General features: G+C 40.6%; 1 protein-coding gene across 1 annotated transcript; it reads right to left on the minus strand.

Moving 5' to 3' along the window:
* Positions 1–26,043: 26,043 nt before the first annotated feature.
* Positions 26,044–51,108, minus strand: LOC131184426 (acyl-CoA (8-3)-desaturase-like). The gene is made up of 12 exons (XM_058155664.1): positions 50,788–51,108; positions 43,952–44,062; positions 41,869–42,066; positions 41,502–41,603; positions 40,765–40,893; positions 38,948–39,005; positions 38,377–38,453; positions 37,217–37,314; positions 31,676–31,772; positions 27,750–27,829; positions 26,410–26,535; positions 26,044–26,269 (listed from the first exon to the last, which is right to left on the minus strand). Exons 1-12 carry the CDS (start codon positions 51,007–51,009, stop codon positions 26,218–26,220), a joined length of 1,350 nt encoding a protein of 449 aa, XP_058011647.1. The 5' UTR covers positions 51,010–51,108; the 3' UTR covers positions 26,044–26,217.
* Between the last annotated feature and the right edge of the window lie 1,297 nt (positions 51,109–52,405).

Below are 52,405 nucleotides of genomic sequence, written 5' to 3' on the forward strand. Positions count from 1 at the left end.
GAGACAAAGAAAGGTTTCAGGTTTCAAAAAGGGAGTCGGTATACTTGCCGTGTTGATTCTACATCAAAGATCGAACGCCAGAAATTCCCTGCTTAGAAAATCAATCAATTTAATAAGTCCTTTTGAGCAGAAGTGACCCCCTACTCCTTTTTCCTGAAAAAAAACAGGAGCGCGTTTGAAGTTGGAGATAGTGGAGTTCGGTGGGATCATAAATCCAGGAAAATTCGCTCTTAAGAGCAAACCCCGTCTAGATCTACCACTTTTCCACAACTCTGCATAACCCTCTTATGCCCAAAGGGTATGCTAAGCTCAGTGAACAGTGATTTATACTGTTTCACTGACTTTTACGATCTTCTAACGCGGAGTGCCCTGTTAGAGCACCCGGCAGGAGCGGTGACGTCACTGGAGCCTGTTCTTTTGAACAGCTTATATCCTTCCATCACTACTATGCAAGGGTCCTCTTTGTAGACTTTAGTTCAGCATTCAATACCATCATTCCAGACATTCTTCTAACTAAGCTAAACCAGCTACAGGTACCGGAACAGACTTGTAAGTGGATCACAAGCTTCCTAACAAACAGGAAGCAGCAGGTGAAGCTAAGCAAGATCACATCAAATACCTGTACAATTAGCACAGGGGCCCCCCAAGGCTGTGTGCTCTCCCCACTTCTCTTCTCTCTGTATACCAATGACTGCATCTCCAATGATCCATTTGTTAAGCTACTGAAGTTCGCAGATGACACAACAGTGATTGGTCTCATTCGAGACAATGACGAATCCGCATATAGACGAGAGGTCGAACGACTAGCCTTGTGGTGCAACCAAAACAATCTGGAACTGAACACACTCAAAACCGTAGAAATGGTGGTAGATTTTAGGAAAAACCCTTCCATACTTCCACCCCTCACAATACTTGACAACACAGTATCAACAGTAGAAACCTTCAAATTTCTGGGTTCTATCATATCGCAAGATCTCAAATGGACAGCTAACATCAAAAACATCATTAAAAAAGGACAACAAAGAATGTTCTTTCTGCGCCAACCCAGTAAGCTCAAACTGCCCAAGGAGCTGCTGATCCAATTCTACAGAGGAATTATTGAGTCTGTCATTTGCACCTCTATAACTGTCTGGTTCGGTTCTGCAACCCAACAAGAAAAACACAGACTTCAGAGGATAATTAGAACTGCAGAAAAATAATTGCTACCAACTTGCCTTCCATTGAGGACCTGTATACTGCACGAATCAAGAAGAGGGCCGTGAAAATATTTGCAGATCCTCGCATCCTGGACATAAACTGTTTCAACTCCTACCCTCAAAACGACGCTATAGAGCACTGCACACCAGAACAACTAGACACAAGAACAGTTTTTCCGAAGGCCATCACTCTGCTAAACAAATAATTCCCTCAACACTGTCAGACTATTTACTGAATCTGCACTACTATTAATCGTTTCATAGTTCCCATCACCAATCTCTTTCCACTTATGACTGTATGACTATAACTTGTTGCTGGCAATCCTTATGATTTATATTGATATATTGATCATCAATTGTGTTGTAAATGTTGTACCTTGATGAACGTATCTTTTCTTTTATGTACACTGAGAGCATATGCACCAAGACAAATTCCTTGTGTGTCCAATCACACTTGGCCAATAAAATTCTATTCTATTCTATTCTATTCTATACATTCCAGTAGTGAGTTTCATGCCATCAAGTTTTAGTAATGGCAACTATATCATACCTGCCCTCATGTACTAGTTAACCTAAAACTTCTAAAAAATTATTTTAAAGTGTCAAAAAAAAGTTTTTGGTTTTTAAAATTTATTTAAAATTTAAAACTTTTAAAAAGTTTTTTTTTTAAAATAAAAATTCTGGAAGTTATTCTAAAAATTAAAATATTTTAACATTCTCAAAATTCTCCAAAATTTAGAACAATTAGGTTGCCTTTAGATATAGTTTGTAATCCACAGAAATATAAAAATGATAGATGAATTGATCTGAATTGATATTAAGGGTAGAAAAGGAGGGGGGGGGAAAGAAAAACACAGTTTATATTGAAAAGTTGAAAGCATACAGTTGTTACGATACAAAGGAAGAGATAAATGTTGAGTTAGTGTGGTTTGTCTCCTCTCTCTTCAGTTTATCAGAGCTGCAAAGGGAAGTGATGCTTTCTCCCCACAAAGAATGCTGAACAGGAACCTGGGATTAGCAACAGAAGGATCTCACTTGTTTTTGCAGGAAATTTCAGAATGTTTTTTAAGGCCTTCTCCCTGCCTGGAAAATTTATCCTTTTCCTCCCTGTCTTGAAGTGTTTTATACTTATCCCTGTCTTCTTGCCCGTTGGTTGTTTCAGGAATGATGTGCTGTTCTGCACGCTCTGCTTCACTGCTATTTAGCTCTGTGCTTCAGCTGCTCTTCTGCTCCCAGCTACTGGATTAGTGCTGCCAAGGCAGCTCAGCTATTCCCAGCCACTGCTCCTGGTCTGCTGCCACCCATCTCCATTCTGCCCCCACTCAGGTTGTGTGCACCTCGCCTCTCAGCTGGGTCATTAGGTGCTTCTCACCAGAAATGCTGTGTGTATGAGAGGTGGATTATTATCCTCAGATGAACATGTGTCATGGATTAGGTTGGATTCTTCTGTGCTTCTGTTTCTTCGGAAGGCTAAAGGAAATGAAGTCTCCTGGATGGACGGCTGTCCTTTGATGAACATCTGGCGGCCGTCTCCAGGAGGGCCTTTTACCAAGTTCGCTTGGTCCGCCAGTTGCGTCCCTTCCTTGACCGGGATGCCTTATGCACAGTCACTCACGCTCTGGTTACATCTAGGTTGGATTACTGCAATGCTCTCTACATGGGGCTGCCCTTGAGGTGCACCCAGAGGCTACAGTTAGTCCAGAATGCGGCTGCGCGAGTGGTAACGGGAGCCGCTTGTGGCTCCCACGTAACACCACTACTCCGTAGCCTGCACTGGCTTCCTGTGGTTTTCCGGGTGCGCTTCAAGATTTTGGTTACCACCTTTAAAGCGCTCCATGGCTCAGGACCCGGGTACTTACGAGACTGCCTGCTGTTACCTTATGCCTCCCACCGACCCGTACGCTCTCACAGAGAGGGTCTCCTTAGGGTGCCGTCTGCCAAACAGTGTCAGCTGGCGGCCCCCAGGAGTAGGGCCTTCTCTGTGGGGGCACCGACGCTCTGGAACGAACTTCCCCCTGGCTTACGTCAAGTGCCTGATCTTCGGACCTTCCGTCGTGAGCTAAAAACACACCTATTTATTCAAGCGGGACTGGCATAATAGTGTTAAATTTTAATTCGGGGTTTTATTAATATTTCTAAAATTTTAAAACTAAATTTTAATTATCAGCCTTTTTGTAATTTGCTAGGTTTTAAATGTTTTAATTTGTATATATTCCTGTGTTTTATCTTGGCTGTACACCGCCCTGAGTCCTTCGGGAGAAGGGCGGTATAAAAATTTAATAAAATAAATAAATAAATAAATAAGTCTGGCTGCCAAGGATGCACTTCTTTTTGGAATGAGACAGGCTAAGAAGATGACCCTTAAAGGGCCAGGTCCAAGGGTGGGCTGCTGGGGGTTTGCAGGATTTTGGGACAGGGGTGAAATCCAGCAGGTTCTGACAGGTTCTGGAGAACCAATAACGGAAATTTTGAGTAGTTCGGAGAACCGGCAAATACCACCTCTGGCTGGCCCCAGAGTGGGGTGGGAATGGAGATTTTGCAATATCCTCCCCCCAGGAGTGAAGATTTTGCAGTATCCTTCCCCCTGCCACGCCTCCAAGCCACACCATGCCCCCCAAGCCACGCCCACAGAACCGGTAGTAAAAAAAATTGGATTTCACCACTGGTTTGGGAGAGCCTGTAGCTAAGATTCTGTGCAGTTCGGAGAACCCCGAAATCCCATTCCTGGCTGGCCCTGCCCTGCCCTGCCCTGCCCATCCCACCCTACCCCTCCCAGGAGTCCTCAGGTGGCCCGTTTTGGATGCAGGTAAGTGCAGGGTGCGCATGGAGGCTCGGGGAGGGCAAAAAATGGGAAGTTTGGGAAGAATGTGTTAGGATATTAAATTTAATAGCTGGAACAGTAAAGCGTCCAGTGTCCAGAGCACACAGCTGATAGGTTGGAGAGTACTAGCTCATGCATGATGCAATCTACATTAGGATTGGTTGCTGTGGGTATAAAGGGGGAGTTTCCCTCCCCCCCTTTCTTTCTTTTGTGTGTTTGTGTGCTCTTTGATTTACCTCATGATGTTCTTGTTTTCCTGACCATCTTGTCTGCTGTAAATGTAAATGTTAAATATATTTATTTATATAAAACTACAAGTTTCTGTCAGTGTCTCCTACTTCATCTGGACAGCTTGCTGCCCAATTCCTCCACAGAATTGGACATATACTGCCCCCTGGTGGTCAACTGATTTGCAAGAGGTTTTTTTTTTTTTTAATGATGTCTTCTGAGACTCCATTGTGTCTCCAGTACATGGAATTCTGGGGATGGGATGGGGTGGGGTGGGGTAAATATTTTCAGGAGATTTGAAATTGGGGGTCATCGCTATGCTGATGATTCCCAAATTTATTTCTTTATAATATCTCCATGTAATAATGTTTTCTCCTGTTTGCAAAGGATAACAGGTTGGATGAGGGATAATAAATTGCGGCTGAATCCAGACCAATCTGAAGTGCTCATTGTGAGTAATGACTGTTCCAGAAAGTGGCAAACCTGCCATTAGATCTAGCAGTAGATCTATGCAGTTTCTGGGTGCTTCTGAAACCAGACATTTGCATGGCTTCATAGGTTGAACTGACAGACAGGAGCACCTTCTAGCAATATGGCCAATGAACCAATTGCAACCTTTCTATGAAGAAAATCACCTAAATCCTTGCATGCACTCATTGTCTCAGTTTGATTTCATAATGCATTTCATACAGCTATCTTTGTGTTTGCACTAGAACTTTAAGACTTGTGGATTTCAACTCCCAGAGTTCCTCAGCCAGGAAAGCTGGCTGAGGAATTTCTGGGAGTTGAAGTCCACAAATCTTATAGTTGCCAAGGTTGGAGACCCCTGTATTAGAATACAGCAGTCAAGCTTATCTATTGACAAGATCCAGTGGCCTATAGAGGTGGCTCTCTTGCCTAGGTAGGTAGATCCTAGGTAGAGTCAGATGTAGGGTCTCCTGCTTGGGCAGGGGGTTGGACTTGATGACCTGCAAGGTCCCTTCAAACTCTGTTAATCTTGTCAGAATTTGGAGAGATCAAATTATCCTTTACTGAAGATTTCACACAGCCTTTTGTTTCTAGAAAGTTCAAAGCGCTGGTTGTTAATTTTTAAAGCTTCGAGCAGAGTTTGGATCTGATTTATGTCAACTCCTGCACTTTGAGGTCATTGGATAGCTCTGCCAACAGTTTCTGCAGGTCTGTCTCATGCCAGGTTGGGATTAAGCCTTCTCTGTAGCTGCTCCAGTTTTTCCTAAAGTTCCCCCAGTGCAGTTCAGGGTTCTAATCTTTTATTTGCTTTCACAAAGTCTTGAAAGCATCTTTCTCTGGATAGCTTTTTGTTATTGTTATGATTTATCTTGGCTTTATTTTTTGATCCATGATATTATTTTCCCAGTGTAAATTACCAAGAGAACTAAGTAATCAGGTAAAGTTAGTTTAAAAAGAGGATACAAGAATAATGCTGCCACTGTCTTCTGGGATGATTACAAAAACTGGATTTTGTGGATATACCATTAATTGGTATGGATGGCAATTGACCAAATGGCAATAGAAAAAAAAGACAGTGCCTAACTTTCTCTCCACTCTCCATTCCAAAGGTGACATGCACTGGGGTGTCTGCAGACTGTGGTAAACAAAGCCAAGTTTGTTGTCCACAGCAGAGCAATCAAAGGACCTACATAAAAACTAGACATTTTCACTTTTTGGACTATACCCTGTGGACATTCCTGACATACATTCATTCATTGACTTTCAGATCATTTTTGGGTTTTCATTTTAGGTAGCCCTGCCCCAAATCCTGAGAAAATAACTTGATTAGAAGTAAGGATAGGCATACTTTAGAAAATTCTTGTATAAGATAAGAAATTCAATCACAACAAGCCTTTTGTTTTCCAGTAATACAACAGCTAATAAACCTAAATGTGAAATTTAACAATAATTCCCAGAAAGTAATTGGCTGAATAGAATGGATGTTTAACTATCCACAATTCTTGTAACATTACTTGTAGAAGTGTTTTATTCATTTCTTTCCAAGACCAGACTGACTTATCCAAATAAAAAAGCTCAGTAAAATTCAATTCTGGAATGTTCCATATTTTGGCAGCTGTCAAAACCCCAAGTCACAACAGCTGATGCCTGGCTTGGCTTCTTTTGCCTAATTTCAGATATACTCAGCAAGCTGGAACCTGGCTGAGAGTTTATTTGGGCATCCCAGGGTTGCAGACTCTTCTGGGAAATCACAACCCTCTTCCATTGGAAAGTCAGGAATCAAGTTCTACTCTATGTGAAGAGTGCCAACCTGCAATCAGATTTAGTTAGCTCTTCATTTACTCCAACCTCTCATCTCTGCAACCGTCTTTCTGGCCTCAATTTCCCAGTGCCACTTGGAGCAATGTTGTCACAGCTATATAAATTCACTGGGAAATAAACTGAGAAATTTCAAAACAGGTGGCTTTAGGTCTGCTCCAAATGAATTTTGAATTATTTTCTTTTAATTTCCTTGAACAAAGCAGGATATCCTTTTTCTTAAGAATATGCTCTCCAGTTCCATAAGGAGTGATGCATCATGATGATTATAGTTAGAGGGTGATTTTTCTACTAGTTTCATGGATTTTGACATACCCTCATGTCCCCACATAGATGGAACATTTATGCTGAGAAAGGAAATGCCTATGAGGACTTATCAGAGCCAATTCTTCTTTTAGCCTGCAAAAGATGTCTGGAATTTGGTGACTACTTCCGCTCCAAGCCAAGTCATATTGGGCAGATGGAAAACAGGAACATGATAAAAAAAATATGATTGGATTAATTTGCCTGCTCCCAAGCTAAAAACACAAGTCCTGGCAGTCCTGAACAAGGGTCTCTTCATGCATATATGTATTCACACACTTGTTTGTGTTGCTATGATTGTTGCAAACCTGCAAACATAATCTCCACCCTCATAGGATTAGTTTCCCTTTAAATGGGGGCATCAAATCCATGAAGTTCCACTTTGAATATTGTGCCATAATAATGAAATGTATGGCAATGAAGTGTCCTGTCAACAGTGCAGATGAGATGCTACTTTCAAACAGCAAGATTAATCCTCCTACATAATCCATCCTCCACTGACAGTTCTACTGATCCATATCTCCAAAATGATGTACATCATGTTTCTGTGCTCTGGATTCAGTTTAGGAGGTTCTTCAAAATGCAGCACCTGCCTGTAACTTATTAAAGCAACTATGTCATGGAAAAAAAGCTGGCTCTTACATTTGCTGAAGCATGTTTTCAGAATTGATCCTGAAACACAGCCCAGTCCTAATCTATACCTCTTCTACCACTTTGTCAACTTCATTTTATTTTATTTTATTTTATTATTTATTTATTTATTTCATCAAGCAGGTATTTTGACAGATACAAGTGTAAACATAATTATAAACATATGTAAAGGTTATGAATAAAAGAAAACATTAGGATAGGGACAGTAGGCACGCTGGTGCGCTTATGCACACCCCTTACAGACCACTTAGGAATGGGTTGAGGTCTACAGTAGACAGTCTAAGGTTAAAGTTTTGGGGATTTGGAGAAGAAATAACAGAGTCAGGTAGTGCATTCCAGGCATTAACAACTTTGTTACTGATGTCGTATTTTCTTCAGTCTAGTTCGGATCGGTTTACCATGAGTTTGTATCTATTGTGTGTTCTTGTATTGATTTGGTTGAAGCTGAAGTATTCATTGGCTGGTAGGACATTGTAGCAGATGATTTTATGTACTATGCTTAGGTCAGCCCGAAGACGGCGAAGTTCTAAGTTGCCTAAGCCCAAAATTTCGAGTCTAGTGGCATAAGGTATTTTGTTGCAAGCAGAGGAGTGGAGGACTCTTCTTGTGAAATATCTCTGGACTCGTTCCATTGTATTAATGTCTGATATGCTGTGTGAGTTCCAGACAGATGAGCTGTATTCAAGAATTGGTCTGGTAAAAGTTTTGTATGCCCTAGTTTGCAGTTCAATATTACCAGAGAAGAAACTACACAAAATTAGGTTAACAACTCTTAATGCTTTTTTAGCAATGCTGTTACAGTGAGCGCTGGCACTTAGATCACTCCAAGGTCTTTGACAGAGTGAGGGTCGTCTGTTACGTCATATCCGTCCAGCTTGTATTTTGTGTTCTGATTTTTTTTTGCCATGTGTAAGACAGAGCACTTGTTGGTTGAGATTTGGAGTTGCCAATTGTTTTACCATTTTGACACATAGTCTAGGTCTTTTTGTAGAGTAGCAGCATTATCAGTGGTGTTGAATAGTTTTACATCATCTGCAAAGAGAACGCAGTTGCTTATAATATGATCGCAAAGATCATTTATATAAAATATAAAGAGTGTGAGTCCTAAAACGCTGCCTTGAGGGACACCGCTGTTAACAGGTGCAGGATTAGATAAGGCGTTCCCTGTTTTGACTACTTGCTGCCTGTTTGATAGGAACGCATCTATCCACTTATGCACAAATCCGGAAATGCCATAAGATTTTAGTTTTAGAAGTAGCTTGTTATTTATAACAATAAGGTTATTTATAAGGATTGGTAGCAATCCTTATAAATGACCTTAAGCAGGGAGTCCAGAAGCAGTTGGATGTATGTGTATGTGTTAGGTCTGGGCGGGAGAGGAAGGTATTAGAAAGAGTGGCAAACTGGTTTCCCCAGACTCCTTAGCATCATGGAGGGTGGGGAAGGATACAATAGAATAGAATAGAATAGAATTTTTATTGGCCAAGTGTGATTGGACACACAAGGAATTTGTCTTGGTGCATATGCTCTCAGTGTACATAAAAGAAAAGATATGTTCATCAAGGTACAACATTTACAACACAATTGATGATCAATATATCAATATAAATCATAAGGATTGCCAGCAACAAGTTATAGTCATACAGTCATAAATGGAAAGAGATTGGTGATGGGAACTATGAGAAGATTAATCGTAGTGCAGATTCAGTAAATAGTTTGACAGTGTTGATGGAATTATTTGTTTAACAGAGTGATGGCCTTCGGGAAAAAACTGTTCTTGTGTCTAGTTGTTCTGGTGTGCAGTGCTTTATAGCGTCGTTTTGAGGGTAGGAGTTGAAACAGTTTATGTCCAGGATGTGAGGGATCTGTAAATATTTTCACGGCCCTCTTCTTGATTCGTGCAGTATACAGGTCCTCAATGGAAGGCAGGTTGGTAGCAATTATTTTTTCTGCAGTTCTGTGTGGGTAGGCTTGCAACTTTCTATTCCTATTTTCTATCTGAATAAAGTCATCCTGTGAAGTCAGTTCTGTCAGTTCTGTTCTGTCTGTCTTGGAAGGCTAACTGGTTGGTTCAAATAGTTTTATAAGTTTCATAGGCTCTAGCTATTTTTTTATGCTATATAAATTTACATACACACATATGTACGTACATAAAGTACATACATACATACATTGAAAATGTGTTTGGTGGTTATATTCTAGTGACAGAGCCAGCCACTAGAATATAAACTGAGAATAAACTCTACTCCTTATTAGCATTGATGATAATGTTCATTGGGTAATGAAACATCTGCAAGAAAACAACCAAGCTCAGAGAGCACCAACGAACCCCTGAAAAGTTCTTGCCTGCTGCTGACATAACTAATCATTGCAATATCTTTGTGATTATGGTATGGTACATAAATTCACAAAATTAACTGTCAATCATTAATCAATAAGCTTAATCGTAATCTATCCGGCACAAGAAAAGGGCAAGAGAGTCAAGATAAGTGGGCATAATCAATTGGTGCGTGAAACCTGGGGGAGGGGGCTAAAATGTTTTGGTTTTGGCTAGCCAAAAAGAGACAAGAACTGTTTTATCCTAGTTTTCTGTTATATGAGGGTAATGTTGTTGCTACATTTCAGGTTATCCGTTTTGCATTCGTAAGCTCACGTCTTACCCATCCACTCTAGCTTCTCCAAACTGCTTAGACAAATGCCAACACATGGAGTGTTGGCATTATATGTCACTTTTATGTTGGGGACAAAGGGATTTTTTTGGTGAATTCATAGACTCATTGGGTTGGAAGGGACTTAGTGGTCACTGAGCGCAACCCTCTGTTTGGCATAGGATCCTGAGCTGAACAATCCTGAACAACAAGCCTCCATTCGACTATTTCTTGTGAATAACTTACTACTTGTCCATCTGTTCTACTGACCGAAACGTACTCTTTGGAGTCTTGCCTGAACTTCTTTCTATGTAATTTTAATCTATTAGTTCTTGTCCTTTTCCTCTAGGGCAATAGCACGTCCACTATTCTTCCATGTGACAGCCCTTCAAATATTTAAAGAGGGCTATCACATCATCTGTAAGTATCTAGACTGAAGATAATCAGATCTTTTAAACATGCCCCATAACACTTGGTTTCCTGATTCTTCCCCAACTTGCTAGCACTTCTCTGCACTTGCTTCAGTTGTCATTGTCCTTTTTGAACTGGAGACAATACTCCAATAATATGATTATGGAAAAATCAGTGGAGGATATACTTGGATCTCAATTAGTTTCAAGCAGCTAGGAAATGTTTCTTGCATCAGCTAAGAAATAATTGACAATTATACTACACGGGCATCTATTGGATAATCTGTATTATACACCCAATATTTGCAATAAAATACATTGCAATCCATCCACCTAACAATTAAAATCATAGTATTATGCTCAGTGCTCATATAATAACACAGATCAACTTATGTTGTAAGATAATCTCTGAAAAGAATAAAAGAAATAGTATGACGATATTATGGTTTGCACATAAATGCTAGGGATAGTAGCTTGAGGTGTCCATCTATTAGGATGTAGCCTTGAAGAAGATCACTAGCTATAAAATTCTATTCCTGTACAAATTTAGGATGATATATTTAGACAAGTATGAGCAAGCAGTATTATAGAGATATTTGTTGTTGTTGTTAGTTGCGAAGATGTGTCCAACCCATCGCGACCCCATGGACAACGTTCCTCCAGGCCTTCCTGTCCTCTACCATCCTCTGGAGTCCATTTAAACTCATGCCTACTACTTCAGTGATTCCATCCAGCCACCTCGTTCTCTGTCGTCCCCTTCTTCTTTTGCCCTCAATCTTTCCCAGCATTAGGCTCTTCTCCAGTGAGTCCTTCCTTCTCATTAGGTGGCCAAAGTATTTCAGTTTCATCTTCAGGATCTGGCCTTCTAAAGAGCAGTCAAGGTTGATCTCCTCTAGAACTGACTTGTTTGTTCGCCTTGCAGTCCAAGGGACTCGCAGGAGTCTTCTCCAGCACCAGAGTTCAAAGGCCTTAATTCTTTGGCGCTCAGCCTTTCTTATGGTCCAAACTTCACAGCCATACATTGCAACTGGGAAAACCATAGCCTTGACTATATGCACTTTTGTTGGCAGGGTGATGTCTCTGCTTTTTAGTACACTGTCTAGATTTGCCATAGCTTTCCTCCCCAGGAGCAAGTGTCTTTTAATTTCTTGGCTGCAGTCCCCATCTGCGGTGATCTTGGAGCCCAGGAAAATAAAATCTGTCACTACCTCCATTTCTTCCCCATCTATCTGCCAGGAATTGAGAAGGCTGGATGTCATGATCTTAGTTTTCTTAATGTTGAGTTTCAAGCCAACTTTTGCACTCTCCTCCTTCACCCGCATCAAGAGGCTTTTTAGTTCCTCTTCGCTTTCTGCCATTAGAGTGGTATCATCTGCATATCTGAGGTTGTTGATATTTCTCCCGGCAATCTTAATTTCAACTTTTGATTCATTCAGCCCCGCCTTTCTCATGATGTGCTCTGCATATAAGTTAAATAGGCAGGGTGATAGTATACAGCCTTGCCGGACTCCTTTCCCAATTTTGAACCAATCAGTGCTTCCGAGTCCAGTTCTCACTGTTGCTCGCTGTTGAGATCTAGAAAAGAATAATATTGGGCTGCACTAACCAAAGTATTGTGTTACATCAGAAAGTAATGATTTCAAAGTACCGTATTTCAGTTATAGGCTTCTTCCCTTGTTGAATGTAATTGCTAAGATTTTATTTGAGTCCATGGCTTACAGGTTTACAGGTAGCTTTTTCAAAATTATGCACAAAACTCAGGTTGGATTCATATGTTGCCATCAAAATGCCACAAGAGGACTCTTAATTAAGATTTCATTATAATTCAAAATAAATAGAATCCAGCTGTCATTATTTATTTCAATGCTGAGAAAAGATTTAATATGGTTAGGTAGAAATTTCTGAAATGGACCATGATTCCTTTGAATTTTCCAAAAGGTTGTAGTTTCTATGCCATTTCCAGATCAGAAATGTTTATGCATGGTGTGGTGCATAGTTTCTCTTCAGTCATTGGGAATGTAAGACCATAAGATTCTATTTTCCCTTCATAAACTCCTTTTTCTCATAAGTTAAATTCATGTTTAACAAATGTGTATGAATTACTAATCATAAATGAACCACTATGTAGCATTTGAAAAAAAATTATCATAGACATTTATTTATTTTCATTGCACATTTCACCTAGGAATATATATTAGAATAGGATTACAAAATATGGTATAACATGCTTACGAATTCAGGCTTTTGTTCTCTCTAAGACAGGGGTGTCAAACTCACGGTCCGTGGGCTGGATGCGTCATGTGCTCCACACCCACCCCTGGTTTAGCAAAGGGGAAAAAAAAGTTGCATTATTGTGATGAAGAAAGATGCATAGGCAGGAAAAAGGTTAATAAGAAGGCACCCCAAACAGCTGGTGGGAGCTCCCTTTTATTGTCATTCACAGTTTGCAGAAGCTGGTTTATCGATCAAAGGACACTTGCACTGATTGGCTAAACAAGGCTTATGCTGTGGCTATGCTATCCATGTGGACAGCTCATGGTATGGACATGCCATCCATATGGATAGTTAATGATTAACTGCTGAGAACAATGCAAGGGGTCTACATGATAAAACTCATGTCTTACACTTCCTGAGGAGGAATCATCATGTTGACATTGCATTCCTCAGCATGGTTTGCCAGCTACTGAGTAAGCAATTATCCCCACAAAGTTGTAATAAATTGTCACGTGATGATGATGCGACAACATGAGTTTGATATCCCTGCTCTAAGATGAAGCTGAGCTACTAATCAATGACTTGAAGATATTATTTTGTGTTTTGCACCCTAACAAGTACAAAGATATTATATTTATCTCTGTTCTCTACATATGCATCCAAATACTTCTCTGACATTTAATTAAATGGCCTTAGAAAGAAATGCTACATACAGCTCTGTAACAAGAAAAAAATATTTCTTTATTGGTTCCATACAGAGAAATCTACGGATGACAAAAGGGAGGATTGATTGCGGAATCAGAAAATGGGGCCACTGTTCAATCAGCAAGATTACAAATTGGGTGGCTCTAAAAAGGCTGCAATGTGGTCACCTGTCCCTTGAAAACTGGTATAAGATGATGCAATGTATTTGCTGTTGGATGCCATGTCCTCATATCATCCTCAAACATTAAACACCACAGCATATGAAGATTGTAAAGAATGAGAGGACAAGCAGAAACAAGAGCAAGCCACATATGAGCAGGACATGGGTTTTCCTTCCTCTTCTTTGTTCGAGGATTTAATCTCTATTTGGTTATCTCCTTCAAAACCCCCACACAAACAAGAAAATATGCCCACATTGTTCCTCAAAAGAGACTAAAATTCCTTACGAGGAAAATTTGTCTCTTACCAAAATCCCTGTAGGCCAAATCTTTTTCACGGTCATCTCAGCAAGCAGATAGAAATCTATAGCAGGATCTCCCATTTTGTGTTGTCTTTTGGGACTTTTCCTGATTTCCACTTAGCTACAGCACAAACTTGCTCTGCCATCATCTTCCTTCTGCTATGTCTGCCTGTTCTGCAGGCCGTGAATGAAGCAGCCACTAGTCACATGCCAATGTTAAAGTAGTATTTTTCCCTCTTGTTTTAACACTAACTGAGGACAGCATCAAAGTATATAAAAACGATCAGGCTTTATCAGCAATACCTTGGTAGGAGGCTTGGTGTCTGCTTTGAGGAAAAGGGCAGAGGAAAAGGCCTTGAAGGCAGGAGGAGCTGCTGCCACAGCCAGATAGGTGGGGGCTTGAGCCCAGGCCAAAAAAAAAAAACAAAGTTAAGAAAATGCCTTGGACAAGCCTCTTCCTGGTTCACATAAAAATAAAGGCAGGGCGAAGCACATTCTGATTTGTAAGATTCTGTTAGTATAGCTGTTCTAATAAAATAGTTATAGACCTCTGTAGCATTAGTTTTTAGTCTAAATACCTTATAGTATTGAAACATGTCTGAAATATGAAACGAGAGTCAATAGAGTCAGAATAAGGATCACCTATGGGGACAATATGTTTCATGCCAGTATAGTCCTCCACCTGTTCAAATGTAGGTGATTGGCCCAGCCATCGAAAGAGTCACTTAGCAATTGTGACAGCAATAATCCAGATTAAAACTGAACTATTGATTTCGGGCAGCATATATACTTAATTATCTTTAAATAATAGATGCAGATTTATAACTTATGTAATTTATTTACTTTTATTTATTTATTTATTTTATTTATTTATTTAATTAGATTTTTATACCGCTCTTCTCCCGAAGGACTCAGGGCGGTGAACAGCCAAATAAAAACAACTGGTACATAAATAAGCTTAAAAACATATTAAAAACTAATATAAACTGGCCAAATTTAAAATTAACACTAAAATAGACAGTCCTAAAATCCCACTTAAAATTCCCTCAAGCTAGCCCTGCACGGTGGAATAGAAAAGTCTTGAGCTCGCGTTTAAAAGACCGGAGGTCGGGTAGTTGACGCAGCCCCGGAGGCAGTTCGTTCCATAGGGCTGGAGATCCCACAGAAAAGGCCCTCCCCCTGGGGGCCGCCAGTCGACATTGTTTGACTGACGGCACCCTGAGGAGGCCCTCCCTATGGGAGCGCACAGGTCGATGGGACGCTATAGGCGGCAGTAGGCGGTCCCGAAGGTAACCCGGTCCTGTACCATGGAGCGCTTTAAAGGTGATGACCAGTACCTTGAATTGCATCCGGAAGGCCACTGGCAACCAGTTCAGGCTGCGCAGGAGCAGTGTTATATGGGAGCATTGCGGTGCCCCTTCTATTACCCGCCCAGCCGCATTCTGGATCAGTTGGAGCCTCCTGGTGCTCTTCAAGGGGAGCCCCATGTAGAGAGCATTGCAGTAGTCCAGGCGGGAAGTGACAAGGGCATGAGTGACCGTGCGAAGGGAATCCCGGTCGAGAAAGGGATGCAACTGGCGAATCAGGCGAACCTGATAAAAAGCTCCCCTGGCGACGGCCGTCAAACGTTCTTCTAAGGACAGCCGATCGTCCAGGAGAATGCCTAAGTTACGAACCCTCCCCCGGGGGGCCAATGATTCGCCCCCAACAGTCAGTTTTATAACTTTTTAAAAGAAACCAGCAAGCAAATAGGATGCAATTTATTGTGAATGATTCTTGTATATTTAAATGAGCAGCATGATGGCCTAGTGGTGAAGACGCTTGTCTCCCACTCTGAAGCTTTCTCAGAATAGTAATTTTTAGGGTTCTTTGAAAGTGGAAAGATTTCAATGAACTGAAAGATTCTGAAATAGTGAAAGTGAAGGATTCTGAAATAGTTCAGAGTGACTATATCAGAGTGATTTGTATATTTGTTGTTAGTTGCAAAGTCATGTCTGACCCCTCGCGACCCCATGGGCAATGTTCCTCCAGCATTTATTTGAACATATATTCCTTTAAAATTCTTTTATTTACAGGTAGTCCTCAACCTACAAACACAACTGGGACAGAATCTTGGTCATTGAGCGAAACAATAGTTAAGTGCGATGTCAAATGAACACTTTACTCAATGACTACAGTCCCGACACTCCTGTTTGCAGTCATTAAGCAAGGATTGTGGGTCATTAAGTGGACAAATCCCATGCAATAAGTACGGGGTGCTTCAGGGTGATGGAAGAAGTCCTGGGCGGCCAAACACAGTCTATTTGTGACTTGGAGGTGTGCTGAAGTATTTTGCACAGCTTCATTTCAATCTAAAATCAAAAACTAAATCTTTGTATTTATTTATTTATTTTGTCACAATAGTATGCGCAAACATTGACATAAAAACAAGAACATATCATATAAATATATAAACATGTATATAGGCTAAAATATATATAAAATATAAAATATAGGCTAAAATATGTATATATATAAGCAAAGTATTAATTTGATATAATGAAAGGGAACAATAGGACAGGAACGGTAGGCACTTTTGTGCTCTTATGCACGCCCCTTATAGTCCTCTTAGGAATGGGGTGAGGTCAATAGTAGACAGTTTTTGTTAAAGATTTTGGGATTTTGAGATGAGACCACAGAGTCAGGTAGTGAGTTCCAAGCGTTAACAACTCTGTTACAGAAGTCATATTTTCTGCAATCAAGATTGAAGCGGTTAACATTAAGTTTGAATCTATTGTTTGCTCTTGTATTATTGCAATTGAAGCTGAAGTAGTCTTTAACAGGAAGGACATTGCAATAGATGATTTTGTATGTTAAACACAGGTCTTGTCAGAATCGGCGGAGTTCTAAATTTTCTAATCCCAGGATTTCAAGTCTGGTGGTATAAGGTATTTTGTTGTTTTCAGAGGAACGGAGAACTCTTCTTGTAACATATTTCTGGATGCGTTCAATTGTATTAATGTCAGAGATGTGGTATGGGTTCCAGACAGGTGAGCTGTATTCAAGAATAGGTCTAGCAAATGTTTTGTATGTTCTGGTTAGTAGTATAGAGTTTTTGGAAAAGAAGCTGCGTAAAATTAGGTTTACAACTCTTAGAGCTTTTTTTGTTATGTAGTTGCTGTGGGCTTTGGCACTTAGATCATTTGATATGAAAACTCCAAGGTCTTTAACAGGGTGGGGGTCATTTGTAAGGTAATGTCCATCAAGCTTGTACTTGGTGTTAGGGTTCTTTTTCCCAATATGTAAGACTGAGCATTTGCTGGTTGAGATTTGGAGTTGCCAAGTTTTAGACCAATCGGATACAAAGTGAAGGGTAGAAGTATTGTTGGTGGTGTTAAATAGTTTGACATTGTCAGCAAAGAGAACACAATAACTTGAGATAAGGTCACAGAGATCATTTATATATAGTATGAAGAGAGTTGGTCCAAGAATGCTGCCTTGGGGAATGCCACTTTTGACAGGAACAGGATTTGATAGAGCGTTGCCAATTTTGACCACTTGTTGTCTGTTTGACAGGAAGGCATTTATCCAATTGTGAAGAGGTCCTGAAATGCCGTAGGATTTTAGTTTTAGGAGAAGTTTATCATGTACTTTAGCTCTTTAAATCTTTAAATCTTTAGCTCTTTGTGACCTCTTGTGTTCAATATAAGGATTTGATGAGAACAAAGAGCTAAATTGCTACCGCAATTCAAAATTGAAATCTCATCTTTTTAAACTCTTAAAGAGCCACATAGATTAAAACACAGGGATCTGATTTCAAAAATCTAAATGTGAAATGATTATCAAGCACCTGAAATGATATCATAATGCCTGCACAGGGATGGTGCAACATTTTGCAATGGTCGGAAATACTGTACGGGTAGTCTTTGATTTAGAACAGTTCGTTTAGTAACCGTTCAAAGTTACAATGGCACTGATAAGGATGGCTTATGACCGTTTTTCACACTTACAACCATTGTAGCATTCCTGATGGTCGTGTGATCAAAATCCAGATGCTTGGCAACTGTTTCATATTTATGATGGTTGAAGTGTCCTGGGTTCAAGTCCTACCTTCTGACAAGCAAAATTCAATGGGGAAGCTGGATTCACTTAACATCTGTGGCAAGAAAGGTGGTAAAATTCACTTAACAGCTGTCATTAGGACATAATTCACTTAACAACTGTCTTTCTTAGCAACATCAATTTTAGACTCAATTGTGGTCCTAGGTTGAGGACTATTTATACAGGCAGTAGCTTCAAACAGTCATTAAGTGACTGGTCATATGTCAAGGACTATCTGTATATGAAACACACTCCAGATTCTCCTTATTCAGAACTAAACCCCTTCAAGTTCAACTGTAATTATTATCTAGGAAACCTCCTGCAGTGCTGTGCTCATCAGATGTTTGTGTTGGGATTGAGCCAAGCCTGACTGCTGTCAGCTGGGTCTGCAGGCGTGGCCTGTGGGGGGGAAAGAGTCAGGAGAAGGAAGCCTCGTTATCCCTTTCGCTTGGCCTGCTTCTGTCTCCTGGAGCTGATCCAGGGAGGCCAGTGCTTCCGAAGTAAGTCCTGATGGCCCTTCCCCCTCACTGTCCAAATCACTTTCTGGCAGCAGGCCCGGCTCCAAGGCACTTTCGGGCATGGGGCCAGGTTCGGGGGCGGGAGCCACAACAGTTTGGGATTTTAACTCTCACAATCAGCACACATGAGATTAGGCAGTAGCAATCCAGTACCTCTGAAAACTAGGCAAGTTTTTCCTAGGAAATATAGTTAGAATTGAAAGTTTCACTGAATTGTGCTACTTTTGCATACATGTATAGGAATGTGCACTTAACTATTTCCGATTGTCCATTTTAATAACTGTTATTTAATTTAATGTTTTGTTTTTTGTTTAATTTAATTTTTTTATTACAGAAAGCACAGATCTCTTTAGTAATTTACTCATAATCCAGAGTGAGTTATTCATCCTGCCACTATCTTAAAGGTTAAATCATGGCAACTGGAGCAAGTTTATTAAAACTGAGACATTTCATTACTCATCCAAGTAATTTCTTTAGTCAAAATGAGAATTTGGAAAGGCAGAGAGTCGTTGGAAAGAGCCAACTCTGCTATACAGACTACCTATCCAAAGTCTCCTTATGACCGAAGAAGTTACTTGGATGAGTAATTTTTTTAAAATTTATTTACATTTATATCTTCTCCGAAGACTCAGGGCGGCTTACAGTGTGTAAGGCAATAGTCTCATTCTATTTGTATATTTACAAAGTCAACTTATTGGCCCCCCAACAATCTGGGTCCTCATTTTACCTACCTTATAAAGGATGGAAGGCTGAGTCAACCTTGGGCCTGGTGGGATTCGAGCCTGCAGTAATTGCAGGCTGCTGTGTTTTAATAACAGGCTATCTTACAGCCTGAGCCACACCGCGGCCCTCAACTTGAAACATCTCAAGTTTTAATAAACTTTGGTCCAGTTGCCATGATTTAACCTTTTAAGGTACCTTTGGGCTGGATGATTGAATCTTCATTTACATAAACCCTGGCACTACTTTTCAGATTAAATTGATTTCATGTTTTTCTTGTTTTCTTTTCTTACTTCTAAAGTACCATTTTTTTCTGGTTCTGACTGAGCATTAAAAAACATTATCCTGAGTTTATTATAGGCCTTTCACCACCAAGATTATACCATGCATTTGCTGTTGGACATATCGCTGGCCATATCATGATGCCGGCTTTGAAGCACTGCTGGCATGTCAGCATGTTAGGAACACTGAAAAACACAACTTCCTTTGCATTCTCATTAAACCAGTTTCTTTTTCTCTCTGTCATTTCAGCACTGACTTGAACACACATTTCTCCTGTGAGCTGGGTTTTCATCAGCAAAACTATCTGCCATACCCCCATCATCAGCTTGTATTTCTGTCACCTCTCCAGGAGAAGCCCCTGGAATGAAGAAACAGAAATATAGATTCACAGTCATCTTGGTGATGTTTATAATTTGTTTGGTGGTGCAAATTATTTTTTCATATTTGGAAAAGTTGGAAGAATTGCTAGATTAGTAGATTTCTACTAGTACTAAACGTTCTGGGTGAGAAAGACATATGGAATCTCCAAATGGTGAAAACAAAGTAGGCGACATGTGGATTAGTTTCTTAGTTATGTTTTGCATCTGCTGATGTGGCCTAGGCTCATTCTGTAATCCAGGATCCATTACAACAGCTAAGTTTATTTCCATGACTACTGTAACAGAGGCATCAAGCGTAAAATGATGCACCCAAGACCCAGAAGCAGAAAAGAGAAAATGTGTCACTTGCAGTGCTTATATTCATTAGGAAACATGTCAAAAGTTCAGCTGAGATCAAAAGTTTCTCCAGCATTCTGTTTCATCCATAAATTAGTTTAGATTTCCTATGCTGAAACCTGTCAGGTCCATCTCAGATCTGTTGAAGACAGATTTTAGGATTTTGTATTTCCTGTTCACAATGGTAAGCTTTGAGCCAGATTTCACCCACAACCTTCAAGGAACTGAAAATAAGATCCTGAGTCATTTCTATGAGAGTTAATTCCTATTCAGCAAAAGCCTTCATCTGATTCAAATAGAGGAGTGAATTCAGAGCAAGTGATGTAATTGAGAAATTAAAGAGCAGCCTAAAGGATTCTGAGTGATTGCTACTTCTCCTTTGAGGCATGGCCCAAGGGTGCCCCAAAAGCAGGGGTGAAATTCTCCCGGATCGGACGGGATCGCGCGATCTGTAGTGATGGCGGCTGCTGGTTCGGAGGACCGGTAGCAAAAATCCCTGGCCCCGCCCCCCTGCCTCTGTTGAGCCCCACCATCTGCAAAGGTTTTTTTTTTTACTTTTAAAAGCCGGTTTTGCTTCAGCCAAAACAGGCCTTTAAAAGTAAAAAACAGCAGAACCTTACTTGTACTCTTACTTGTAGAAAACATGTTTTCTACAAGTAAGAGTAGAGATTCTAAGGCACTTACCTGATTACTGAGGAACGCATGGCTCTCTTTCCAGCCCGAAAGCAGTTTCAGTTTCAGCCAGACAGCATCAATCGCTCAGCTAATCTATTTCCTCGGTGATCAACTCGCTGTCTTTGCTGGCTGAGGAACTCTGGGATTTGAAGTCCACAATAAAATAAAATAAAATAAAATAAAATAAAATAAAATAAAATATTTGTGCAGCTTTCTGAGATTTGGTGTGTTTCTGTAGTGTTTCACTCTAACTACACAAACACACAAAATCTCAGAAAGCTGTATTGTGTGTGTGTGTTAGTTGTGTGTGTGAAAAGTGTGAAAGTTGGTTTTTGAGCTTTTTGTGGCTGTGTGAAGTGTGAAGTGCAGCTGCTTTTACATTGTGTGTGAGTCAGTCGTGTTGTGTTGTGTTGTGTTGTGTTGTGTTGTGTGTGTGTAAAGTGTGAAAGTTGGTTTTTGAGCTTTTTGTGGCTATGTAAAGTGGTGAAGTGCAGCTGCTTTTACATTGTGTGTGAGTCAGTTGTGTTGTGTGTGTGTGTAAAGTGTGAAAGTTGGTTTTTGGTACCTCTTATTGTTTTTTTATACTTTGTTTATTATTTTTATTATTTATTGTTATTGGCCGTGCCCACCAAGCCATCTGACCACTAAGCCACGCCCACCAATTAAGCCACGCCTACAGAACCGGTAGGGAAAATTTTTAGATTTCACCCCTGCCCAAAAGCAGATTAAAATGCAATTGAGTAATATTTTAGAAAATAATATAAAATATAACAAAACATAGATATTACATATCGAAACTAAATAATACCAGCAGTTTTCAGTTAGCAACTGCCCTGGATAACATTTGCAAATGTGATAGTCAAAAACAGTCAGAACTCTGGTGGACTTACTGATAGCATTTCATTTGGACCGCTACAGATTTTCCACAGTTTTATGCTTTACAATGTTTTCTAAGGCAGAAGAAACTTTCCTGGGAAAGGGGAAGTTTATTTATTTATTTATTTTATTTTTATTTATTTTATTTATTTGTCAAGCATATCTAAGACAACAGATAAAAATATAAACATGATTATGAATACATGAAATGGATACGAATAAAAAGGGACATTAGGACAGGGACGGTAGGCATGTTGGTGTGCTTATGCATTCTGGAAATCAACTGTTTTGCTCCCCTGGATAGCTGGATACTCTCAGAAAGCTTCTTGAAGAAGAAGTAGTAATTGGGTGAGTCTTTGGCTGGGGGCTGGGTAACCAAGAAATTAGTTCACTGTGGAAAAAGCAGCCATTTTAAATGGACAATAAAGTCTGCCACTGCTTCTTAGACACTAGCTTTTGCATATTTATCTTTTATTCTAAATGAGGCTTCCTTTGACTGCAGTTTGCCTTTTCCTTTTTGTGGAAACATCATCATTTCTGAGGCTCCAGGACTTTAAGATGGTGAGGAGGGGAGGTGTATCCAAACCAAAATAAAGAAGCTGGAAATCACTGTGGAAACTATTTCTGAAACGTTTGAATTTAAACTTCTTAGAGGATTTTATATTTTCAATAGACTCTGCTGATTTTTTTCATTTTTAAAACAAAGACTGCCTAAATTGGGTTCTGCTCTTGCTGGTAGAAATAGCTTTGATTTTATTCACCTATGATTGGTCTATCAGTGTGAGCTGTATACAAAGAGGCATAGATCCAGCTGAAGAGAATTCACAGTGGGAGGATCCTCGCTTCTGGAGATCTGAGAGGCGACGTCAGCAGAAGGAAGGGAGGGGCAGGCCTGGGTAAGTGCTGAGTCATGGAACCACACCCCACAGCCTATATAAAGGACCTGCTTTTGGCATTCCATTGAGTCAAGCAAAGTCTCATTTAGTTTGCTGAAGTCACAACTTGGATTCCTGCCTGCCCTGAGAAATCTGAAAGGAATTTGGCAAAGCTGCAGAGGCTTCATGGCCACGCTTGATACAGACTTCCTAGACCCGGTCGTCGGAGGGGGAGGGGGACATGACAACAGTTGAAGGATTGAGTGGATCTTATGGAGCACAAACTGGGGAACCAAGACATTTTGTATGAAGGTGATCTGGACAAGAGAACTCTCCTGGAAGCCTAGATGAAAGAACTTCAATTAGGATTTAGAGCAATCCCTGAACGATCTGGAGAGGATATTAGATTAAGGATGATTAAAGCTTTGGTTTGATTAATTAATTGTGAAGCAAAGACCCTCGATCTCAAAATTGAAAAAGTATATAGACCAAACTCCAGATCTACTACTATGAGAAAATTACCAAGGGATGTATTAGTTCATTTTGTAAGAAGAATAATGAGAGACCATGTTCTGAACTGCCATTTTAAAACCAAACTAAGAATGGAAAATGTGGACATAATTGTTTCGAAAGAAATTTCTGTCAGAATTTTGAGAAAAAGGAAAATGTACTCATTCCTTACCTGATATTCTGAAAAAAAGAAAAATTCCCTTCTGTTGGGATAAGTTTGAGGGTGTGATACTTACATGAGCAAAGATTTAGATTGAATTATATTGATAAAGTCAATGATTTCTTGTCCAGACATAAATTAATTTTGGACCCAACTGAAGAAATGGAGATAGATAAGATTTTGGAGTTAGATCAACCTGAAAAAGATGACAGTGAAGAAAAAGAGATGGCTGAAATGCCCATAAAGGAATTTGCCATTTCACCCAAAGATGGAAATTAAATTTATTAGATGGAATTTTAAAGTTGACTTTGTAAAAATATACAAATAGAATGAGACTATTGCCTTATACACTGTAAGCCGCCCTGAGTCTTCGGAGAAGGGCGGGGTATAAATGTAAACAAAAAAATAAAATAAAAAAAATAATGGGGCAAATGCCCCATCTAAGCTCCAAGAAGTATTTCATCACCTGAGAAAACTTAATGCCAATATAACTTACCTTCAAGAAACACATATTAAGAAATAAAATACAAAATATTTAATAAATAAACATTAGGGGACAAATTTATATCTGCCGGGTTAAAAAAAATTACTTTCTATATAAAACCCCAATTTAAACCCAAGCTGCTTTTGCTAGATGAATATGATAGATTTGTAATAGTGGAAATTGAACTTAATGGAATAAAATCAATAATAGTTGGTCTTTATGTGTCAAATGCCCTTTCATGGATTGCTGCCTTATTGTGGCGAAGGGGCTTGTATACAGGAGTGAAATCTAAAAATTTCCCTACTGGTTCTGTGGGCGTGGCTTAATTGGTGGGCATGGCTTGGTGGTCAGATGACTGGGTGGGCATGGCCAATAACAATAAATAATAAAAATAATAAACAAGGTATACAAAACAATAAGAGGTACCAAAAACCAACTTTCACACTTTACACACACACAGCACAAGACAACACAACAGACTCACACACAATGTAAAAGCAGCTGCACTTCACCCAAAATGGCCCCTGCAACAAGCAGGAACCTTATACAGCCACAAAAAGCTCAAAAACCAACTTTCACACTTTACACACACACACACACACACACACACACACACACACACAAAATGCCACATACAGCTTTGTGAGATTTTGTGTTTGTGTAGTTAGAGTGAAACACTACAGAAACACACCAAATCTCACAAAGCTGCACAAATATTTTATTTAATTTATATTTTTTAGATCGGGGGTCTCCAACCTTAGTAACTTTAAGGTTTGTGGACTTCAACTCCCAGAGTTTCTCAGCCAGCAAAGGCAGATTGAGTTGCTCACTGAGGAGATGGATTGCAGGCAGGCAGATTCAGTTGCTAGCTGATGCAACTGATTGCAGCTGCCGAAGGAAAGTGAGCCCAAAATGAGCAGTAATTAGGTAAGTAGGGAGGGGGGATTGGGTGGGCCAAAGGAAAAAAAGATTTTAAAAGCTCCTCTGACGATCCCAGTTGAAGTTGCCTAGAACCTCTTAACTCAGCTACGATCACCAGAGGAGCCTTTTAAAACCTTTTGTTTTTACAACCTCTTTGGCTGAAGAGGTTGTTTAAAAAAAAAACTTTTAAAGGGTTCTGATGATCCCAGCTGGGCCGTGCAATCAACAAAGGCTTTTTTTAACTTTTAAAAGCCTTTTTTCGGCTGAAGAAAAGATGCTTTTAAAAGTAAAAAAAAGCAAACCTCTGATGATGGCGCGCCTCAGCAGGGGCAGGGAGCAGGGGCAGGGATTTTTGCTACCGGTTTTCTGAACCACCAGCTGCCATCGCTACTGGATCGGGCGAGCCGGTTCGAACCGGGAGCATTTCACCCCTTCTTGTATAACTCAATGAAGCTATGAGCTATGCTGTGCAGGGCCACCCAAGACAGATAAGTCATAGCAGAGAGCTCTGGCAGAGAAAAGGTATTTTTGCCAGGAGAGAACTGAATGCAACAAGTTTCAGTCAAGATCTGAGGCAAAAGTGCAGGAAGCATCAAATTGAAACAAACTATAGAGCCCAATCCTCTTGTATCTAGTGTTTTGAGAAAGTCTTTGATTCAAGTGCATTGTGGCTGCTGCATACAAAGCTAGAAGAAATGACCATGGAGAGATAGGCAAAACTAAGGCCAGTAGCTGCAAAGCTGCAAAGGAAAATTCTCTACTGAGCTCCCCCCAGTGATGAGTTCTAACCAATGTTACCACCGATTCGCTTCAAGCACACACTTTGCACACGATCGGTGTGTGTGTGTGCTCGCTTCACTCGCACGCACACCAAACTTGGTTCACGCAATCACATTGCTTTTCTGAACAGCTGAGGCAGTGCAATCCACTCTGCTGCAGCTTTCAGCTGGGCTAAAAACGGAGGAATAAAGATAGGTATAGCACAGGGGCAGCCGGGAGGACCCAGATGACGGTCGGAGTGAACCGCTTCACTGTCACTTCAACATCTTCACTACCGGCTCTCCCGAACCAGGGAGAACCGGTAGCAACCCACCACTGGCGCCCTCCTCCCCATTTCCATGGCAGCAAGTAGCAGGCTTGCTGACAGGCAGCTTTCACGTTACTATGGTGTTGCACTGCAATTGGGAGTACATCTTGGATGGTTCTTTGGTTTCATCTTGGCCTCTTCTTCTGTAATCTATCGGTCTGTCCGTCTGTCTATCCATCCAACCATCCATCCAGAATAGGATACCACAAAATTCCTTTTCAATATTATTTATTTATTCATCAACTATACATGGCTGTTCATCTCATAAAAAACTGACTGGGTGGCAACAACATTATAAAACAATCAATAGATTAAAAAATCACAAAGACTTAGAGAGAAGAGCAGGTGTTAATAACAATGGAGCCATCCCAATTCTTCACTGGTATTGAATTTATTCCTGGTAATAAGCATTGTGCCAGACCTTTCCTGATTCCTTCAGGGAGCTGCAGGGGGGAAAGAACAGGAAACACATTAATCAAAAGCACATTGGTACAGCAGAAAGTTCTTTCAGGCTACTGTTCACTTGAGATAATCTCTTGATGACATGGCTGCAAATTTTTTTTTCCTGTTGGCTCATACTTACCGCAATATATCTACAAAAGCAGTGAGCATGGGCTTGCACTCATACTTAATGTTATGTTTGGCACAAAGGGATTTCACCAAGGGAGCCACTTTGTAATAATTATGTCGAGGCATTGTTGGAAAAAGACTGTGGAAAGAGAGAGAAAATATCAAGAGGATACAGAAGGTACTTCTGTAATTTGGATCCTGCTGTCATTACTGTACTATTTCCCATCTCAATGCTGGAGAGTTCTCCTTTCCTATTCAGTACTGCATACAAGCAGGTTGATACAGAAGGTGATAATCTTTCACCTGTCTGGTTCTCAAAGAGTTTTGGGTAGGGAAGAACATATTGGTATAAACATGATTATGAATACATGAGATGGTTATGAATAAATGAGATGGTTATGAATAAAAATAAGGCACGTTGGTGCGCTTATGCACGCCCCTTACACACTTCTTAGGAATGGGGTGAGGTCAACAGTAGAGAGTCTAAGGTTAAAGTTATGGGGGTTTGAGGAGGTAACCACAGAGTCTGGTAGTGCATTCCAGGCATTGACCACTCTATTGCTGAAGTCATATTTTCTGAAATATAATAATAATAATAATAATAATAATAATAATAATAATAATAATAATAATAATAATAATAATAATAATAATAATTTATTGCTGAACCACAATCCTTCGTAATGAGTTTCTTTGTAGTAGGGTACTGTGAAGTTAATTTTGTAATACTAGTTAAGAATTTTAAGAATTTTAAAGGTGAAAACTTTCGACTTGGTCCAGAAATGAATTAGAATTATCAACCATTTAATCTGCTATATAACTAGAAGTAAGATATGAAAAGCCCAAAAACAACAGCAAGAGCACTTAGACTTACATACCATTTTACAGTGCTTTACAGCTCTCTCTAAGCATTTTACAGAGTCAGTCACTCAACTATCTGGGTCCTCATTTTACCCACCTTGGAAGGATGGAAGGCTGAGGCAACCTTGAGCTTCAAATCTTGGTGAGATTTGAACTGCCAAATTGCAGCCAGCCAGCAGACAGCAGAAGTAGCCTGCAGTACTGCATTCTAACCACTGTGCCACCGTGGCTCATAGACATCAGTTTCTCTGCTGCATTTTGTATGAAATGCTGTTTCTAGGCATTTTTACAGGATAGATCTCAAAGTCCAGTCTGGAATAGCCACAGTATGTATAACTGGGACAAGATCTGCTTTCTTTAGAACTAGTCAAAACTCCTGGCAATTTGGATTAAAACTTGGACCATAATATGCAGGTGGTGCTTAGTGGTGACAAAAACTGTACAAAAGCTGCATTATATACTGTACAACCTTTCCATATAGCTTGTACTTACTGATGTTCAATCTGGAAATTCAAGTGCCCAGTGTACCAGTCATTGAATAGAGATTCATCCACGTTACATGTTGCTGAGAGCTAAGAGGGAAATAAAAACATTTAGAGTTCCAATGACTTCCTTCATGTTTCTTCCTAGTTTTTATCAACGGTATAAATAATTCTACCAATTTACAGTATTGTAGACCATCATTCATTTTACATTTATAATATGTTCACTGCCCAGAAGGACATTAGAAATATTCTTGAATCTAGGCCAGGCAATCCAGGCCAGGCAATTACTGCACTGCTGCTATGTGCATAGGATGAAATCCAATGATATATATCAGGGGTGAAATCCAGCAGGTTCTGACAGGTTCTGGAGAACCAGTAGCGGAAATTTTGAGCAGTTCAGAGAACCAGTAGCAGAAATTTTAAGTAGTTTGGAGAACCAGCAAATTCCACCTCTGGCTGGCCCCAGAGTTAGAGGGAATGGAGATTTTACAGTATCCTTCACCTGCCAGGCCCACCAAGCCATGCCCACCAAGCCACACCATGCCCACCAAGCCACGCTCACAGAACCGGTAGTAAAAAAAAATTAGATTTCACCACTGATATATATGTGTGGGGAGAAATTTGCAGAGACTAGGACAGTGTTGGTGAATCTTTTTGGCACCAAGTGCTGAAATGGGACCGTGCACGTATGGGGGGAGCGCCGGAAACCAGAAAAGCAGCTCCTCAGCAAAACATGCACATGCAGAGTTTCTGATGCTCCCACACGCATGAAGATCAGCTGGTTGGTACACATGGGCACACCGGAATCCAGAAAAGCAACGGGCGATTGCTGGAGTGCCCGGAGAGATGGCTCTGTGTGTCACTTCCAGCACGCATGCCATAGGTTTGCCACCATGGGACTAGGATATTGGTGACATTTCAGATTCAATGGCTTATTCTGCTTAACAAGCTAGATTCTTTTCAGGAGAAATGTAGTTCTCTTTGGAGTGAATCAACCAACGTGTGAATCTAAAGGTGGATTCCCTGAGTCATCCTTATTGAACTATTTCTTTAGAAGTAGACATAGAAATATTATGTAATTACTTCTGTGAAAGTTAGGACATTAGGTTAGGATCAAGAAGAGTAGCATCCAAATCTCCCATTCAGCTGTCAGCAAACAGATTTAGACCAATTATTTTTCTCCTATTTTCAAAATGTTTTTAAAAAGGTTTAATTGGTTAGAAAAAATTGCTTTAAAATAAATGTCCAGTCCTTAATATCCAGAAATAGTTTTTCCAGTCTTTCCATACCATTTACTTGGTCCAATATAATTTCTCTTAATGATTCCTCAAAAATAGTTTCATAATTATATTTTATATAATTCATAATTCTTGTAATCCCTTAAAAAAGCAGCTTGCATGATTTTGGAATATATTCAAAATAACATTTAATATAAAACATTTATTTATAAATCTACTTTTATGGGCTTTAATTTTATTCCAAACAGAAATCAAAACTGTATATAACCAAATCATTGAATTACTGTACCCTCCAATTTTAATAAAAATAATTTAAACATACATTTGCTGTTAACCATTTCCCACCCCCAAGAGTTATATCATACTACTACAAAAATAAAACAAAAGAGAAATTAGAACAGGAAAACTGTGCATAAATAAACCAATCTTTAGAGCTACCTTAAAAACTGGCTGTAAGTCCCATAAAGAAAAGGTAGAATCCAAATGAAATATATAGATGGGTAACATATACATGATTGGTAAGGATGTACCAACAGTAATGACATAATAAAGGAGGCACTAGCTTACATTTGGAGGACATATAAGATTATATACAACTAGCCATTGTGCATTTGTATTTAGGGTTTACTGCTAAAAAAAGAGAAAACCTGTCTTTTTCTCTCATCATATTTCATTCTCTCTTTGTGGTAGATAGATTTGTGATAGATGCAGAACACATCTGTTATTAATGTCACAACAACTATATGCTGTTTCTCTTGTTAACTTTCATCACTGTGATCAGGTTTTAGGTATCAACTTTAAATTGCCTAATGCTTGCCAGAGGCCTATTCACATAAACTATTCATTTAGTCTCACCCCTTAATTATCTTGCCTAAACCACAGTTTGAAATTGACTTTATCCATCCCAATCTCTAGTCCCATAATATTGGTAAAAAGCCCTAAAGGAAAACATCACCAAGAAAGCATGAAAAAACATGTTTTTTAAAAAAATGAAAGAATCATTGGATAGGGTTTTTTTCACATTTACATTCTTTTCTGAGGAGATTGCTGTAATTACCATCAGAAGAATTAGACTTCCTCCATGTTAGAAATTATGTTTATATATAGCACCACAGATCAAATACAGTAAAGAGTATAGTCACCATGTGCATTACTGCTTAATTGCTCAACTGTAACAGGAAACACTACTTAGTACAAAAAACATAGAATATATACCATAGCTCCAACTACTGGCTGAATACTACTGCAGTTGTATAAATATACATTCCAATAAAATATATTTCAACACTCGACTATGTTCTTCTCTACAATATAAAGAGAAAATGACAGTGTTTCCTCCATCACCATCAATGCTTGGCTATTCCTATCTGGAATCAATATGTTAGCCTTATGGATCTATATTCTCATTCTGTGAATCAATGCATCTTACAAAATTAATTTTTATGCCATGGAAAATCTGGTTCATGACCACATAAAGAACAATTGTGTGAATTGGAATCTACATGCAACTGTATCGCCAAAAAGGCATTAAGAGTTGTAAACCTAATCTTACGTAGCTTCTTCTCTGGTAAGATTACACTACTAACCAGAGCATACAAAACATTTGCTAGACCAATTCTCGATTACAGCTCATCTGTCTGGAACCCACACTGCATATCAAACATTAATACAATTGAGCGTGTCCAGAAATATTTCACAAGAAGAGTCCTCCACTCCTCTGATCACAACAAAATACCTTATGCCACCAGACTTGAAATTCTGAGTTTAGAAAATTTAGAACTACGCCGCCTTCAGTATGACCTGAGCTTAGCTCATAAAATCATCCGCTACAATGTCCTTCCTGTCAATGACTACTTCAGCTTCAACTACAACAATACACGAGCACACAATAGATTCAAACTTAAAGTGAACCGTTCCAATCTTGATTGTAGAAAATATGACTTCAGTAACAGAGGTGTCAGTGCCTGGAATGCACTACCAGACTCCGTGGTCTCATCCCCAAATCCCCAAAATTTTAACTTAAAACTGTCTACTGTTGACCTAACCCCATTCCTAAGAAGTCTGTAAGGGGCGTGCATAAGAGCACCAGCCTGCCTAGCGTTCCTGTCCTAATGTTCCCTTTAGTTGTATTCATTTTATGTTTTCAATTTATGCTTATATATATATATATATGCTTAATATGTATTTGACAAAATAAATAAATAAATAAATGTGGGGACGTGGAATTATATAATATCTTTTTGGTGGAGGTTGAACAGCATTGGTGCTGTTCCTGCTTCACTGAAGAAGCAAGGGAGATTAAGGGCAATGTACTACGTTGTTTACCATCTCATCATCTACTGTGGACAATGAGTTTATTGTTGGTCCCTGTAACTTTTCTCCATGAGATGAGAAAGGGCATCACTGTGCAATTGTGATTTTCCCAGAAACTGCAATATGGTCTCCTGAGTCTTCGGAGAAGGGCGGTATAAAAATTTGAAAAAATAAATAAATGGGAGTGAGTTCTAGCTGCCAGCATAGACATTCAATTTGTATTACCTGCTCTTTATAAGAACGTGTTTCCATGTAGATAAATGCATGAAATATTTAAGAAAATAGCAGCATGTGGCCCTGTGTTTCAGAACTAAAGACCCAATAAGATGAATAAGATTGTCTAAAGAAAAGAAATTTCCCCTTTAAATAGAAACTATCTTACCTGGGCAGAGAACCAATCTAAATTCTGATCATAGTCAATATTCATTGGAATGTGGTTCATCTGTGAGACCCAGATAAACCATGCAGCTTCTATGTACCTGTGTAGACATACAAACAATAACAATAGTGATTCAAACAAATTCTTTAAATAGTTCACTCACTAGTAAAACTACTTTGCTTTTCTTAGCCCAAAACATAACATGACAATTATTATTACCACATCATTGCACTAACAGACTATACAGAAACATAATTTTTATAAGTAAAAGTAGGGAGTTAAAGCTATGGTACTTTGTAATAATCTTGTACAATCTGTCACATTTTAAGCCCTCATATCTAGTTAGACGTTTCAGGTATTCTAAAACTCACATTCTTCAGAGTTCTCAATTAAGTAAGAAGTACTTAGTTACACAAACTGATGAACTGCCCACATTTGGATTACCTATTGGGTAAGAAAGGTGGATAAAAGTGCTTAAGTTCAGCTTAGTTTCTAAAGAAAGGAGAAAGTGCTTATGATTTGTCTATATTTGCCTTCACAGCTCCTTTTCCATAATCACTTCTCATTTGCAAACAATTTGCAATATACTTTAAAGCCAGCCTGATTTCTCCACTGTGTTCTCACTATCAATTGATCAAAACACTTTTAGCTCAATGTTAATTATATATCCATCATACCGCCTAGCCCATTCAACCCTGCAGGAGAAGACTGGGACTCCTACATAGAACGCTTCCACATGTTCCTGGAAGCCAACGATCTACTAAGCTTGTCTGAGCAAAGGAAAAGGGCATTTTTCTCACGCACTGCGGAGCCGCTGTTTTTAAAATGGCAAAGGTGCTAGCCCTTCCTGCGGAATTGAGAACAATGACCTGGATGGCACTGGAAAAAATTTTGCGGGCACACTACGCTCCTCAAGCATCCTCACTGATAAGAAGACATGAATTCTACCAATGGGACCAATGGGAAAGTGAATCCATCAGCGAATTCGTTGCAACATTGTGAGAGATCATGACCGCCTGTGAGTTTTCGAACATCGACGAAGCCATGAAGGACCGGCTAGTATTGGGGGTAAGAGACCTAACCCTATAAAGCCACCTTCTCATGAAGCCCAAAATCACATTCCAGGAAGCCATGGAAGAGGCAACGGTGACCGAAGCCTCCCAGAAATCCACGGCAGCGCTGAAGAAAATTAACAAACTGCCGCCAGCAGCAGAGGCATCTACCGTGCACTACAAGGATGCCAAGACCGAATCCGAGAATGGAGATGAGGACAAGATACACTATCTCCATTCGGAACAGAGAGGAAAAAACCAAGACAAGGAGAAGAGCGGACCATGGTGTGCTGGCTGTGAAGGAAACCACCCCCAGGCTGAATGCAGATTCCGAGATGCCATCTGCCAGCATTGCGAGTGGAAAGGGCACATTGCCAGGGTCTGTAGAGCATCGCAACCTGTGTCTTGCAGACCCCAACAGGCCAGCTCCCCACAACGAACCAAGAGACCCCAAGACAGAAACAGAAGACAACCATTTGGAAGATACCGCCGCAACAAGGGAAACGGAGCTGAAAGGGGTGAGACTCACCAAACAATAATAGTGGGCCACTCAAGTGTGAGAAGGGCAAAGAAAATGGCAGTAACGGTCACCACTGAGGGGAGACCATGTAAAATGGAGGTCAATTCTGGATCATACCTCTCCATGGTGTCCTGGGCAACCATCAAGCAACTGATGCCCAAAATCACCCCGCATGAACTCAAACCACAGAGACTAATCCTAAAGGACTATCAGGGGAACTGGATTCCAATAATAGGTGTAGGGACTTTCAACGTAAAATACAATGACTTCAGAGGACAGCTACCCCTAACCATTGTAGACCGAGACAGACCTAGCCTATTGGGACTGGAATGGTTCAAACCATTGGGCCTCACTATGCTGGGCATAAACTGGATAGAAGAGGACCATTAGGAGGAGGAGATCCTGAGAGACTTCGCAGATGTTTTCGACATAATCTGGGACCCCATCTCCTTTAGCCTAGACCCCAGATTGCCCCGGTCAGGTTAAAATCCCGAAGAGTTCCTTTTGTTCTATGGCCCAAAATTGACGAGCAACTAGACAAGCTGGTTGCCCAGGGAGTTTTAGAGCCGACAGACCATGCTAAGTGGGAGACCCCTATCGTAACGCCCATGAAGCCAGATGGGTCAGTGCGCCTGTGCGGTGACTATAAGAGCACATTAAATAAGGCACTACAGCAGAGTGCATACCCAGTGCCTGTTGTGCAACACTGTCATGTCCCACTCCTCCTCTGATGGCCGGGTCAGGGAAGTCCGTATCAAGCGTGCCTCTGCAGCTCTACCAAAGTCCTATCAGAGTCCTCAGGGCAGGCAGGAATCCAAGGTGTGACTTCAGCAATCCAGATTAGACTTTGCCTGACTCAGAGAATGCCAGAAAGCAGATCCTTTATATAGGCCATGGGGTGTGGCTCCATGACTCAGCACTTATCCAGGCCTGCCCCTCCCTTCCTTTTGCTGACATCGCCTCTCCATTCTCCGGAAGCGTGGATCTCTCCAGCCTCCAGCTGTTGGTAATTCCAGCCCAGCTGTTGGTAATTCCAGCTCATGACTGGCTTCACATTCCCCAGGCTCACATGCTGTGGGGGAGGGGCCCAGCTGCTCCGTTTGTCCGGGCATGGTGCCAGGACTGGGGGCTGGAGGCATGCCAGGACATTCTTCTGTACTATCAGTGTCTGGCAGGAGATGAGAGGGGCCCGGCTGTGGCGAGGGGGGCAAGCGAGGCACAACAAACACTTATTGTAGTCCTTGAGGCGAGAAAAAGTGTTTGCGAAACTTGACCTGGCCCAGGCATATCAATAGCAGAGGCTCAGACCATAGTGACACACAGAGGAGCATTCAAATGCCTGTGTTTACAATTCGGGGTGAGCATAGCCCCAGGATTATTCCAGAGCATTATGGAGTGCCTGCTACAGGGAATTGAAGGAGTAGTCCCTTACTTTGATGACATCCTAATCTCCGCCAGCAATAGGGAACAATTACAATTAAGACTGAGGGCAGTACTAACGTGTTTCCAGGAAGTGGGTTTGAAAGTGAAGGACAAATGCCAATTGGCAGTGGAAAAGGTAGAATTCCTGGGCTACCTCATTGATGGCTCCGGAATAAGACCCACTGCGGGAAAACTAAAGGCGATCAGGGAAGCCCCAACCCCAACCAACAAAACAGAACTGCAAGCCTTCCTGGGGCTATTAAATTTTTACAACATTTTTATGCCACAGAAAGTGACGGTTGCTGAACCATTACAGCGTTTACTGGACAAAAAGACTGACTGGACATGGGGACGAAGGAAAGCAAGTGCATTCGACAAAGTAAAATCAATTCTAACGTCTGACAGCATACCAGTCCAGTACAACGAAACACTCCCATTGAGACTCATATGCGATGCGTCCCCATTTGGAATCGGAGCCATACTAAGCCACTGAATGCCAAATGGGAGAGAAGCCCTCATTGCATTCTCTTCCAGAACTTTGTCTAAGCCAAAACGAAATTACAGCCAGTTTGACAAGGAAGTGCTGGCTGCCATTGCTGGAATCAAGAGGTTCCATGAATATGTCTACGGAAGGAGTTTCAAACTGATCACAGACCACAAATCGCTCCTAGGAATCATTGCAGGTTACCAACTGACACCACCCATGCTTTCCCCGAGAATGCTATGATAGACGGAATTCCTCGCCGCCTACCATTACCAGCTGAAATACTGACTGGGAAAATTGATTCACCATGCAGAGGCCCTCAATAGATGCCCACTACTGGAGCCAGTAGAGGACCCTGCACCAGCAACAACCACCCTGCTCATAGAGACTCTCGTGAGCATGATAACAATGGCCGCTGACATCGCAAGAGCAACAGCAAAAGACAGAACTTTGGCACAAGTTTTGAATTGGGTTTTAAAGGGCTGGCCAGAAACTACAGAAAACGAAGAAGTCAAGCCTTTTAAAACCCGGCAGACCGAACTGTCTGGATTGAGGGAATGTTTGTTGTGGGGGTAATCATCCCCAGGGTATTACAAAGGGACATTTTGGAGTTGTTGCATGAGGCGCACCCAGGAATAGTGAAAATGAAAGTGTTAGCCAGGAGCTATGTGTGGTGGCCGGGGATGGACAAAGAAATAGAAACATGGGTAGCCACATGTATACCCAGCCAGGAATCTCGCCCAACACCACACGCCGCACCCACAAATGACTGGGAAAGCCCAAAGACCCATGGTCCCACATACATATTGATTTTGCAGGACCCTGACAGGTGAATACATTCCTGATCACAGTGGATGCTTACTCAAAATGGCTAGAGGTAAACCTCATGCCATCAACCACCAACGAGGCAGTCATAAGAGTCCTGCAGAAACTGTTCGCAACGCACGGGCTGCCAGATGTAGTCATCTCCGATAACGGGCCCCAATTCACAGCAAACCAATTTGAACTGTTCCTAGCTAACCAAGGGATCAGGCATGCATTGTCCGCGCTGGGACATCTGGCCACGAATAGACAAGCAGAAAAAATGGTCAGAACGACCAAAGAAACCTTAGCTAGAATGGGCCCCGGAGAAATCCAAGCCAAAATAGACAAACTACTAACAACACAACACATAACACAGAATGCAACCACACACAGAAGTCCCGCGGAACTATTAATGGGGAGGAAGCTGAGATCGCAGTTAGATAGACTACACCCACAATATAACCCAGAAACATCAGTAGACTCCACTAGCAAATACAGATCATTTAAAGTGGGGGACAAAGTATATGCAAAAAACTGTAGTGGAGAACCGTTGTGGATACCGGCTCAAATAACACAGATCACGGACCCATTATCCTACAGAATAGAAACAGAGGATGGCCAGGGGTGGAAGAGACACATTGACCGAGGGTGAGTAGTTAGAAAAGAACCCTGGGAGGAAGGAAGAAAACACCAGACAGAAACCGCAGAAATAGACCGGGCCCTATACCTCACACAAAAACAATCCTCAAGCCAGGAGAGTCTCGGTGGCCACTTAGCTGAGATCCAGCGACAGGGTCCTGAAGTCAGAGGCATCCCAGAAGACCATCCTGGGAATGAGGCAGCTAATATCCAAAAAGAACAAACTAGGCTGGTAACCAGGTTTGAGACTGTTCCGCAGGCGGTCAGCGGAGAGACACAGAATCCAACCCCTCTGGCTGATGCTGCTGAAACTACTGAACTGTGCAGGTCAAGTTGCACCCAGAAAAGACCCGCCTACTTGCAGGACTACGTAGCCTAGAAACACCAGATTGGTCAGTGTCAGCCTGGAGGGGAAGGGTGTTAGATAGTGATACGCTGACACGAGAACCAATCAGGAAGCTGGAACAGGAGTGGGAAGAATAAACGCGTGTCACTGGCTGAGTGGCAGAGTGGTAAACAAAGCTGGCTATGTACATACTGACGGTCACCTTTTGACTTCACAGTGTTTAAAAGCATTCATTGGGTGATAGCAGCAGGGTAGAATTTTACATAATTATTATTACCTGGCCAACCAGTAGTAAGCCATAAAGCTCTTAAATCCCATTAAAGGAACATACATGAGGCAGAGACGGAAGTTAAAGAAAAGAGTGTTAACCAGCTCCTGTCAAAGAAAAGAGTGTTAAATAAACACAATAGCAACAACAGGTGGATTATTGTTATAGTTTCTTTGTCAATGTCAGATTAATTAAGATAGCTACAATATGGCAAATAGAAATGCTAAAGGCTATAATGCAATAACATGCAGAATAATAGGCAGTCTGCAGTGTAATGGTGAATGACTTTCAGGGTCTCTTCATTTGTGCATCTAGTAAAACTCCCACAATAATAAAGACTGAAGGTGGAGCATACTAGCATCAGTTGTGCCAAAACCTTGCTCTACATCAAAATGGAAAGAATTTCTCTAAGACAGAAATGGAATTCTTGAATCTGCTAAAAGTTTCAATGTCTTTTGCAGTGGCTGAGAATTGCAATGGATAGTGGCATGACTCAACCTGAGTAGTGGGGTTTTTTGCACCCATGGGGAAGAATGAAGTTTTACACCCACAATATGTCTAACTGGAAGCACTCTTATTATTATTAAACTGTATCTGTACTCCCCATATCAGTGCCTAGATAATCTCTCCCCAGCCCTCTGCAAATGCACCCCAATATCCATGGCAGTTAGAAATGCAATCTCCTGGCGATCTCTTCCTCTGCTCCTCATCACTGTCTGTTCCATTGTTACCGCTGTCTCTGCCTGGAGGAGTGTATGCTTGTTTTCTGACTTTCAGGTTGGCTGGGAAAAGATTCACAGTCTAGGAGATAACTTCACTAATTCCTGATGTAACCCAGTGGAACAGGCTCATTGTTAACCTCAGGGTAGATTCTGTGGTCAGCTCTTTGCAGCATTCCTTGGCTTTCATTGCACTATTTGCCTATTGCTCACCCTTCCCTTCCCAAACAAAACAGTTACATTTTCTGTTCCATGGTGCTGACAAGAGGGAAGGCCAATGAAATCGTGAATGGCAGGGAATATTGTTGTGGGGGGTTAAGGAAAGAAAGCAGCTTGCTTTTTGTAATGCATCTCCTGTAGCTCATTAGAAAGGAGGAGGATTCAGGACCTTTATGTGTTACACTTGACCCACACACCAATCTCCTAAAATAAAGAGGTGTTATGACTTACCAACCATTTTTTTCTTTGAAATAAATAGCGATAGCAAACCAGATGGATACCAATTGTAAATATCAACGGGGCAAAGGCTAATATAAAAATGCAAAAGGAGAATACAAAAATGAATGTGTGACTAAAATAAAGGTAGAATATATCCTAGAGGGAAAAAACAACATCTGCCTCTGAATCCCATTTTGCATTAAACCAGGGGTGTCCAAGCTTGGCAACTTTAAGACTTGTGGACTTCAACTCCCAGAATTCCTCAGCCAGCAAAGCCACGAATTTGACATGCCTGCTGTAGGTCAGTGGTGGGATTCAGCCTGTTCACACCACTTCGGGAGAACCAGTTGTTAACTTTCTGAGCAGTTTGGTGAACTGGTTGTTGAAAGAAATCATTGAGGCAGAGAAACGGTTGCTAAATTATTTGAATCCCACCACTGCTCTAGGTATACCAATAAAAATAATCCCAACCTGTCTGTCTTTGGTTTCTTAGTCTGTTCTGCTTTATAGTGTTTTTTATATTTGACTTCATTGTTTATTCTCCTCCAAATTTAGGCTCCTGTAAACATGGTAAAATACTTACCAGCAAAGTACTTATGTTGGTACTGGTAAGGCATATACTTCTTTTTCTTCTTTCCAAGCTGCACAAGGAGAAAGAGAACAAACTGTTTAATTGACAACTATGTACCGTATTTTTCAGAGTATAAGACACACCTTTTTCCCCCAAAAAAGAGGGTGAAAATCTGAGTGTGTCTTTTACTCCAAATGTAGCCCTGCCCAGCTTCTCAAATGGAGGTTTCAAAGGCTGAAAAAAGCATCAGAAACGAAGCTTCAGGGGGAAAAAAAGCCCCTGAACAGAGCTTCTTTTTCTGAAGCTGTTTCGGAGGCTTTCAGAGGCAAAAAAAAAAAAAAAGCAAGGAACAGAGCTCACAACCAAGGAACCTGTTGCTAAAATTCACCTCTGGAAACAGCTGGTTGGAGGTATTCTGGGAGGCTAATCCACCTGCCAATCAGCTTCTTTCTTATTTTCGTCCCCAAAAACTAAGGTGCGTCTTATACTCTGAAAAATACAGTAAATTCCACATCATTCATGTTGTCAGGGCCCATTCTTTACAATATAAATTCTTGAAAAATTTTATTTTTGCATGTTTTACTATATCACAGATTATTTGATCTGTGTCTCTTGAATTTCTGCTGTACGCACAGCTTTTGTGCTCTGAGGGTTGCCCCTGATCTTTGATGGAAAAAACATGGACAATACCAAAATTACATTTTAATTTGATTCAATTTAATTCAGTTTATTTCAATTCATACATTGAATCCCCAATGTTAAATTACTTTCTCCTTTTTTGTCACATTAAAAACTAGAGTTTGTCACCTTTTGGAGGTGACCATTTTACTGCAGCCTTAAACATGCACAATTCACTTGGTTAAATTATTTGACTTTGTATTCATCTAAGCACAATGTTTGGGAAGGGGAATGCATAATTAGACTGCACTTCACAGGAAAATGTGGATCAAAACATGTTCTTTGAAAAATGTACAGATTAATGCATAAGTGCAGTGGAACTTTGTGCCATTAATGGGCCTCTGTGGCTCAGACTGGTAAGACAGTCTGTTATTAACACAGCTGCCTGCAATTACTGCAAGTTCAAGTCCCACCAGGCCCAAGGTTGACTCAGCCTTCCATCCTTTATAAGGTAGGTAAAATGAGGACCCAGATTGTTGGGGGCAATAAGTTGACTTTGTATATAAATATACGAATAGGATGAAGACTGTTGCTAACATAGTGTAAGCCACCCTGAGTCTTCAGAGAAGGGCGGGATATAAATGCAAATAAAATAAAATAAATAAAATAAAATAAAATAAATATAGCTTAGAATCGTTAATAGATCTACCCATACAACTTGGTTGGGGCTAAGAGAGGGAGAGAGAAATACTAGAAAACTAAATATTTAAAATAACTGGAAAATTGGTATTTTGGCTGTAAATTTGTACTATGAAATGGTGCTCTGAGCAGGGAGGGAATCTGTGCTGGGTAGTTATCTAGATCTGTTAAGATAGGAACAAATTTCTAATCATGGGCCTTCTCTTCTTTACGTGCCAAGTAGTCTGGAGAAACTGAAATGTAGCAACAGGTTCTGATGTAACTGTCAGGCAAACATGAAAGGAATTGTTAGCTAAAAGAAGAAAAGACGTTTGACAGATTAGACTAGAAAATAAGGCAATGCCTGAACCGATCCAACAGCCGTGAGAGTTGCTATAAAGAAATATGGGAGATAGAAAGAATCCTTTCTTCCTACTTTCCTAGATTGCTCATCAGAGATATGGTGGTGTTGGGTTTTTTTCTTTTGATACTGCTAATATCTTTTGTCTTCTGAAGACTTTCTATTTATTTACCTGCAAGGAAAGTTTCTTCCCCAGGCTGAAAAGGAATGGGTGCGTGTTGAGATCAGGGTCCTTGCGGAAGCAGTTGGGTTTCGCATGGTGCTGGTTATGCATGTGGTTCCATTGGCTCACCGGTCCTCCCTTGAGAAGTACAGAAGAACAAACATGAATTCCATCTATTTGTGAATAATGCTGTATCCTGTGTATTCCCCACTGACTATCTAGAAACACAATAAAACGAAAACCAGCTGCAGTTCTGTTGGTTTACACTTCCTTCTATCTAACAGGAATTGAACTGTGTACAGTGACAGCACTCTGACCCCCATCATTTTTGTGTAAACTAGCTTCATTTCTTCTCCTGCTTATTAAGCATCTGAAAAGGTTTCATTCCAAGACTGACTATTGAAAATTGCAGTTTTGATGTTAAATGTGTTTGTGTGAAACAAAAATAGACTAGAAACATTCCATTACTTTCTCTTCAGTAGTGAAAAATCAAAGCAAGCATCGTGCAGTATTGTTAAAAATGATTCATAGCTATGAAATGTAGACTGACTATATTCCTCTTAACGCCGTCTCCCTTTTCTATAAGAAAGCACTAATAATACTATCAGTCTTTACAGAGATATTGCAAAAAGCTGATCTTATATTTTCAGCCCTTCAGTGCTTAAAGTGTTCTATATAAGTGTTCATTATTATCCTTATCCTATTTTTCAAAACCCAAGAGACAGAAAATAAGGATGGATTCAGACCTTAAGAATGCCAAATACCACGAAGTGAGCTACTTTGTTCCACTTGAGCTTTTCAAAGACTGATACATGGCCAAGATCATGCTGGAGAAAACCATACTGGATCTGGAAGCAAAAATCAACAAACGTGACACATATATACGTAATTTCTCCACATTTTTTCTGCATGAATTAATTGGTAGAGGAACATCATTAAAGCATTTTTCTTAATCTGTGTTTAGTTTCTATATTCAGATTCAGCAGCTCAAAGAATTGAAAACTGAGATTAGTGTGCAAGGTGTTAAATTATTAATGAAAGCAATTAAATTATTCTAAATATGTTAAAGACTGTTCTACAACACTGCTGTGCTCTGCAACACAAAGAGGTTACCTGTCCAATGGTGTACATTGCTACTCCAAAGAGAAAAGGCATCCAGGATTTTCCAAAATACCAGATAGTAAACCAAGATGCAATGTCTAGTATGAAAGCATGTAGAAACATGAAAGCAAAAAAGCTGAATCTTGACTTCAAGAGCCCCATCTTCTCCACTGTTGCACGCAGTTCATGAAAATCCTTTACCAGCATTTCCTACAAGAAGTAATGACAGGGTTTTTTTAAACATGCTTCAGAACATTAGAACTCTTTTGTAGGCTAGACTAAAAGCCCATCTTGAGTTTTATATATTAAACCTAAGGTTGGATTTGTACCAGGAGGAACCACTTGATCATGCAGCTTATTGAGTGACTTAGGACCCATTGCTCTCTCTCAGACCAAGTTGTAACACAACTTGCTGAGATAAATTAAGGAGACCCCCATTTATGTTATCTGGAGGTTGAAAGAAAGTGCATGATGTAAATGCAATACATAACTAAATAATGGTCTATCATCTTGATTCCACAGCCCAGAGGTTTTCAGATTCTCACATGTGAGACCTAATATTTTCTCCTCAGAATGGTAACCAGAGAGCTTTCAAAAATTACTAGGAATTCTCTTTTCAACAAAGCAACAAAGGGAATAAAGTCAATACCCAAAGATTTATTTCAATGATACTACTTGATGAACAGAAAATATTATTTAAGTCATTGACTAAGTCAATATCTCATCTGGAAAATGCTTCCCACTGCCTTTCCGTCTTGACACTGAACAGGACATCCAGATCTTAAAAGAAAGAACCAAGCCATACATACATATGTTAATAATATAGCAGTAATAGTAAAAAAAATCTGTAATAGGAATGAAGTATTGAAAAGTAGTAAAAGAAAGAGATAGGGTTAAAAGATCCTGAGTGAAGGTTATTAAATACAAAAGTGAGTGACTGAAATAAATATGTTGAGGAAGTTTGATCAGTGAAAAAGAATGAATGAGGATCATTCTTACTAAAGCAAATTAGTAAGAGGTGAATGGCTCAAGGGGAAGACTGAGAAAGTTGTCACTGGATATCCTTAAAATGAGAGAGAGAGAGAGAAGTTAAACATGCAATAGATAATGAATGAAATGATAAATAGACATGGATGAAACAATTCAAGTTTGTAAGAATATCTCTAGATTGTCTATCTGTCTATCACATTTGTGGTAGCCGCTCATCTTCACTTTCTAATAGAAAAATATGAAGAGATAAAATAGTATGAATGTAACCTAGATTTAGCTGTCCTTTTCCTATTTTTTTACCTTATATCTTTAATTCCTTTGGTTTAATGTTCTTTATGCCACTGCATTTTGTCATCTTCAGGCTTCAGATGTAGCACGACCACAAAGCCAAACAACAGCTATGCAGCTCACCAGCTCAAATCCCCCTGCAGCACAGACTAGACTGAGCACAACCAAGCCCCCACCAACACAGGACACACCCCCAGCCAATCAGAGCACAGAAAAACCCCCATCCTATCAGAGCACAGCCAAGCTCCCACCCAATCAGTTCAAACCCCCACTAGCAGTTAAAAGGAAGAAACAGCTGCGATCACATATTGCTGCCAGAAGCACGAAGCTGAAGCCTGAAGATGACGAATGAGACTTCGTCGAAACGTCGCCAAGACACTTCCAATTTTACACGGGAGAAAACCCGAACAACCAAAGACCTATATATATATATATATATATATATATATATATATATATATATATATATATATATATATATATGTGTGTCTGTGTATATATATATATATAGATTGTCTATCTGTCTATCACATTTGTGGTATCATCTTCAAACTTCTGGGAGCAATTGCTCCCAGAAGCACGAAGCTGAAGCCTGAAGATGACGAATGAGACTTCGTCGAAACGTTGCCAAGACACTTCCAATTTTACGCGGGGGAAAACCCGAATAACCAAAGACCTACATACAAACACCTGCGAAAACCTCAGAAAACACACACACACACACACACACACACACACACACACACATGTATGCCTAACTATCTAAAATAAAGGTTCTGCAAAAGGAATCCAACAGCTGAGATCACCCAATACTCACATTTTTTGTGGGCTCACAGCATGGTTGATCTGGGGCAAGCTCTCCAATTAGAAGGGAATTCAAATATTTTTTTACCAGGTCCTTATCCTTGTGGAAAGCTGCAAAGGCATCCTAAACATATACACAAATAAGGTTAACATGGAGAAGACTATCCGTTTAACATGATGGAAATGCCAGTTAAGTTGGCTAGCTATTCTTTTTGGAAATAATGAAAAATATATTGTAGGTGATGCTTCTCAACTGGCTTTCTAGGAGGCCAACCTTGATTAATTTTGAGGACTAAAGCTGTGTTATTGTAGTTTATTTGAAATAAATTACAGGACCATCTTCCCCTGCAACAGTTGGACTTGGTTGGCTGCACAATCAGATTTGCAAGGTTCTGTTATTATAGGCAGTCTTAATAAAAATAGTTTTATCGTTACTGTGGAATTGATTTCCTGTCTAGTCTACTTAGTGGGGCTGAAATAAACATTCAAAAATTATACAACTCTATGTATTGAGATTTTTTTTCATTGCTTAAGGAATATTTTCAAGACAGAAAACAAGATGCATACAGCCACCATCAATCAAAAACATGATTGACAACAGACTCCAAAAACTTTAAATGAACAACCTTCATGGACATCCCCAGATGGACACAACACTGAACTGGGTTTCTATATCTAGTGCTCTCACCAATAAACCCAAGTCACAATCATCATTTAAAGAAAAAGCTCCTTACACAATTTATTTACAAATTTTATATAGCTGTCTACTCACTCACAGTGACTCTAGGAGGCTTACAAACAATAAAAACATAATATATAGATTTTTTAAAAAAAAACCAATAACCCCACTGTCAGTTGTCACCTTATACTTGCTGTGCTTCACTATTATGTGGTGAACTGGGATGATTGGGGAATTGAGACTGTACTTCCTCAAAACATTCCTTCAAGGTCATCCCTCCTAAAGTTTACCTCCAATTGAGGGGTGCAATTCACTTACCAATTCTGGCAAAGGTTTTTGAAATTACTAGGGACAACCCAAGGATTTAGGTCCTTGTGTCATCCTCAGACTAACAGGGCCTGTGAACATGCCAACAGTGGATTGGAATAGTACCTAAGATGTTATATCAAATATCAGTAAGATAATTGGACCGACCTGCTCCCATTTTCGGAAATAGCAAATAACAATGCAGTACATAGCAGCACTGGCTTTGCCCCTTTCCAAGTTGCAAGAATTGCAGAGACTTTGTATCCATGCCAGTGACTGTTGAACTTAAGTTGTCAAAAAACCTTTGAAGGGTACACTATGTTTTCCACTGCAGTATTCTTAAACCAGCCAAAACCTCCCCACTTGCAGAAGCCCTTCTTCCTTCCAATCTCACAGATGGCGAACAACATTTTGAAGTAAAGAATATTTTGGACTCATAGGGGCAAACTCTAATATCTTATATAATGGAAACTTCCCCCCTCCTTTGAAGTAAAATGGGTAGCTGCCCAAGGTGTCTGAGCACCAAAGCCCTTACATAATTTCCATGCTCAGTATCCTGATAAATCACACTAATTAATTAACCTTTCTCCTTCTCTTTTCATTTCAGGCCTAATGCCTTATTTCAAGAAGGGCAGAAAGTCAGCTGTCACCTTATGCTTGCTGTGCTTTGCTGTTATCTGGTGCCAGACTGCCATGAACCGTAGAGAGGGGGGATGAGGAGGGGGATGCTTGGGGAATCGAAAGTAGAGACTGTAGTTCCCCAAGATGCTGCTCCAAGGTCATTTAGCTGGAAGAAGGAGGGAACCATATATGAAGCTGCACTTGGACTGACCGTTCCCTTCTTCTGGGTCCTGCCAGATGTACCTCCTTAGGGAATGGGAACCACACCATTCCTAGCCTCCCACTCTAGTAGTTCAGATGGATGTGACTGGCAAAACCAGGTCCTTCAGATAACCTGGTCCCCAGCCATGAAAGGCTTTAAAGATGACAAAAAGCACCTTGAATTGCACCCAGAAGCAAACTGGCAACCAATCCAGCTCCCACAGGAGAGATGATATATGTGCATACCAAGTTCTGCAGAAAACCATGTAGGCTGCTGCATTTTGAACCAGCTGGAGCTTCTGGATGGTTTCAAGGGCAGCACTATGTACAGCACAATAGTCAAGACAGGAGGTGACTAGGGCATGAGTGACCATGAGTAGGGATTGTTGGTACAGGAAAGGGCAAAACTAGCACACAACTCGCAGTTGCACAATGCTCTCAGCAGAGAAAAACAAGATACCATCTAGGGCTTTAAGAACAACAATGCTTTTAAAATTAAACAAGCTGAGAAATGAGAGATAGTTGTCATTATGAATGTGGTTGATTAAGTTAATGAAACTAAAAGGCAACCCTCCATTATTGTACCACACTGACTATCACACAATTCATTACAATGAATTACACAATCACATGGAAGAATTTCCTAAGGATATACAAGATTGAATCTATGTGTAGACATTGCAGAAACCCTTATCAGGCATCTTCAGCTTTCTAGCCAAAATATATAAACTTGCAATCCTATCCAGGGGTGGGCTTCTGGGGGTTCACAGGGGTTTGGGAGAATGTCTAGCTAAGATTCTGTGCAGTTCAGAGACCCCCCAAATCCCCCTGCTGGCTGGCCCTGCCCATCTTACCCCACCCCTCCCAGGAGTCCCCACGTGGCCCATTTTCAATGCAGGTAGGTGTAGAGTGTGTGCAGAGGCTCAAGGAGGGCAAAAAACAGGCCTACTGGAAGTTTGGGAAGGCTGGAAACACATTTCCGGCCTTCAGAGGGCCTCCGGAGCCTGGTGAGGCTATTTTCATCCTCCCAGAGACTCGAGGAAAACCTCTGGAGCCTAGGGAGGGCAGAAACATCCCCCGCCTGCCATAGTGCAGGAGGCCGACTAGGCCATGGCCACCATGGCCACACCCACCCAGCAACCGGGCAGAGAACCCCTTGCTAAAATTTTTGAAGCCCACTCCTGATTCTATCCCATCTTTCAAACATTAGAAACATTACATCTAGAAGACTATGTTTCAGGAACCTTATGCTACCAGTGCTCCCATCCCACTCTACAAGACAGACTTGTAGGCAGCAGAGAGAAAGCAGAGCTGCTTAACTCATTCTTTGCATTGATCTTCATGCAAAAAGAAACTATAGCCCAACCTACCAAAAACACTACTGTAAAAGACAGACCAGAAATAAAAGTTAAAATAAGAAAAAAAAATAATTAAAAAATGGTAAGAGAACACTTGTCTGATCTTGAGAAATATAAATCACCAGACCTGATGGATTACATCCCAGAGTTCTAAAGGAGTTGGCAGATGTCATCTCAGAACCACTGTACCATATCTTTCAAAAATCATGGAGCACTGGCAAACTACCAGAGGACTGGAAAAGAACTGATGTGGTTCCCATCTTCAAAAAAGGAAGAAAAAAAACCAGACTCAGGAAACTACAGATCAATTTGCATAACTTCAATACCTGGGAAGATACTGAAAAAGATAATAAAAAACCAGATCTGTGAACATCTAGAAACATCCCACTGGTCACACTGGAAGTTGGGAAACAGGCTGTTTCCAGCCTCTGGAGGGCCTCCGGAGAGGTGGAGAAGGCTGTTTTCACCCTTCCCAGGCTCCTAATAAAAGCCTCTGGAGCCTAGAGAGAGACTCATGCCCTTGTCACTTCCCGCTTGGACTATTGCAATGCTCTCTACATGGGGCTGCCCTTGAAGTGCACCCGGAGGCTGCAGCTAGTCCAGAATGCAGCTGCGCGGGTAATAATGGGAGCAACTCGTTGCTCCCATGTAACACCAATCCTGCGCAGTTTGCACTGGCTCCCTGTGGTCTGTCGGGTGCGCTTCAAGATTTTGGTTACCACCTTTAAAGCGCTCCATGGCTTAGGGCCCGGGTACTTACAGGACCGCCTGCTGTTACCTTTTGCCTCCCACCGACCCGTACGCTCACACAGAGAGGGCCTTCTCAGGGTGCCGTCCGCCAAACAATGTCGGTTGGCGGCCCCCAGGGGAAGGGCCTTCTTTGTTGGAGCTCCTACGCTTTGGAATGAACTTCCCCCTGGTTTACGTCAAGTGCCTGATCTTCGGACTTTTCGCCGTGAGCTGAAAACGCACCTATTTATTCAAGCGGGACTGGATTAAAATTTTATTGGGGTTATTTATATTTTAAGGTTTTAAATTGTTTTAAATTTTCGGCCACATTATAATATGTTCTTTTTAATTTCTTTTAATGTGTATATAGTGAATTTTTACTTGGCTGTACACCGCCCTGAGTCCTTCGGGAGAAGGGCGGTATAAAAATCGAATAAATAAATAATAAAATAAATAAAAACGGGCCTTCTGGTTCCACCAGAAGTCGGGAAATGGGCCGTTTCCAGCCTCTGGAGGGCCTCAGGGGGAGAGGCTGTTTTTACCCTCCCCAGGCACCAGAGGCTTTTTAGGAGCCTGGGGAGGGCGAAAAACGGGTCTTCCAGTCCCACCAGAAGTCGAGAAAAGGGCCGTTTTTGGCCTCCAGACAGCCTCCAGGGAGGGACAGGACGGTGAAAACGGGCTCCTCCCGAAGGACCTCTGGAAGCCGAAAACCACACCTAGAATAGTGCATCCAGTTTTGGTTACCACACTATAAAAAAGACGTTGAGACTCTAGAAAGAGTGCAGAGAAGAGTAACAAAGATGATTAGGGACTGGAGGCTAAAACGTATGAAGAACAATTACAGGATCTGGCCATGGCTAGACTACTGAAGAGAAGGACCAGGAGAGACATGATAGCAATGTTCCAATATTTGATGGGCTGCCACAGAGAGGTGGGGGGGGGGTCAACCTTTTTTCCAAAGCACCTGAAGACCAGACAAGGATTAATGGATGGAAACTGATCATGGAGAGATTCAACCTAGAAATAAGGAGAAATTCAAGACTTTGAATTCATCACTATTTTTACATTGGCAACAGATATAACTGCACATGAATGGCACAGTTATGTGCACATACATCGCTCTGCAATATGCCAATGTGTTCATGGAAGATTTCAAATGTTCTCAACTCTTAACTCCTGAATTTATGTGAAATTTACTGATGACATGTTCATGATCCGTACTCATGAAAGTCCCTCATTAAATTCCATCAGACTTCAACACTTCCAATACTTCAACCTAAGCCTAGATGTATCCAACATGTCCACTTTTCTGATAATAGACAATGATGGACATATAAATGCCAGGAAGCTTATAAATCACCATACCTACATGCCTCCAGTTTCCATCCAGAATATACCATCAAATGCACAGTTTATATTGAAATAGACCCCCAAAAACCTTCACCAGCAGAATAAAATATAAAACAGCTGAACCTGCATATAGCAGGAAGTATCAGATTACATCAGAAGGCCTTAACAAAGACAGTGGGGTTTTAATCCATCATGATTATGTAACCTGCTTCACAGACTCTTCATCTGCTAATTCCCCAGTTTCCCCCTTTCCTTTCCCATTCCCTTTCCTTCCCATTGCCACCTCCTATGCACATGAATTCCCAGAAGATATTCACATTCATAGAGTGACTGCTTATGGATTCTTCCATTCAGTATAATTCTTTTTCATATAGCCAAAAGCATTATGATTTAATGGCAATGTAGATGTTTTGATAATATCAATGCTAGGCTTAGTTTCAAGTATGCCATCAGTGCCTGAATGTCTCATAATAGATGGTTTAATTTAAAAAGAGCCTTCAGTGAGAGGTTAATCTGAGGGCAGAATATATCAGGTATTTATCAGATATGTCTAGAAGTGACAGAACGTCTGTAGAAAGTCTGATCCTTTTTCACCTGCTACAGATGCTTCCAAGATTGAAAGTCCTGCTAGATACGCAAGAACACAGAAGATGTTTCTGAACCTCAGCTACTGATCCTTGTATATGCATGTTACAACAGGTAAACAGAAAATGTCCATCTCTGATCTGATAATTCCTTATTTAGCTTATATTTTCTTCATACACTGAAGCAATAATGACATAGGCTTATATATACTTGTCTCTGTGTGTATACATGTGTGTGTTTATTTAAACATTTAATCATAATGTTAATCAAATTCTGGGTCTATAAACTACTATTTAGTAGTTTATAGTATATTATAGTACTATTTAGTATATTATGAAATATACAATAGAGTCTACAGATTCTAAACTTAACTAGAATTCACTGTATTTACTAAAAAAAGCTAAAATCCTGCCATACTTGGTAGAGGTCACACTTCTATATTACCAATATTACCCATATTTTCTCACTGAGAAAGTCTGCCAGACTGAATTTTGCTTAGACAAATATAAGCTGTGTCCATGCTTTTGCACAAACACCTTCTGATCAGGTCCTCCAAACTAAGCTGTATTTTGTTCACATTATCTAGAAGTCAACAAAGTTAAGTAACTTAACTGCAGTCAAATATTGTCCCAAAACTGGAAAAAAGAAAGTCTGCAAATCACATCAACTTGTACACCTGTACATCAGTTGCCTGGCTCCTGCCCTGTCCTTTTTCCAATGACACTTTTAATTTTTGCTCACATTTTGTTACACAATACTACAAAATTGCCAAGCGATACAACCACCAGAGCTTCCTTACATTGTGTTAAAGTATTGGACTGTCCAACCCAGAATGACTGTTCTGTAATGTCCGAATTCCCTACAGCTTCAGACAAGAGAGGTTCTCCCTCCACCATTCTGCTATTTGAGACTCTTGGAGAAAGACACAGGCTCCGCTAGGAGTGTGTGCATACAAAGCAAGTGTTTTGTGTCAGCCTTCAAGTCATTCCAAGGCTGTCTTTCCGCTCAGCAAGGACTCACCGTGGCATCTTGTCCAGAATAGTGTCTGATGAGACGAGGCCCACCTGGATGCCGCAAATAGAACTGAGTGACATCATAAACCTTTCGATCGATGACCAACCATCTCTCTTCCTTGAAGTTTCCCTTGCCTGTGCGGAGCCCTACCTCCTCCCAGGTGAAGAGCCGTGGGACCCCTGACTCAATCTCTGGCTTTCCTTCACTGGCCTCTGACTGAGGGGGCATCCTGGCTGGAAGCACTGAGAGTTACTGTTCCACTAACTCCTGAGGTGTTATTTTTTACCCTGTGGAAAACTGAAGTGATTCTGTTAAATGTTGCAGCTAACTTTATATACACTTCTATCAACCACCCACACTGCCATTAACCTTCTGTTGCTCCAGATATACTCTTGCCAGGCTTCTTTCTCCTCCCCCCTGTAGGAGGCAACTCTTATTTCAGAGAGCATAAACCTGGGGAGTATTAGAGTATCAAATTGGATTAATGAGGATATTATTGTTCAGGGTTTTTAAAAAAAAAATTTAAAAATTAAAAAAATGGAATAATAAAGAACTGGGTAATATATTCTGGGTAAGAATTTAATAACTTCCGTAACAGTTCTCTGTAGGAATTTAGCAGCCTCATCAACAACAGTTACTTTTAAAGGGCTTCATTCTGTAAATACCAAAAGCAGAAAAGCAGAGAATTGGGAAACCCATTCAGGAGGAGAAGCATTGCATAAGGCTGCTTCCAAAACTCTAAATCCTTCTAGCCATGGGAATGCTCCAACCACTCACTTTTTCAAGTACATTATCATCTCTAATTTTATTCCTGATATCAGTGCATTTTCAAAATGGTAGAGACATTTATGTCAATATAGTTGTGAATTAAAGAAAAGAGATACAAATGAGAGGAGAACATGCAACCTTCTTGAAGCTTTGTGGTATGAATGTCTATTCCAGTGATAGCTAACCTTGTCCGGAACGAGTGCCTAAAGTGTGCCTGTGTGCGCACAAATGTGCACATGCCGAACCCCCCAAAATGCAATGAGCACATGGTCCCCACGCGTGCCCCCTGCCCCCTGTGCATGTGCGTGTTCCCTGCATGTACCCCAGCTCCCGTGCATGTGCAGCAGAGATCTGAAAACCAGCTAGCTGGCGGAAGGTGCACACGTATGCATGGCAGAGCTGAACTGAGGTAACGGCTTGCGTGCCCACAGAGAGGGTGCTGCGTGCCACCTTCCATAGGTTCGCCATCACTGGTCTATTCCAACCAGCAGAGCTAATAGCCAGGGATTAAAAGAGCTACAGTATAGTCTAAAATTCTAGAAGACTGCTAAGATGCTGGGAACTTGTCTGAAAATTTAATTTTAGATCCTGACTATCTCCCCATTTCAGTTCTGTTCTGCTGCCTCATTGTGACAGTGGGGTGCAGGACTCCAGTGTTTCTTGAATGAATGAATGAAGAATCCTGGGAGTATCTTATATAGGATTAGATTCTCCTACCAAAAACAACAAAAGTTATGAATGTCATCTCAGCTGCCCAGTTAAACAAGGAGGTATCTATATCAGGGAACAGTAGCGTAAAGTACAGAAGATAGATTATCATTTAGTAACAAGGACAAAAACAATAACTTCATATTTA

This window comes from Ahaetulla prasina, chromosome 1 (assembly GCF_028640845.1).
Source record: "Ahaetulla prasina isolate Xishuangbanna chromosome 1, ASM2864084v1, whole genome shotgun sequence".
Classification (NCBI taxonomy): Eukaryota; Metazoa; Chordata; class Lepidosauria; order Squamata; family Colubridae; genus Ahaetulla; species Ahaetulla prasina.

Excerpts from the sequence above, each read along its gene's own strand:
- LOC131184426 (XM_058155664.1), bottom strand. The coding sequence starts at position 51,009 with ATGCCCCCTCAGTCAGAGGCCAGTGAAGGAAAGCCAGAGATTGAGTCA. Across the intron at positions 42,067-43,951 it reads GCTGTGAGCCCACAAAAAAT|GAAATGCTGGTAAAGGATTT; the intron begins GTGAGTATTGGG and ends TACTTCTTGTAG. Across the intron at positions 41,604-41,868 it reads CAATGTACACCATTGGACAG|ATCCAGTATGGTTTTCTCCA; the intron begins GTAACCTCTTTG and ends TTTTGCTTCCAG.